Below are 71,576 nucleotides of genomic sequence, written 5' to 3' on the forward strand. Positions count from 1 at the left end.
TACTCACCCACCAGGTTACCTTAGGAGACAATTCCCCATGGGCCTCTCTCATTTCAGCACTTCTTACAAGCAAAGGCATGTTTGTGCATACTAGCCTCCCTTGGGAGACAGGTAGTGTCTCCCACTGGAACAAAAAGCAGGTGTGCTTACTTCCACTTGTGAAATATTTGAGTTCATGAGGCTATCTTGCTCTCCTATAACACAGCTCACTGCATATACAAGTATTATCTGGCCCTCTTCAGTCCTGTAGGGATTGGGGCTCAGAGAACTGGTGCAAAATTGCTGATCATCCAGCTACTGCTGTTGCTGTGAATAATAAAATCCTCTGTCTCTGACCCTTCTGCTAGCATCCATGAAACTATCAGGTGAATACGCAAATTGGATTGCCTCAGCCCATTCACACTTCTTCTCAGGTTCAAGGTTCATGACTTACAGGAGGCAGAAGTTCACATTTTAAAGACGAATCAGCCGTCGCCCCCAACTCTTTGCTCAAAGACTAGTGAAGCCAAGTGCAGTGGCACACGCCAGTAATCCCAGTGGCTTGAGAGGCTGAGGCAGGAGTATTGTGAGTTCCAAGCCAGCCTCAGCAAATTAGTAAGACCCTCAGCAACTCAGTGAGACCTGGTCTCTAAATAAAATACAAAAAATTGGTCTGGGAATATGGCTCAGTGGTTAAGTGCTCCTGGGTTCAATCCCCCTTTTTTTTTTTTTAAAAAAAAAAAGGTGGAAATGAAGGGCAAGAAAACACAGGAGAGAATGATATAAACATTAAAAGATAATTGTTATACCAGCAGATAAGGAAAAGGCAGAGTTTAAGTGTGTCTTGCAGGGGAAATGGGATTTTGATGGACTAGGAGGTTGGGTAAGAAAGTCCCAGACAGAAGGAACAGAATAAGAAAAGGCACAGAGGCGTGAAGGCACGGGTGGATTCAGGCGACAGTGATAATCCATGAGCATGGGAGCCACGAATGCTGACCAGATGGGCAGGACTGTTCCTCCTGCCCCTCCAGAGTCACTCTTCACCCTCCCACCCGGGCTCACTAACCTGGTTCCTTCTCTCTGGCAGGGTTGGCCCAGTGGTGGGGAACGACCTGGGCACTGGAGGTGGAAGGAGAGTGAGGTCAGGCTATGGAGCCCCTTGGCTCCCTGCTTTTGAGTTTGCCTCTGGCTGCCTGTATCCTTCGGCAGAAAGCCACTCTTCACTCAAGGGAGACTCTCCCCAGCTCTCTCCTTCTGCATTACTGTAAACATCCCCCATCTTTTCAGGGGGTGGTGACGTCTGCATTGCAACTAGCCAGGTGGCCTCACTCTCCTCTGTGTTTCCCCCACCCATCCCTTTATTTATGATTGTCTCTATGAAAACAAACACTGACGGTGGCATCCTGATGGCGAGCCAGCTTTCCTTACTGGGATCCAACTGGTACAATGGTTGAGAGGGATGAGGTGGAGAGGCTGTTAGGTCAGACCTTAGAGGAAATGTCTTTAGGCCTGTCTGAGGAATGGCCTCCTCATGTCAGCCAATTAACCACCATTAAAATCCAGCTCAGGTGTCTCCTTGGCCAGGAGGACTCCCACGATCCCTTTCCTCCCACACCATGTACGGACTGTATTTTTAATTCCCTCTTCCTTCTCTGTCTCTCTCTCCCCTGTGATTGTAGGTTTCTGGTTAATTTCCATATCTTACACTTACAGACAATAAATACCAAATAGATGAATAGATAAGTGGATGGATGGATATGGATTGATAGTACTTGGGGAGATGGATGAATTTGAGTGGACACACGGTAGCACCATGGCAGTTCCTGCCCTCCTGCACCTTCGAACAACCCAGGCGGGAAGATATGGCTTGGACCTGTGAAGTTGCTAACCTCTAAGTCCTCGTCTGCTGTGGTGTCCCATGTTCCTCGATGGTGGGTGGCACAGGGTATCAGACAGGAGGGAGCCCCCTCTGCTCTGGGCAGAGTGGGGGAATCAGGCAGGACTGCCTGGCAGAAGTGGGGCTGGATGGGAAGAGTTAGATGGATTGAGAGGAAGAGGGAACACATCTGAGGGTCCAGATGGACCCAGGTAAGTCAGGAACAAGACCAAGAATTAAAAGTAAAGATGTTAAGATTTTGTCAGAAGAAGAGAGGAGGCCATTGAGGTAGGAAAAATGGCACCAGGAAGCTATTAAAAATGTTTCAGTGCAGTTTGTTACTTTAAACAAAACAAAGAAAAGCAGGAGATAGCCAAGCTTTCTTCTCTAAGGCATCAGGAGAAATGAGTGAGGGAGGAGCCCAGAGTTCAGAGTTAGGGCCGATTGGGCTTGGATGACCACCTTGCTGATTTTTAACTGTGTGACCTTGAGAAGGTTATGTCACCTCTCTGAAGTTTGATTTTTCTCTTCCTGAAGAGGGAACTTGTCATATGCACCTCCTGGGGCTGCTGTGATCAGATGACACAGTGAAAGAAACCGGCCTGCCCTGGCATTTTGTGTTACGGTAAACAATCTGTTTGTATTCCTGTAACTACTGCCGCCTTTTCAAGTTGTGTTTTGTTTGAGGGAACGTGACATTTCAGAGTCCTGTGCACTGTCCCTGGTGGTACTGGCAGCTGTGATGGTGGGTAACAGAAGGGCAGATGCAGCCACAGAGCTTTTTTTCTTTCTCTCTCTCGCTCTCTTTTTTTTTTTCTGGCCTGAAAGAATGAGATAGTGAATTATTAATACCGCAATCTAGAGTCTGACACTGGGGCCTGGCGGGGGCTTGTTTTTACTGCCCAAAATAGTCTGGTATTTGCCTTTCCAGTGGGCATGCAGCCAGGCCAACGAGTGAGTAAACTATCCAGCCGAACAAAGCAAAACTATTTTTACCCTGGGGAGCCCAAGAATGTATCGCAGAGTCCCCAAGGGCCTGCCCCACCCAAGCCAGTCATCAGTCACCAATAGAGGCAAATCTGCAGGCATCCAGGGGCCAGGAGGCAGAGGATGCCAGAAAGGCCCAAATGCCGCTCTTCCTCCCTCTACTGGGAGCGAGGTACCAGAAACTCTCCCTCACAGCACTTCTGAAATGGTCAGGAAAGAAGCAGTAAGGATTTCATTTATCCTCAAATATAATAGGAATAAAAGCAATCTGGTTAATAGTAATCCCAACTTATTGAGATCCCACCATATATCAGACACTGTGTTGACTTTGTTCATGTCCCTTATCCCATAATGTTTCTATGACAGACATCCCCCTCTTCCAGTTGTGGAAACCAAGGCTCAGAGAGGTGAAGTGACTTGCCTATCATCACCCAGCTAGGAAGCCGTTATGTCCCCAAGCACATTGACTGCAGAGAAGATCTCCTTGGTGCCTCCTCAGCTGCCTGTCCCTGCAGAGGGATGAGAGCAGGGCGGAGTAGGGGCAGCCACTTCAGACCTGGTCCTGCTCCTGATGGCAGATCTCACCTCTCGAGGCTCCTGCCTGCTTCAGAGTTTTGCTAGGGAAGCATGGAAGCAGGGGAGAGATCAGAAGAGCCCCCGCAGCATGTCCAATATGCTCCAGGGTGACGGTGTCACTACACATGATTCTTTGGAAATGAAGAGAGAGGTTGGGTGTCAGGAGTCTATAGAGCAGAGTCCTCTGTGAATGACTTCAGGAAAGGCGTTTCCTCTTTCTTCTCTCCCTCCCTCCCTTCCTCTGTATTCTCCTCTTGGTAGAAGTGCTGGAAAGAGCATGGTGTTGCTACTCATCCTTCCTTCCCTCCTCTTCTCCATCTGTCTAACTCTTTCCATCCTCTGTACTCCTCTCTAGCCCCACCTCCTCCAGGCAGTCTTCCCTGACTTCTCCCCTGCTGAGAGCAGAGTGGGTCTCTTGCATCTGACTTCCTGTTTCATCTTTACCCACTGTCTGTTAAGATGGGGTTCCTTAGTGGCACTGGCCTTTAGAGATATTTCATGTGTCTGTGCTGGGCCTTCCCAACTGGATCAAAAGCTTCTTGAGGGTTGAGATTGAATCTTGTGCTTCTTTAGAGATATTTTACTCTCCTTCTCCTAAACCTTTCATGACTCTTTACTGCCCATAAGTTCCATCTATTCATCTATTCCCCATGGACCCATCCATGTGTCTCTCCATCTACAAATCCATCTATCCACCCATCTGTGCATCCACTCACCAACCCAGCCAATCATCCATCCATCCTATATACTCACCTATTTTTCTGGTCACCTGTCCACCCCTCCACCCCTCATTCAACAAATACTCACCAAGTGCAGCATTAGGGGTGTGGAGCTACATTAGACACCATGGAGTCTAGAGTTAAGTGGGAGAAGACAGATAAGAAAAGGAAGCAGGGCTGGGGGTGTAGCTGAGTGGTAGATCACTTGCCAACCACATGCAAAGCCCTGGGTTCAATCCCCAGCACTGCACAAAATAAAAGGAAGCAATTACAAATCAGGATAGTGAATCCTGTGGAAGAGGAGGTACATAAATCGTGGGAGCCACAGAAGCCTACATTCTCATCATGGCGCCATCATTTCCCAGCTGTGAAAACTTGGTCCAGTCTCTTTTCTCCCCATGCCTCAGTTTCCTTATCAACGAACTGGGAATCATATTTACTCTCATCCCACAGGGTTGTAGTGAGGACTAAATGAGATATGAGTAAAGCTCATGGCTCTTCTTTCCGTGACAGTTCCTCCTGGGCAGGGGCCATGTCTCTCTTGCTTCCTATAGCATCCTTGGCCTTGGGAGCCTGAGGCGGGCAGGATTACTGTTTGTGGAATGGCTGCTTCTTCATCACATCCGTCACAGCCTATCATTGTCCAAAGGGTCCAGATCCTGAGCATTGGAATGAATGTTCAATCAACAAGCATGTTTTGGGCCACTATGACCCCAAATACACCCTGACTCAAACTTTACCTGAAGTGTTCCATTTCTCTTCTTCTGGTCTATATCATTTATCTATCTATCTATCTATCTATCTATCTATCTATCTATCTATCTATTTTTTTGGTGGGGGTGGTTTCGGGAGTTCGCCTTCCCTGACCCGACCCCAAGCTTCATGTCACAAGCAGAGAAACTGAAGCCCAGAGGGAAAAACCAGGATTGCAATAAGTGTAGAGAAAAATGTAGAAAGCTGTAGAGAAAAAGGCACACTCATATATTGCTGTTGGCACTGTAAATTGGGACAACCACTATGGAAAGCAGTATGGAGATTCCTTAGAAGACTTAGAATGGAAACACCATTTGACCCAGATGTCCCACTCCTTGGTCTAACTTAAAATCAGCATACTATAGTAACACAGCCGCATTAATGTTCATAGCAGCTCAATTCACAAAAGCTAAATTGTGCAACCACCCTAAATGACCTTCAATAGATGAATGGATAAAGAAACTGTGGTATATACACACAATGGAATATTGCTCAGCATTAAAAGAGAATAAAATTATGGCATTTGCAGGATGGAGTTGGAGAATATCATGCTAAGCGAAATAAGCCAATCCCCAAAAAACCAAAGGCCAAATGTTCTCTCTGATAAATGGATGCTGATCCATTATTGCGGAGTGGGGCATGGGGAAAATGGAGGAACTTTGATTGGGCAAAGAGGAGGGTGGGGAGAGGAGGGGGCATGGAGGTAGGAAAGATGGTGGAATGAGATGGACATCATTATCCTAGGTACATGTAGAACTGCACATGTGGTATGATTATATGTCATATACAACCAGAGAAATGAAAAGCTGTGCTCCATTTGTTTACAATGAATTCAAATGCATTCTGCTATCATGTATAAATAATAATAATAACAACAACAACAATAATAATAATAATAATGAATAAATAAATAAATAAAAAGAGAACTGGGATTGCTGGGTTTGTGTTTAATACTTGGATCCCAGTTCTGGTTCATCATTTGCTCTTTCTGGAAGATGATGGCAAAATCACCAGGGGCTTAGCTGTTTACATCCCTGTTCTCCCTACCAACTCCTTTTTTCCAAAGGACATTCACCCCACCTGGGGCCCAAACACACTGTACCACAGCTCCCAGTACCTGGAAGGCTACCCACTGTGACTCGGGGAGTAAGCTTGAGGGAGCTGCATGCTGCAATTTTGGTTCATTTTTGGAATTACACCTTCTAAATGAAGGGAAGGAGAGTGACTTGTGGTCCTGAGCCATGGCAACAAAGAGGTCTGGGGACACAGGACAGGGGAGTGATGGTGGGGTAGAAGGAGAAAGTGAGGTTCTAGGAGGTCTCATTGCCATGTGTTCTAGGAATAAATAAGAAAATGTGTCCTAGACCAGATCCTTTGTTCCATTTTCTTCTAGACTCACTCATGGGAAGTTTGTTTCATAGGCAATGAAACGGGGGGAGGCATACATTCCCATAGTTTTAAATTTCTAAATTTTGAGCCTATATATGAGGCCTTTTGAGTTGTATCTTCCATTCAACATTTGCATAAACCTGGTCTATCTGTCTCTCTTAAACTCTTGTTTCCTTGATTTTGTCTAAGTGGAACATGAATTTTTTTTTAATATTTATTTTTTAGTTATCGGTGGACACAACATCTTTGTTTGTATGTGGTGCTGAGGATCGAACCCGGGCCGCACGCGTGCCAGGCGAGCGCGCTACCACTTGAGCCACATCCCTAGCCCCGGAACATGAATTATTAAAAACAAAACAAATCAGGGCACAGGTGGTAAAATACAAAATAGGGGTGGGGATGTGGCTCAGGGGTCGAGTGTCCCTGAATTCAGTCCTTGGTACCCTCTCCCACCATGCTCCCCCGCCAAAAAACCAAAAAAACCAAACAGCTGAGAACCTTGTTCTTGTGGAAGCACAGGCTTATATTTATTTAGAATAATATTCCTTTGAAACTCCATTTCCCCTGCTCCAGAGTGTTACAAGGGGAAGAAAAAGAAGTGGGGAAATGTAAAAATTTCCCAGTGTCTTGAAACTTGGAGAAGAACAGATTGTACTTCTGAAATCATGGCCTGTGTTTGTCTGCCTCTGAGACTCCCTGTTACCCATCAATGGGGTCTCCTGCTTCCAAAACCATCTAGCATTTTGCTGACAACAGCTGATTGGCTACCAGGCTGTGTTATTGGGTGCCCATTCCGCTGTGTGCAAAGGAATGGTAGTGTTGTCTCTTGAGCAGTCAGATTGCTGATGTCACTCAGAAATTGGTTTGAGGCATGATTGGGATTCTAACTGGAGTGTGTGTGACTAATACAAAGTGAGTTTTCAATGGAATCAAGCAGGGATAGTAGTGTAGACAGGCAGGGATGGAAAGTCAGGGACCTCTGTTGCTAGCTCTCTATGCCACCCACCCCCTGACCCTTGGAGAGGTTCCCACTGTGACCTTGGAGAGGCTGTGTACTGAGACCTTGAGGTGTTCATTTCCCCCTGAGACCCAGCACCTGCCTGGCAGTGAGGCAGTCACAGCAATTCATTTTATACTCACCTGCCCTGTGGAAACATGCTCACATGTTCAGGCCTATGTGTAAGGGCAGTTTAAAACTCCAACACTATAGTTTGAGAAAGTAGGAAACAATTTGGGTGTCCATTAAGAGGAGACTAGTTGGGCTGGGGTTGTGGTTCTGTGGCAGAGCGCTTGCCTGGCATGTGTGATGCACTAGGTTTGATCCTCAGCACCACATGAAAATAAAAAAATCAAAAGCATTGTGTCCATCTACAACTAAGAAAATATTTTAAAAAAAGAGAATAGTTCAACACATCCTAGTATATTTCCACAATGAGATACTAAAATGGGTTAAAAAATAAACAAGACTGAGGCAACATGAGAGATTCTCACAAACATAATGCTGAAGCCAGACCCTAAAGAGTAGGCCTTAGGGGCTGAATTGTGTCCCCCTCCCGAAACTCATACGTTGAAGCCCTAACCACCACGGTGTGAGGGGATGGCATTCAGAGGTGGGGTCGGTCTTTGGGAGATAAGCAGGGTTAGAAGAGGTTGTCGAGGTGGGACCCTCGTGGGGTTAGTGTCCTCAGAGGAAGAGACCAATATCTCTCCTTGTCTTTCTTTTGATGTCTCCATGTCTCTGTCTCTTTCTCTCTGTGTGTGTCTCTCTCTTTAGATAGCGAGAAGATGGCTGTCCACAACCTGGGGCTGCATCCCTCACCTGAACCCGACCATGCCAGATCCTGACCTATAAGAAAATAAACTTCTGTTGTTTCACCCACCTAGCCTGCAGCCTGAGCTGACTCTTGTAAGTACCTACTGTATGTGTCTGCATAAAGTTCAACAGTAGGCAAATCTGAACTATGGTGTTTTGAGTCAAGGGAACGGTTATCAGTCATGGGGAGGCGGACAATGGAAAGAGAACCAAGATGGGTTCAGGATTCATTCATGTTCTGTTCTTGATTGGTGTGTTGGTACCCATGAGTGCATTTACCTTTTGAGAATTTATCATGTTGTATGATTAGGATCTGTTCAGTTTCATGATGACATATTTCAATAAAACTTACAAAACTGCTCGAGTTGGTGTTAAGAATAATTAGGAGCCAGCCAGGCGTGGTGGCTCACGCCTATAATCCCAGTGGCTTGGGAGGCTGAGGCAGGAGGATTTTGAGTTCAAAGCCAGCCACAGCAAAATCAAAGTGCTAAGCAACTCAGTGAGACCCTGTCTCTAAATAAAATACAAAATAGGGCTGGGGATGTGGCTCAGTGATCAAGTGCCCTTAAGTTCAATCCCCAGTACCCCCCTCAAAAAAAACCTTACAAAACTAAAAGAATTCCTTCCAAATATAAAATAACGATTATCAATAAAAGCAAAAGTCTTGTGAGTAATATTTTAATTATTTCTGTGCCTAGTGCCTAGACTTTAGCCAGGTGTGGGCTACATGTAAGATTTGCTACCAAAACAGCCACAACATAAACAAGGTCAAACCATATATATGTATTGACAGAGAAAAATATATGTAGCATTTTTTGTTTTTTAAACAAAAGATTCCAAGCAGTATTTATAATATATCATTTGTGTTTTTAAAAAGGCTAGGTGTGCAAATAAAAATAATGCAAGTATTTGTACATTTATATGTAGATCTACATGCAAATTTACATTAAAGTCAGGTGGCCATTATTTTTTAACTTTTAAACTTTCTTCTGTTTGATTTGTTTTATAGTATTAGGGTATTTATGTTAATAAAAAAGTAGTGAAGATAAATCCAAGAGGAAAGGAATAAAGAGTTTGGAGCAGATGGGCAGGTGACATCTGAGCACCCCCCCCCCACCTTTCTCTGGGGTCTGTGATTATGTGGAATCCCAAGTCCAGCAACATTGACAGGTTTAAGTTGGGTGGCTCTAAATCTCCATTTTTGGTTCTTAATCTAGAGCTGCAGATATGTTTTACCTCGTCCATTTCTGTGGCTGTCATTTTGGGGTTTTGTTGTGGATTCCTTTTCTTCACGTCAAATGTGATGTGGAGCCAGCTCTGGAACTGAGTCATAATAGGCCAGGGTGTCCATTTCAGGTAGTCAATCTCTAGGAGAAGTTGGGGACAAAGCAGGAAGGAACCAGGGGAGGGAGGCTTCCCCTGGACTCCCAGGGGTGATAGTGAGTTACATGCTCCTTGTTGGCATAGTTACAGCCATCTTCCTTTCCCCACCCCCACTTTATGAATACTGTTCTTGTTCTCAAGAAATAGAAACTTGCCTGAGATAAAAACTTACTGGTCTGGAGATGTTTTGGTCTCTCTGCTCTCTCCTTGAGATATAAAAGACCTGCCCATCTCTGTTCCCAAGAAACAGAAACTTGCCTTCTGCAAAATCAGGTGATGCTTGCTATGCCTGTCACAAGGGCTAAACCCGCCCCAACCGGGGGGCCATGATTCTGGCCTATAAAAGGTAATGCTCAAGGGGGAGCTGCTCCTGCTCCCCCTCTCTTGTTGCTCTCTTTTGATTGCTGCTCTTTCACTCATATCCATAAATAACACTCCTGTGAACAGTGGCCTAGGGACAGAGCAGATAGAACAATTGGGTCTGCTTGGGCTTCCAGGGGGAAGGGGCTTGTGAGATGGTCCTTGCAGGATGAGTAGGAGTTTGACAGAAAATAGAGAAGGAAAATGTTCAGAATAGGGGGAACTATATGCACAAAGGCTTGGGATTGTGATTGAGTGTGTATGTTGGGGGCGTATAGGACTGTGTTGTGAGTAAGCACTAGGGCATGGGTAAGTGACTCAACAGAGAAAGGAAAGAGTGTTTAAAAATTTTTTTTTTAGATGTTAATGGACCTTTATTTAATTTATTTATTTATATGTAGTGCTCAGAATTGAACCCAGTGCCTCACTTATGCTAGGTGAGCGCTCTTCCACTGAGTCACCACCCCAACCCCAGGAAAGGATGTTTTGTATCATCCTCTAGAGCCCAAGTGTAATGATCTCTGGTTACTCCATTTTCCTTCTAGTGATGGATCATTTACCTCCACCTGTTCCTGGTCACCACCTGCAGATTAGAATAGCTCCTCCTGGCTGGAGATGCTAAGCAGATAAGTGGAGGCAGAGGGCCAGGATGCTTTCTGGGTGGTGAGGCCCAGCAGGAGGCAGTCACCATGGAGATGGAGGGAGGGGAGATTGACAGGTAGATGAGCAGAGGCAGGAATTGAGGACAAACAGAGGCTTCCAATTGGTGTGGCTGGTGAAGAGGAAAGGAGGGGTTGGCCTGCAGAGGAGAATGAATTTGTTGAAGCCATTGGGAACTCATCCATCCTTCCTGAGTGCTGTCTTTCTAGTTTGACATGAGACAAGAGGTCTAATGTAAGATGGGAAGTTGTTTCTTACCTGGGGATGTCAGTGCAAAATGCAAGGTGTATTTATGTGGGAGAAATCGTGGCCTGTGGCTGGCTACTCGCTGCCATGTAACCTTGGGCAGATCCCTCCCTTACCTTCTATCAGCTTGCATTTCCCCTGTATACAGTGAGAAAGTAGGACCAGAGGATTTCTGAGATCCCAGAAAGTGTCCTCCACCTGGGGTGATGACCCAGGGCAGACTCCAAAACATTTGGAAGAACCCCCCTCTGCAACATAAGGCTTGAAGCTGGTTCCATCTGTGCTCTGGAAAGATTGTCGGCGCCTTGCAAAGCAAATTGAATTTGTAGTTGGAAATTTAAGTGACCAAAGAGACTGGCCTTTTAAAATTCCAAATTGGTTTTGGAGACAAATGGATCAGGAAGGGAGGGAGAAATGGAGGGACAGGGCAACGTGGGTGGAATGCCTGGCAGGCAGCCTTCAGCCTTATGAGATTAGCATCTCTGGGTTGCTGGTGACAAGCCACTTTGTTCTCCTTGCCTGCCAGCAGCCCAAAAATGCAAACCTCCCTCATTTCCTAGACCAGCGAGGAGAGCAGCCAGAGCTGTAGGAATTGGCTCTGGTTGATTGACTCTGAAGTGCCCAGGCCAGGCCTCTAGTTGGACCTACCAAAAAGCAAAATGAGCAATGGCCTTCTGAGTCATGGCCATGGTGAGGAGCTGGAGCTGTCACAGGATGGTTTTCAGACCCTGCAGGAGCAGAACTTTTCATACTCCCGGCTTCTTGCAAGGAAGCATCCTTAGTCAAGCAAGTGAGTCCCAGGCCACTCTGAGTTCGTTTCTGTTGTCCCTGTTTAGAGGCACTCTGAGACTAGATCCCTGTTTTTTGGAATCATGAATATCTAGAAGCAGGGATATTTGAAAGTTATGGGTAGTCTTTATTTTCCCATCGCTTCTGATCAGAAGTCCAGGACAATGGGAAGATAAAGAATCCAGATAATATTATAGAATGCATTTTTATTCTGTTCATTACATGTTTCCAGAGCATCTCTTATCTGCTGGGTCCTGTTTAGGTGTTAAGTGGATAGCAGGCACTAAACGGACAAAAAGTTATTGATTTTTTTGGCCTATATTATGATTATAGGGTGGTGAAAAACATATTAGGCACAGCAAATAGTAAGACAGTTGATAGTTTGGATCATAATAATTCCTATGAAGACAGACAAAAGCTGTAAAAATTCCCTTGTTGGGGACTTAGTAGTGGCAATGTGTTCAATTTTAAGCAAAAGGGACAGAACTGAAGAACGTTATGAGACCAGCCAGAAACACAAGGAAAACTATGACATACACTCTCTCACATGTGGAAGCTGAGGGTGGATCTTCAAGGAGGAGTAGAACCGAGATTGCTAGAGGCTGGGAAGGGAGGAGGGAAGAGGCTGGAGAGAGGTTGGATAACTGGTACCAAGGCACAGTTACATGGAAGTAAGAAGTTCTGGTGTTCTGTAGCACAAGGTGATGTGATTCACCAGACACTGTTACATATTTTATGAAGAAGTAGAAGAGAGCAGCTTGAGTCTCCAAATATAAAGAAATGCTAAGGAGAGAGAGAGCAAGAGAGGTTCATTTAAAAAAATTTTTTTTTTAGCTGTTGATGGACCTTTGTTTTATTTATTTATATATGGTACTGAGAATTGAACCCAATGCCTCACATATGCTAGGCAAGCACTCTGCCACTGAGCCACAACCCCAACCCCAAGAGAGGTTAATTTTTGATCAGTGCACATTGTATACGTGTATTGAAATACCACCTTGTATCCCACAAATATGTACCGTTATTCTGTGTTAACTTAAGAGAGAAAATTAAATGAAAGAATTTGAATAAAGGGCCAGGAACATCTTCACTGGGAAGGTGACATTGGAGCAAAAACCTGAAGGGGGCAAGGGACCAAGTCATTTGGAGACCTAGAAGGGAATTCCAGACAAATGGCAGTGCAGAGGCACTGAGGTGGGACTGTGCCCAGTGTGGCATGGAGCAAGGAGGAGGCTGCTGAGGCTGGGTGGGGGGCAAAGGAAGAGGGGGGGCAGAGACCACACTGGGGGAGGGAGACAAGGCTATGACAAAGACTTAGCTTTTCTTCCAAGTGAGATGGCAGCCAGGAAGAGTCTGAGCAGGGCAAGTTTGTCATCTGACTTACAAATTTAAAGGGATCAGTCTGAGCCAGATGTGGTGGTGCATACCTGTAATCCCAGCCACTCAGGAGGCTGAGGCAGAAGGATCTCAAATTTGAGGTCAGCTTCAGCAACTTAGTGAGGCCCTAAGCAACTTAGTGAGACTCTAATTCAAAATAAAAAAGGGCTGGGGATGTAGCTTAGTTCAGTCCCCAGTACCAGAAAATCCATTGGAGCTCTGTGTTGAGCAGTTTCTATCAGGGTAAGGGAAGATGCTGGGACATCAATGAATAGTCACGGAAAGGACCCAGGTGAGAGGCTATGGGGCTCAGATGGTGATTCAATCTTCTGACATTGGATGGAGGATAGGAAACCCAGGGGAATTGGGGTGGAGGATGCAGCTCAGGAGTACAGTGTCAGACAGGAGGGGTTTAGGATGCCTGTTGGCCATCCAAACGGCAATGTCCTAGCTACTGGAGAAGTTTGAGCTCAGAGTAGAGGCCAAGCAGAGGTGGAAGTCTTGAATTGTCAATGCACAATGTCGCGTGAGTCACTGGGGGTGTAAGCAGTGATGGAGATGAGCTGTGTCTGAGCACCCCAGTGTTAGAGATCATGGGTAAGAAGGTCCACCCCACTTTATCCACCCCCAGGAACTGAGGGTGAGGAGAAGTTTGGTTCCTACCCCCTTCCCACCTATAGGTGGATATGGTGAAAGATCCTGCCACAGGCAGCATTTCCTGGAAGGAAGAGTCTGAGGAGGAGGGGATTTAGTTGGGGAGAGTTAGTTTGGTTATATATGGGAAGTTAGTTGGGGATACTCTTGGGGTCAAGTCCTGTGAGGGAGCAGAGGCAGCAAGCAGGTTGGTGGAGGAGGATGTTGAATCACAACTTAGTTGCTACAAAGATCTCAGTGGATTCCATGGATGCTGAGGAGCTGGGGCTCTTCAGACAGAGCAGCCTTGCATGGACAAGTCATTGGCTGTGGGCATCCATGAAGGGGTGGGCAAAACCTTGGCAAGGCAGCTCCTTTGGGTCCAGGGCAATTCAGAGTAGGACATGGCTCTGGTCCTTGACTGGCCGATCATGCTGGGAGGTTAGCAATGACTGTTTCAGTCCCCAAAGGGATGACCCAGTGCTCATTAGGCCTTTATAAGAGGGTAGAAGGTCAGGAGCTATTCAGAGAGGATGGGATTCCCTGGGAATTCAGGATGGTGGGATCCAAGAGCTGCAGGCTGAGTTTTGAGGTTTGCGCCCCAAAATCTTCCCCATTGAATTTTGGGAAGCCAGACTTGGAGGACGGGCCTCACTTATCTCAAAGTGGTGTGGGAAGAGGATCAGAGGCCTGGAGGGGTCAGAGAAGAGGCTAAGAGCTGCAGAGCAGAGTGACAGAATACAGTGGTGCATGGGTGAGCACTTCTCAGGAGCTTCCAGAAAGACTCAGGAGTTGCTACCAGCTTAAGTGTGGCTTTGCTATTAATGATGATGTGGTGCAGACTCTCACTTGCTAATAAGGCAAAGAGAGGAAGGATGATTGTCCCGAATGTCACGGCCCTGTGGACACCAGAATTTCACAGCTTTCCTCCATTGTTTTCCCGTTAAGTTAATTGGGTAGTAGTCAGACTTACCAGGGTCCAGCCCTTTTCTAGGTAGGACAATGAAAACCATGTCATTCCCCCTTTCCCCAGCTTCTTATAAAAACATAACTGCGCAAAATTGTTGATAGTCTGCATTAGGGCCTTGATGCTGACAGGTCTTGCTTGAATACTGGCTCTGCCATATCTGGCTGTGTGACTTTGGGGAAGTCACTCAACCTCTCTGAGCTGTTTTCTCACATTTAAAGATAATGACATCTACTTTATGGGGTTGTTGTGGAGGCTTTGTGTGGAAGCACCTATGAAAGCATTTCCTTTCATCCCTGGGACTTGGGGTGGGGGTGTCAAAAGATCTCAGTCCCTCTTCCATCCAGGCAATTAGAAGCCCCTAACTTGGGCCTGAAGAGATATGCCCATTTCCTTGGCTCCAGAGAAAGGAGGTTACTTGGGGGCAGTTTCCAGGAATCTCCACTTGAACAAGTTTCTTATTTGTGCCAAGACCATTCTCTTGTTCCTGCAGGGCTACCACTGCTCTCCATGCACCCAGCCTGCAGATAAGCCATAACAATGTTATCTTGGCTGCCAGGCCTTGCGGGCAGGATTCCTTTGTTGGGCCTTTTGGCTTCTGCAGGCATTCTGGGTGGATCTGGGTTAGTTAGATGGGCAGCCTGGCGGTGCTGGGGCAGGGCCTGGCTCCTCCTAGATGCCCAGGGAGTGCTCCCTGGAGTGAGGGACCCTGCTCACCAGAGGAGGCTCAGCTGGCTTCCTTCTGTGTGATCTTGGGCAAGTCACTTAACCTCTTTGAGCCATTTCAAATGCTTGTCAAGTGGAGACAATAATAGCAATCTGTGAACAGAAAGACAGGTGTGGGTGGCCGTGGAGAGATGTTGGAACTGCTGGGCACTCTCAGTGGGAATACAAAGTGATGCAGCTGCTCCAAGAAAGAGTGTGGCTCATAAAAAAAAAAAAAAAAAAAAAAAGAGGTGCAGAGTTATCCTATGACCCAGCAGTTTCACTACTTGTTATCCAGGCAAAAGAATTGAAAGCTGGGTCTCCAAGAGATGTTGGTACATAACATTTATGTACATATCATTTATCGTCATTGAAAGACCCCTTAGTGATCCCTGTTCACTAAGTATTTCACAGCATGTTTATAGCAGCATTATTCCCAAGAGCCAAAGGGCAGAAGCCACTTGAGTGTCCACAAATAGAGGGATGGATGGACAAAAACATGGTTTATACATAAAATATATGGTGGGCACGGGTGACCTTTGAAAGTAAGTAAAATAAAAACAAAAGTACAAATACTGGATGCCTTCACATAGATGAGGTCCCTGGGGTAGTCAGACACACAGAAAAGAAAGTGGGGTGCTGATTTCTGGGCATTTGGGGAAGGGGAGTGGGAGGTCATGTTCAACGGTTACAGAATTTCAATTTGCTTTTTTCTTTTTTTGATACTTGGGATTGAACCCAGGGGTGCTTTATCACTGAGCCACATCCCCAGCCCTTTTTATTTTTTATTCTGAGACAGGATCTCGCTGAGTTGCTGAGGTTGGCCTTGAACTTGCAATCCTTGGGCCTCAGCCTCCTGAGTTGCTGAGGCTGGCCTCAAACTTTTGGTCCTCCTGCCTCAGCTAGGATTACAGGCATGCACTATAACACCCAGCAGGTGGTCTACACTTTAAACACTGTCATAGGGAATCTGTTCAGCACAATTCAACAATGTAACTTTTTATTTCTCTGAAGAGTCATTTTGACAAGCAACCAATAGAAGTTTGACAAGGTTAATCCATTTGCCATTTTGGATTTTTTTCCTTCTTTATGGAAGGGACTTTCTTGGATCCAGATGAAGTTTTCTTAGAATATTCTGTGAAACACTTTACTTCTCATTAAACCCAGGGAGAACACCTTTGTTTCCCTCCTTCAGAACACTAACAAGGATAAAAATAATAAAGAGAATTGGAGAAGAACCACTCAATGTCTCAGTGGGTGACAGCTTCAATTTGAGCAAGTCTAGGACATTTGAAGAAAGATGCCAACTATTCTACATCTTCTCTCACTCCTGACCCCTTAATGCCACCATGACTATCTAATAAATTGATGGCATTGCGAATTCACCTAGAATTTTCAACTTTTTCAAGATTTAGCCATTGATATTATATGTTGGCAGGTGGAAAGTCTCAATTCCAATAAGTGATCCCCACAAAATTGACTGTGTATATATGCACTTTGTAAAAAAAAATGATATTGCAATAAAATGCACATAACATTTATCATCTTATCATAACATTTTTAAGGGTACAGTTCCATGCCACTAAGAACACTCACATTGGGGGCTGGGGTTGTGGCTCCATGGTAAAGTGCTTACCTAGCATGTGTGAGGCATTGGGTTCTCAGCACCACATAAAAATTTAAAAATAAAATAAATGTATGATATCCCTCTACAATTTAATATATATGTTTATTTATATATATATGTATACATACACACACATGCACGCACACGCATGCGCGCACACACACACACACACACACACATACACACACTGTTGTGCAGCCATTACATCACTGCCACCCATCTCCAGAACCTTTTCCAGTTAAAAAACTGAAATTTTCAACCAGGAACAATGGCGCATGCCTGCCTGGGTCCTAGCATTAGTGATGGTTGCTCCTCTTGATGGCATGAATGCATGGAATGACGGCTACATTATTTGTCCTGAGTCATGCAATTATAATGTTGCATGCAATATTCCCGTACTGAGGCCTAAGCCCAGCTAGAAAGGTCTAGAAGTTGCTTAATTCATCTCCCATGCATTTTAACAGCTATTTATTAACCTACTACTATGTGGTCTAAATAATGTGAAGGAAAGGACTTTCTCATCTGCCAATCAGAAACCCCCAGGTACAACTCACAGTTATCTGCTTTTTAAATTTTTTTAATTAGTTGTGTTTTTTTTTTCCAGCCTTGAGATTTCCCGTCTTTTTAAGTACTTCAAATAGTTGTATTTCACATTCTGTTCCTTCTTGTTGGCCATTTAAATAATTCCCTATGGTTGTTTCAAATGCTGAGGGGAGTTTTAGGCAAGCATATAGAACTGCTTAAAAAGTACTCAGGATAATGAATGCCGGGGAGGATGATGGGGAGAAGATATACTGCATAAGTTGGTGGGACTGCAAATTAGTTCCTTTACGCTGGAAAGCAGTGAGGAGATTCTTCAGAAAAAACAAAACAAAACTAAGATTGGGGAGATTCAAGGTGGCAGGCAGAGGGGGTCTGTGTTTCTAGGCGCTCTGTGACTCAGGAATCAAACAGCAGGAGTGTCGCGATGGCAAAAGGTGCGACTTTATGCAGTATGCAGTTGAGGGGGAGAAATAAAGAATGTCCACCCGCTTCTGTCCTAGTCAATGCTTTTATTCACTCAAATCACTCAATACAATTTCACTCCATAGGTTCTTAATCAAGAAAACGTCAATCCTTAGTGCTAGGCAGTGCCATAGACATAATCAATTCACAGCAAACAATTCTAGATTAATTCTAAGCATTGCAAACACACTGAATCATGACAGGCTCATGACAGACATCCCCTCTGCTTGCTAAGTGTCAGATTAAAAGACTCAAACCTTAGGCTTTAAGTCTAGCAGATGCACACTCACTCAGACCATGGTGATCAGGTCAGGAACCAAGGCAGGCTTCTCCTGGGGTAGAGCTGACAGCTGGTTGAGGAGAGGGTCATGGGGAGAAGTTGCAGCTCTCTCCAGGGTCAAGATGTGGCTGTGGAGTTTAAGAGTGGTGAGGAAAATGCAGAGGATTAGCAAATGGTGAGGAGAGTTGGGATGTCAGTCCAGGTCCCCATCAGGCTCTCAGCATGAGGGCATCAATGTCAGCAGGCTGAATGTTCGTTCATTTGCTCCATTACTTATACCAAATTTGGGGGCTTTGGACCTCCATTACAATCCCTATCAGCTGCCACCTGATCTCTCAGTTATGTCATTTACCCTCGGGTTAAAACATCTGGTCTGGTGGTCCCTACCCTGATTTTCTTGCCTTTCCCCCTTATTGGGGTCAGGACAACATGCCAGAGACTTCACTCTGAGTTTATCAGAGTGGGGAGAATTGACTTATTTGTGCCTGAGGGCCATACTGGAGGGCTCCATTAGGCGTGCCTGGTGAGACTGCAGGTTTCATACTGGAGTTTTAAAATGGAGTTGCTTAGGCACAGGCCTAAGGCCATCCAAACAAGGAGTATTGCTCCTCCGTGAGGCGGGTGAAAGAGGGATTTCACTGAAACTCCGTTTTGGACAGAGTGTCTTAGAGACTCAGAAATTTGGGTATAAATTTAAACCAAGACGAAAGAATACATTGCAACCCAGGAGGTTATGGCCATGGCATGGATTTAGTACAGAAGGTGAGAGAACACAGAAACACGGATTTGGAACAGAAAAACCTGAGATCAGAAAAAAAAAGGCCTCAACTCAGCTGAGCTAGAGGCTGCACTATACACCAGTGTAGGAAAGGCGCCCTGTGTTTCCCAGCTGGCTGCAGAGAGCTGAGGTGAAGTCACCTTGAAGCTGCCACCCTGCAGCTGCTGCTGCAGAGCCCGGGACAGCCCAGCAAACACTGCCACGCTTCCCCAGCAAGCAGGGTCTAGGGTGTACTAACGGAATGGAAGTGAAACAGGCACAGAGAAGACTGTACCCAGGAAGACTCAAGTCAGAAAAGCAAAGTGTGGTGGTGCATGTCTGTAATCCCAGCAGTTGGGGAGGCTGAAGCAAGAGGATTGCAGGGGCTAAGCCAGCCTCGGCAACTTAGCGAGGCTGGAAGCAACCTAGTGAGACCCTGTCTCAAAAGAAAAATGAAAGAAAAATAAAAAAATTAAAAGGTCTGGGGATGTGGCTCAGTGCATGGGAGCCCTTTAGGATCAATCCCTGATACGTCAAAAAAAGAAAAAAAGACATTCGAGCATAGACAGTGACCATCTATTCTTTTTCTCTTTCTTTTTTTTTTTTTTGTTGTAGTTGGACAGAATGCCTTTATTTTATTTGTTTATTTTTATGTGGTGATGAGGATTGAACCCAGTGCTTCACACATGCCAGGCAAGCACTCTGCCACTGAGCTATAGCCCCGGCCCAACCATCTATTCTTGTAGACTATTTTGATCCCCTCAGTGGACATGATTCTCTCATTTTTCATTATGAATTTTTTTCCTTTTTTTTTGTGTGTGTATATATATATGTGTGTGTTCCTGCTGTCTGATTGGTTCATGGACACATACATACACACACGTATATCTATTTGTTTTTTTATTATGTTTAGCATTTTCTTAAAATGTAGTTATTTCTCCTTACCTTTCTTTTGAAGCTTTTAGTTTTTCGTTTGTACATTTTGATTTTGTTTTGTTTTCATTTGACTGTTTCTCATTTATCTTTTCCCCTTTTCTTCTGCCGACAGCCAAATTCTATTGTTCTCTCTTTCTCCCTCCTTTTGCTTTGTTTCTCCTATTTTTTTTCCTTCTTTATGACCATCAGTCATATCCTACATCTCTTCTGTGCTCTCTCTGCTCACTTTTTGAAATTGTAAATTCTTTCACTATCACATTTTTTTCTTAAGTAACTATATTTTTACCATCTTTTTTTTTTTTTTTTTTTGGTGGATGAGGTTGAACCCAGGGGTGCTTCACCACTGAGCCACAACCCAGCTTTATTACTTTTTACTTTGAAGCAGGGTCTCCCTAAGTTGCTTAGTACCTCCCTAAGTTGCTGAGGCTGGTTTTGAACTGGTATCCTCCTACTTCAGCCTCCTGAGCCACTGGGATTACAGGCCAGCACCACTGAGTCCAGCTATTTTTACCATCTTTTTGAACTAATTGGTTTAGGGGCTTGGCATGGTGGCACACACCTATGATCTCAGCAACTCAGGAGGCTGAGGCAGAAGGACCGCATGTTCAAGTTCAGCCTTAGAAACTTAGCAAACTAATGGGTTTACATAATTCCTGCTCCCACCATTCATGCTGTTGAAACCATTACTGCTTCGGATGACATAGTTGTCAACTGTTATTTGCTTTAATGCCAGATCTAATTTATGGTTACTTATGTTTTTACCATTGGCTATTGCTGACCCCACCATGTCTGTTTTTTTGTGGAAGATGTCATTGTAGGAACCAGGCATTTAGCTGAATGTTATATGTTGTTTGCATTGGTTGTTGCTATTGTTTGTTTCTTCTTATTCTGTGAGATGCTGGAAACCTACAGGGACACTACAAATTCACAGAGTAGGGACACCACTGCTGAACTAAAGTCAACTGGAAGTCAGTGCACCTTGCCCCACAAACAAATTAATGACACTCTGTCTTTAGCTATACTTCAATACAAAGAATAGAAAAGACAAAACCCCACAGTACCCAAGTAGAAACAGCTAGAGGGTGGGCCCCCAGGTTCCACCTATGGATGCACATCCATGACTATAGCAAAAAACAGAATTAACACAAAGACTGTGGATACCACACCTACAAGGGGGGGGATCTCAATCTGGATCATTCTAGGACACTTTGACAAGTGAACACTGTGCTCTAATAAGGCCCACAGATAAGAGTGGAAGAGAAATCCTCCCCAACAGGTGCATACAGACCAACAAAGAAATATGAAAAAAACAAGATGACATGACACTTCCTAAAATTTATAATTTATTGGCACCTGACCCCAAGATATTGAAGTGGATGAAATATCAAACAAATAATTCAAAAGAATTGTCCACAAAATAATCAATGAATTCCAAAGGAGCACAAAAAAACAATGAAAGGATTAAGGAAGTCAGTATACAATATGAATCAGAAATTCAGTGAGGAGATACAGATATTGAAAAAGAACCAAACAGAAAATCTTGGAAATAAAAGATAAATAAATTAAAATTTATTTATCCACAGTCTTTGTGTTAATTCTGTTCAGTTGAAAATCTCTCTAATAGAGTAAACTGTTCTGAAGACATAATCTCAGAGCTGAAAGGCAAAGTCGTCAACCTTGAACAAACAACAATAAACAAGAGAAAATAAGTAGCCATGATCAGAATATACAATAATTCTGGGACAACAAAATTTAATAATATAATTGAGGAAGGGTATAAGATGCAGGTTAATGGAATGGATAACCTTTTCTGGGAAATAAAAGCAGAAAAATTTCCAAACCTTCAGCATAAGATGGACATCTAGATACAGGACGCATTCAGAATCCCAAAGAGACAAGATTAAAAAGATCCTCTTCGTGACACATTTTAATTAAAGTGCCTAAGATAGAGAACAAGGATAGAATTTTAAAATCCTCAAGAAGAAATGTCAGGTCACATTTAGAAGCAAGCCCATCAGAATCACTTCTGATTTTTTTGGCATAAACTCTAAAAGCTAGGAGGGCTTGGAATGATGTGTTCCAAGTCCTGAAAGAAAATAACTGTCAACCTAGATTGCCATATCTATCATTAAAAATTGAAGGAAAAATAAAAACCTTCCATGATGGGTAGAAACTAAAAGAATTCATGACTACTAAATTGGCACCACAGAACTTACTTAAAGAAATGCCCTTCCACACAGTAAAAATAAAAGCAAACCCCAGAACTCACAAATGAACAAATTCTCATTTGAAGAGTAATTAAATAGATTATAAAAAGGACCAAATGAAATATAATAAATAAATCAAAATGGAATTAATAACATCTCTCTATATAACATTAGATCTAAAGGGTCTCAACTCTCTAATGAAAACAAACAGACTGGCAGAATGGATTAAAAAACAAGACACAGCTAAATGTTGTTTGTAAGAGACGCACATTATAGGCAAAGATGGCCATAGACTGAAAGTGAAAACATAGAAATTGATATACTATGTGAATGGATACCCTAAAGAACTAGAAGTAGCTATTCTCATATCTGACAAAGCAGACTTCAAACTAAAATTAATCAGAAAATACAAGGCTACTTCATACTGGTAAAGGAAACAATACAACAAGAAGATATGACAAGGTGGGTGCAATTAATTTTACAAAAGTGACACCACTCAGCTGAGTGTGGTGGCTTATGCCTATAATACCAGCAGCTTGGGAGGCTGAGGCAGGAGGATTGCAAGTTCAAAGCCAGCCTCAGAAACTTAGGGAGGCCTTAAGCAATTCAGTGAGACCCTGTCTCTAAATAAAATACAAAATAGTGCTGGGGATGTGCTCAGTGGTTGAGTGCCCCTGAGTTCAATCCCTGGTACCAAAAAAAAAAAAAAAAAAAAAAAAAAAAAAAGGACCACTCAAATTGAAGCATCAAAGAGACCCCAGTACAATAATACTGGGTGATTTTGATACACCTCTCTCACTGCTGAATAGATCACCCAGTCAAAAACTTGGTAAATACTCTTCAGACCTGAAAAATAATACGAATCAAATGGACCTAGCAGATATCTGTTTCATCCAATAACAGCTGAATACACTTTCTTTTCAGCAGCTCATGGAACCTTCTCCAAAATAGATCATATTTTAGGCCACAAAGCAACTCTTAGCAAATACAAAAAAACTGATATAATTCCTTGCATCTTATTAGATCATAATGCAATTAGAAATCAACAAAAAAAAACTCTGTAGAAACTTTATAAGGACATATAAAGACATAAAAACTTTATGAGGACATATAAAGTATTTTGCAATGGAGATTGCAAAATGCTCTTTTGAATGGTCAGTGGATGATAGAAGAAATCAAAGGAGAAATTGAAAAATTCTTAGATTCAAATGAGAATAGTGATACAACACACCAGAACCTCTAAGTCACCATGAAGGTAGTTCTAAGAAGAAAGTTTATAGCTATGAGTACCTACATAATAAAATCAGAAAGATTCCCAAATACACAACCCAATCATGCATTTCAAGATCCTTGAAAAAGAAGAACAAACCAATTTTAAAACCAGTAGAAGGAAGGAAATAATCAAGCTTGGAACTGAAATTAATGAAACAGAATTATAAAAAAACAATACAAAGGATCAAAGAGTTGTTTCTTTGAGATGATAAACAATATTGATGAGCCCTTAGTCAAACTAGCCAAAAGAAAAAGAACATCCAAATTAATAAAATGAGAGATTTAAAAAGGAAGAATCACCACTGACATCACAGAAATCTAGCAGATCTTTATGGATTATGTTGAAAACGCATACATTAATAGATTGGAAAACCTAGAAGAAATTGATGCATTTCTAGACTCCTACAAACTGCCAAAATTTAATCAAGAGGACATAGAAAACATAAACAGGCCAATAACTAGTGATGAGATAGAAGCAGCAATAAAAAGTCTTCCCTATGTGACCCCAGTCTTCCTTAAGGAGCATCATGGTACATCTCCAGTAGCACATCTGGGTTGGAGAGTGATGATCTTCCAAGGGTTGCAGTTGAAGGAATTTCTCCCCTAATGCAAAGGCTTAGGAAAAGACCTTTAAAACTTTGCATATGAGGCTTGGGGCTGTAGCTCAGTGTCTCTTGGCGTGCATGAGGTCCTGGGTTCAAACCCCAGCCACTCTACCCCTTTACAACCCACAGATTTTTCCTAGGGCCCAGGTGGGTATGGAGCCAGTAGTAATCCACAGATACGATGGTGGATTGTGCATCCTGGGTTGGAAGCCAGCTCTTGTTATGATGTGCTATGTAGTTTTGGAGCCTCACTTTATAACCCCAGCCTCTAATGAGAAAAGAGCTTGGTGCCCAAGACTGCAGTCTGGGTTCCCAAATGTTCTTGGGAAGGGGATCTGCCTGTGGCTATTAAATTTTTCTATATGGCCCTGCCCATACTTGGAAACCTGCCTCCCCCAGATGTACAGTGTGCTTGGTGGTCAACTCGAGAAGCAGGTAGTCAAGGCTTTGAATCTCAGATCAGAAAAATAGGCAGAATCTGAGTGTCCCTCACACAGAACTGCAGCAATGGCCCAGGGAACTCTAGAAGCATCCACAAGCAAGTGGCAAGCCAGAGGCTCTTGTGGGGAGGAACCCCAAGCACACGTGGAGTGGGTGCCAGGCAGCCTCTCTGATGGACACGGTGGCTTTGCCTCTGTTGTATGCAAATCAGGTAACAATGGGCCTGACGTTCTGGGAGGGGCCCAAGGGTGGCCCCTTAGATTCCTGCAGCTGGCCTTCGGGAACGCAGACACTGTCTTGACTGGAGGTCTAGACCATGGACAGGGACCTGAGTGAAGACGACAGTAAGTAGAGGGTCAGGGCTGGTGTGGGTGCCTGTCCTCCGTAGCCAGCACTGAACAAGACCCTGTGTCAGCCGTGAACATGTCTCGGGTCTGGGTCTGCATTGCCAATAACTTCCTTCTTTTCCTCCTTCTTGCTGTCATGATGAAGCTCATTTGCAGCCTGCAACCTCTTCTTCTATTGTGTGCTTCTAGACAATGAAGAAGGACTGGCAAAAATGAACAGGAACTTTTAACAAGGACCTTTCTTGCTACCCATTTGGGAGGACGTGCAGCCTCGTGCTCTTTCTTTTTCCTTTCTCTGGTTCTCACCTTCCCACAACCCCAGCCAAACATAAGCATGAATATCGGGGTTCTTACTTTGATCACATTCTTAGATGAGGTTAATTTCGTAGACACGGTTAATTTTTGTAGTAAAGTCTTTATGTAGGACCTGCCTGAAGCAAAAGCCTGCTCGTTCATGAGTGCTGGGGAAATACAGCCCTGGTGACCCTATTCTGTCATCCCTAGGACAGAAGTACAATGGAATTTAAAGACTAATTTAAAACATAAGGAAGGAAATGGTATTTTAGGAAGAAATGTGCTATGTTTAAAACAGGAAATTTTTCATACTGTTTTGGAATGGGTAATGAGACAGAACATAAAACACGGACGCTGGGGCACTGGGAGGCCAGGTTCAAGTCCTGGTTCTGATTTAAAGGGGTTCTGTGATCTTGGGCAAGTAAAATGACTTATCAGAGCCTCAGTTCCCCCAACTACAGAAAGGATCAGGAGTCCTTTATTTGAGGACCCCAAGGGTGGCGACAAGATGTCATGTAAATGTAGTATTTGCAGAGTGTTGAGGGGTCTGTGTCTTTCATCTGAATCCTACAGGGGCTTGTGACACAAATACATTGTCATTGTCACTGGACCTGATGACCTTGAAGGTCCTTTGCAGGTCTGACACTCCATTGTCTTTAATGTTGGTATGTTTTAAGATTGAAATAGAGCCAGGTGCGGTGGTGCACGCCTGTAATCTCAACAGCTCCGGAGGCTGAGGCAGGAGGATCAGGAGTTGAAAGCCAGCCTCAGCAAAAGTGAGGAGCTGAGCATCTCAGTGAGACCCTGTCTCTAAATAAAATACAAAAAATAGGGCTGGGGATATGGCAAGTGGTCAAGTGCCCCTGGGTTCAATCCCTGCTCCCCTCACCCCCACTGCCAAAAAAAGATTGAAATAGAATATAAAGTTTAGCTATGCTAATCTTGGAGAGAACTCAGTTTAAATTTTGTTGGATTCCTTTTTCATATTGAACTAGGAGACAGTATGGAGATATTTTTCCAAGTATTTGAGGAAGACCTAATGTAATCTCTGATCTACTGAAACGATGTGTCCATAGTCTCATTTTGATCAGTTTGTGGATGTTTATTTTACAAATAGTCTAATGAAATCTTTTCTCTTCAAACCATTTTTCATTAGCAGATTTTTCAAGGTATAATTGGAGTTTCTCTTGGTATCCATGGACTACATCAGATGTAGATTCCAATTCAAGCTCTTTCTCCCTAATGGTTGGGTAACTAGGATCAGTCATTTAACCTCTCTGAGCTTTATTTTCCTTAACAAAAACAGAGATGGTGTCATTCTGCAGGGCTGGTGGAGGATTCGTTGGTTATAAAGTGCCTAATACATCACCAGGGCCAGAGTAGGCATGGAGTAAACACTGACTGTCAGAAGTGACCAGATGATGTCCCCAGAGCTTCAAAAATTAAACTGCTATTAACAGCAATTATTATCACCTGTGAGGTTTTTGTCTGGGCCTCACACCTTTTGGTAGGCACAGTGAGAACTAATGAAGGATCTAGTTCCCTCATTGTCCTCCAAGCCCAGGGTCTGTCATAGGGTTGCCCTGTGTGTTGGCTTCAAACACCATGGGGCTAAGGTCAGAAGCTGGGGTATCTGGGTTCACCCAGAAACGATTTTTAGAAATAAAATATGAAACTAGGCACTTTTTTCCAGGAAGGGGACCCTACTGTAATACTTATGTATGTGACTTTTAAGGTGAGCAGTGTATCCCAGTTCATCTTAGGGCTTTCCCTTCTTGTCACTCAGTATTTGATCCCTTAATTTGGGGGTCCCTAATATAGGTGGCCTCAGAGAGAGAGGAAAACTTCCTTCCTTCAAAGTGGATATGGATGAAGACATCCTGGGCTGTGGCATCCAGGGGGAGATTGCCCTGAAGGCCTTTTAGCCCCCCTGCCTCTCTGCAGCATCCCTGACCAGGGCCGGTGCCTTCCTCCCATTGCTGAGCTTGTCCCCCTCTTATCTCTGAGAATATTTATTTCTGAAATTGGAGTGACATCTCTTCTACTCTTGCTCTTGATCTCAGGTGTCAAGGCTACTTGGAACATGGGTGTTCCTTATTTAAAACAAGAGCCCTTCAGAGTCTTTTCTTCTGCTTAACTTGTCACTGGTGACTTCAACAACTCTTGCTTAACCAGCTCCTGCTTCTTCAGCGATCCCGGGTGGGAAGTGGTTTCAGTTTCTAAGAGCACCATGTCCTAGCACAGAGCCCAGGAGGAAAGGTCTCCTCCCTTATTTCATACACCATATGTCCTATAATATAACTTCCTTTGTTGCAGATTGAACACCCCTCCCAAAAATGGAGAACAAGAGCTTCTTCAAGTAAGAGAGGCTTTCATTAGAGCCCCTGGTAATTTTAGGAGAGGGCTTCTCTGGCCTATAAGACCTAGGTTGTACCTCCTGACCTCTGGGAATTGGTCCCCTGGAGGAGGAGAGGTTTTAAAGTCACAAGTGACTGACCTGAGGCCACACCACCATCACCTTCAGTGGCCCAGTGCTGAATAGATGGGGCTCTTCTTTTGGATCACAGGCCAGCTCTGTTTCCAAAAGGACCAACAAAATTCTGAGCTGAAGATATGAGACTGGATTCGAGGCTGCTTATGGTGGGAAAGGATGCTGGACTTCCCACAAGGGGCCCAGAGGCCAGCATCGCTGATGACTGACGTGGGGCCTCAGTGTTTTGCACACATCCTAGTGATGGAGCCACAGCCACCAGGAATCCTGGCCTCACCTGCTGGGTCAGCCATGGCCTCATGGGGCCTGTTCAGTGTTTCCTGCACGCTGCCACATTGCTGGAGGGGATGGTGGGTCCAGTAACTCCTAACAGCAGGAGAGCACGTCTAACCTGGGGAGCCTGTAAGAAATAAACAGCTTGAGTGGAGTCATATAGAGCTTAGCAGGGCTCTCCAGGTCAGCTGTGGAGCCCTCTCTAATCCTTTGCCCCATCTGTTCCTGCCAGTATTCCCTAAGACTTCTTTTTAGGGAAAGGAAATTAAAGCCCTAAAATTAAATGACTTCGCCCCCAACACTACCTGGTGGGCTTGGTATTTTGTGCTAAGCTTGGGCCTGCAGAATGAGGGTAAATCAAACACCTCCTACCTCACAGTGCTCAAAGTCTGGTGGGACCCCAAGTGGACATTTTATAAAGAATGTGTCAGAACAAATTATGAGCACACAGGAGCTACTATGTATAAATTAGAATATGCTGATAAAATTGTTTTTAAAAAAGAATTCTTAAAAGCCATCTAGCAAAAACAACAATAGGAAGAGAGAGAGAGAGTACTGAAGGGGCGCTTGGGGGTGCCAAGGACAGGAACAGCCAGAAAAAAGCTGGGAGGAATGGCCTGTATACCAGTGAGGGCAAATGCAAATGCAGTGTCACAAAGTCACAGGTCACTCCTGGAAACGCAGGGACAGACCATAGAAAATCCAGGTGCCCCTCCATGGCCCTATTTTGGCAAAATGGAGCTCTTTCCGGTGCATGGATTTTGCATCCCAGATAGCTGTAAAGCAGCTGCAAATCATAATCCCAAATAATTTTTTAAAATCACAAATCATGAGCCTTTATAATTAAAACAAAATATTGTAATGTTCGCTTCGTTTTCTCCTGCAGTGGCAGAGACCTGCACAGTGTAGAACAGGACCTCCCCGGGTCTTAGTTCCCCATTTCTCTTCATTTTGCTCTTGGCATTTTGGTCTTGCCATATTGTGGGCATTTGCTCCTCTAAATGTTTTTCTTGTGTCTCCCACCCCAAAGCACCGACACTTCTCTCTCTGGCCTCAAGCAAGCCTACCTCCCTCCTTCCATCTTTCTGCATTTATCTTTATTGACATCTCCCTTTTCCTCACCCAGGTCTGGATATCCTAGGAAGACTTTTCCCTGGCATGTGGACAGATGAGAATCCACTTTTCCTGACCCTAGATAGGGGCCCAAGTAGGGGCCTAGGTAGTGTCAAGCTCAGTAATCATGAGCCTCTGCAGGGTTCAAATGGGGGGGGGGTGCTGTGGTCAGGTTTCTTAGCCTCTCCAGGAAGTCCTTTAAATATTGTGGCTAATCATTTTCTCATTTGTTCTTCTTTGCAAAACAGATCTCCTTTCTTCTTCTTTTTAATGTTTCAATCATTGGAAATCAGCTTTTAAAATTTATTTTTATTTATGGTAAAATATACGTGACATAACTTTTGCTATCTTAGCAGTTTGTTTGTTTGTTCGGAGGGGGAGGGTTTACTGAGGATTGATGTGGCTCTTAACCACTGGGCCACATCCCCAGCCCTTTTTATTCTTTATTTTGAGATAGAGTTTCACTGAGTTGCTGAGGGCCTGATTAAATTGCTAGGGCTGGTCTTGAACTTGCCATCTTCCTGCCTCAGGGTCCCAAGTTGCTGGAATTACAGGAGTACGCCACCATGACTGCTCCTATCCAGTTTTAAAGGTAGAGTTTAGGGCATTCACACTGTCCATTTCTAGAAGGCTTTTTGTCTTGCAAAACAAAAACTTTGGACCCATTAAACAAAAATTCCCCATTCTTACCCTTCCCCCAGGCCCTTGGCAACCACCATTTTACTTTTCTCTCTGTGAATTTTTTTATAGTTGTTTATTTGTTTGATTAATTTTGCTTTGGTACTAGGAATTGAATCCAGGGGTGCTTAACCACTGAGCCATATCCCCAGCTCTATTTTGTATTTTATTTAGAGACATGATCTCAATCAGTTTCTTAGGCCTCCCTAAATGGCTGAGGCTGGCTTTGAACTCGCCATCTCCTGTCTCAGCCTCACGAACTGCTGGAATGACAGGCATGTATCACCAGGCCCAACTTCTCTGTGAATTTGACCATCAGACTATTTCTTGCACAATTTTAAGTATAATTCAAATCATAACACATTTTTGCACACCAGCTATATGTCCACCTTGTTTGACACTCTGTGCACGGAACACTTATATGTCTCTACTGCATGCCTACCCTTTGTTGGGGTATACAAGAGGGGCCTTTCTCTCAAAGGGGCTGTCATACCTGTTGAAGGAGATGAACTATGAAACAAACTAAAGCAAAGATGGTAGTGGTGGGGCCATTGGAGCATGATGTCAGTGTTTTTAAGATGATTAGTTTGAAATCAGGGGCAAAGGGCATGGATTCCCTTTTTCATCTGAAGGAAAGACAATGACATTTTAAAAAAGAAAAGGTTAAAGGAGTTATCCATTAATTATGTCTTCCACACAAGAAAAAAATCCTTTTATAAAAAAGAAAAATAGCTGGCGACTGGTGAGCAGAAACACTCCCTTTTCAGATGTCCTTGCAAAGTTTTCTCAAAAACCACTTGATGCCATTGCCATGGAGACTTGGAGACACACAGAGTGGAGTTCAGTAGCAAGGTCTTTGGGCTTGGAGTCAGGTCTGAGTTCTAGCCTCTATTTCTGTCTCTGCCATGAACGTGCCAGCTAGTTTAGCCAAATCACATCTCTGAGCCTCTTTTTGTTCTTCTCTGAAATGGGGGACACTGGTGACCTTGAAGTGCAGAAGAGGTCATATCTGCAGCCTTCCTCTGTGAGCCACCGGTTGCAATGTCTATTTCAGGGTGGGGTGGCCTAACCAGACAACCACCCAACACCATGGTGACAGTGACACGGCTGGAAGCCCCCATCCCAGTGCCCCACGTTAGGAGTTGCACAATGACCAGTGACGTCCACGGTCCTGTTGTGCCTGTTGGTTTTTGCACAGGAAATGACGCATCCTTCTGGGGGTCAATCTGGAGTCTTTTATTTTTGCACATAGCATAATGGTGAGATTAATTTAGCTCTGATGAATTGCAACTGCCCCAGAGGTCAGGGCGGCTCCTGGTTGATGGATAGAGCTCTGAATTTCCCACCCCTCATTCTTCCCCCCTTCCTGCTTCTTTTGTTTGGTTCCCAGCCATATGGCATTTCCATCTTCCCGTCAACGAGAGCATTAATACCCCAGCCGACCCCAAGACTGCTCTGCAGGCAGGAGCCATCCCAGGGGATGTGATTGTCTTTCTTTCTACACTTGACATTTTCTTTGTTTTTCCTCTGATTTAAAAGAACACAAAGAAAGAGGAAGACCCACCCTCCTCAAATCCAAGGCGTTCACTGAGCACTTCTTATACACCAGGCACGGGACTAGAGACGGCTCAGACATCAGTTCATTATATGGCACAAATATAATTTGCTCCATCATAAGGTCCAAAGTCTGAAATATTTCCTGCCTGACTCTTGACAGCAAATGGTTGCTGTCAGGGTCCCCGATAGCTGCATTTCTTCAAATGCTCATAAGATCACTCAAAGCAAAACAGTATCGAAGACCAAAGTTTTAATAAGAATTCCAGAAGAATGGTCATGTTTGGGACATTTGTGCACATTGTCTGGCCTCTGTGTGAGGTTTTGGGATGATGTCACTTTGCATCACCATCATACCTGGTCCTGCCTAGAAAGACACTCTCTTTATCTGCAAACATTCTTCTTCTCACTTTCATTGGTAGGTTTCCTGCAAGAGAAAACTACCTCAGAGATGGAGAGAATATTCTCAATGTCAGAGGACAAGGGCATTCCTAACTTTGAGGGGGCAGCCGAGGGGCCATGTTCATTTGTCTTAATGACAACCCCTCTTTCCTCTGCCCTTCTCCCCTGCCGCACACACACACTTCGGGATTTCAGCCTTCCTCATTCCTTGACTTTCAGATAAACCTGGGTTGCTCTCATTTAGAACAAGACCTGCTGATTAGTCTGACCTTCATTTTTATTAAACTTGAAAGCATGGGGCATGTCATTCTCTTATTTTTTGTGGAAGTAACGATATGTAGGCTTTCAAGCAGAGGATCGGCTGGGAAGTGCATCAGGTGGGGAAGTCTGACCTGAGTATAGTAAACAGCACCTCCATTTCACAGCCCGCTCTTTACAGGCCTTGTAGTGAATTTCCTGTGACAGAGTTTCCTCCTAGAAAGAAGACAGAGCCAAGGGATTCTTGCCCCCAGCACAAGGGCTTGTGGGAACATTTTTGAGAGGCAGTCAGTGGGGCAGGCATAGCACTAAGTTCCCCGTCTGGCCCCACAATTGTGTGATCCAGGAGTACTGCAGTAGCCTCTCAAGTAGAATCAGAAGTCCCTGCCTTCCATTCCCCCAGAAGGCAAAGGTGTGGCAGGTGCTTCGTGAGCCCACCATCACATCTCACAGCTTGCCTTACACTTGCCTCTGTGGACACTGAGGGCCATCTGGATCCATGCCACATCTGGCAGGTCACGATGGGGTACTGAAAGCAGATATACATGGAGTGATTTCTTAATAGTGTTTCGCCTTATGAAAAGTACCCAGAAAGAGCTGGAGCTTTGGTTTGGATCAGTGCCACCTGCTGCCCGCTGGCTGGCTGATCTTGGCTGAATCACAGCTTTTGGTGCCTCAGTGTCCCCCTTGGTAGAATGGGGGTGGGGGTAGTGCTAGTGTGTCAGTCTGGGTCACCTGAGGTGCAGGCACCACGGTGACATGAGGCATGCCAGCAAGTCCTGGGATACACTCATGAAAGGAAAGGGCAAGGAGGGTCTTTGTACTTCAGTTGGACACCTGCAAAGGTAGAGAGGGATGGAGGGACACTGAGTAGAGGGACCTCACACTGTGGTGTGGCTCCTAGGCAGCCTTGGCCAGGTCTGTGGGGAGTCCCAGAGCAAGGACTGCTCACTGGGAGGAGCTAGAGGTAAGCCATTGCACATCTCAGAGTCTTTAGGCAACACTGGTGTTATATCTCAGGATTTTGTGGGTTAGGAATTTGGGCAGGACCCTGCTGGGAGATTCTTCTGCCCCATGAAGGGTTGAGTAGGGTCACTCAGTGGTACTCACAGGCAGCTGGCTTGGAGGGGCCCAAGATGTTTTTGCTCACATGCATGGTGGCTTAGCAGGAAGGCTGGATTCCAAGAAGCCCTCTCCATGAGTCTCAGGGCCTCTCCTCGTGATTCTCTAGCAGGATAGCCTGCCTTCTCCAAGGCTCAGGATCGCTCGCTATCTTTCCGCAGGTGTGAACCTGAGTTTCGAGGCCGAGAGTCCTCTGGCACCCCCTGCTGAACTCCTGGAGAGACTGCCCAGCTATGACTGGCTTCTTCATGGGGGTGGTGGTAAGTTCTCTTTTTGGGGCTCATGTTGGTTGGTGAGGAGAATTCTGGAACAGGTTGGCTGGTGCTGAGGTAGCTCCTCTTTCCCCTGGTGGGGTTGGGAAGCCCTACATCATGGTTGGGTGGAAGTGGGCAGAAGTGGGGCATAGCCCTGTGATTATGGATGTTCCTGACTACAACCCAGCGTATGGCCTGAATGAAGCTGGTCTCGGAATCCCCATTTGTTTGCATCAGATGCACTAAATGCCGTTCCTTTCCCTCATGTTCTTGCTCACGCTCAGCCAGGCTTTCCTTCTTTTGCCTCACAAACATCTGTTCCTTGGAGCTGCACTGTGCAGCCCCTGGATCATTTCCTCCCTTTCCTCCAGGGCAGCAAATATTCTTCCCACCTTCGGAAGCCCCGGTGAGACCCCAGGAACCACCTTCCTGGTCCTCGTTCCTGGAAAACAGGTGACTTTGGGGGTTCTATGTCTGCACCTGTCACTGTTGCCCTATGAACACCCTCTGGCTGGAGGGTGTGTGTGTGTCTTAACCTGAGAGTGCATTGGGATCCATTGGGTGAACCCTCTTCATCCCAGACCCGCTGAACCAGATTCTCCAGGGAAGGAGCCTTGCAATCTTCATTTTACCAGGTTTTTCAGGTCATTTGCTTACAAAGCCAGGTTTGGAAATCATAATCAATACCTCAAGTTTGCAAACTCCAATCTGTGGGCCAAATCCAGTCCCCCCATTTATTTATTTATTGGTACTGGGGATTGAACTCAGGGATACTTAACCACTGAGCCTCATCCCCAGACCTATTTTATTGTATTTTATTTAGAGATGAGTCTCACAGAGTTGCTTAGTGCCTTGCTTTTGCTGAGGCTGGCTTTGAACTCGTGATCCTCCAGTTTCAGCCTCCTGAGCTGCTGGGCTTACAGGCATGTGCCACCATATCCCCCCGCCCCGCCATTACCATTTATTTTTATAAGTCAAAGCTTTATTGGAACACAGTCCACTCATTCATCTGGCATGGTCTATGGCGGCTTTTACACTCTGATGGCAAAGTGTAGCAGTTGAGGTGCAGACGACGTGGTCCAGGAAAACTAAAATATTTGCTAGTTGGCCCTTGGCTGCAGGAGTTTGTAAGCCCTGGGGCTAGACCCCTCACGGCCTACCTGTGTTGGTTTTTGAGAGTTCTGGGGTAGAGCTCTGGGTTTCTAGCCAGTTTTGTGCAGAAAGAAGGTGAAGCCCCAGGGGGCCCCTGCCCACTCTCTGGGTCCAGCCTCCCAGCTGGGCAGCTATGGACTGTCAGATAGGAGTCTCCTGGGTGTTCCTGGTCCTCCTTCAGTCACAAACAGCTCACCTTCTTCTCTGGACTGCCTAGCCTCTGTGCCTAGTACAAACCCTTCCTCTGTGGAGCTGCCTCGGGCCGCTGTAGCCCATGGCATCTCTGCCGCCCACTGATTTGAAAGCACGTGCTGGGCCTGGTGGGTACTGGAGACACCAGGTGTCCATGTCAGGTTCAAATGGCTCCAGGGTTGCCGCGGAGATCTAGCAGAGGAAGATATGAGGGCAGAGGAAGGAGAGGGCTCCTTCTTACTGGAGAGGGTGGGGACAGGCAGAGCTTAGCCAGGGATGTCGTGGCCTGGCCTCAGGAGAGGGTTTTCCAGGAGGAGAGGAAGCTGTTCAGAGAGAGGGCAGAGGATGGGCCCTAGATCTGCCTTCCTCCCCGTCATTACCCTCCAATACTCTAATGCAGGCTGCTCCACCTCCTCTAGTCAAGGTCAAGGTCAAGTTCTCTTAGGGCAGAAGCCTCATCTTTTTTGTGTGTGTGTATGTTCTGAGATTCTCTGAGTCCCTCTCCTGAGCCACATACTTTCACTCACATGGCTTTGCTGTCCTTTAGAAAGACCTGCTACTTCTCTCCCTGGGCATCTATTCGTGCTCTTTTGCTCGGATCACTGTCCCCAGTTGGACTCCTCGGGGCTCTTCACCCCTCTCTGGGCCTTGGTGCCCAGTTGTACACAGAAGGGGCTGGCCTGGATGAGCCCCAGGGCCCTTCCCAGACCTCTACCTCTCTGGCCCCCAGCAGAGTCCCTGTGGTGACAGAGGAGGTGGCCCGTGAGGCCCTTCTCAGCTTCGTGAACTCAAAATGCTGCTATGGCAGTGCAGCTGCTGATGACCTCATCATCCAGGAGCTGAGGCAGCAGACTCTCTGCAGGGTAAGGGGGCTGGGCTTAGCAGAGGCCCTGGACAAGGGGCTGAGGACATTGGGACAGAGGGAATATTTATGGGAAGCCAGCCAGGAGCAAGGAGTCCTGGTGGGGGACAGCGGGTGAATGGTAGCAACGTCCAATCCCTTCTGCACCAACTCTGGTCTGTACCTGGGAATCATAATGAAGCGAGTGAGCACTGTCAATCATCATTCAGATGTGTCGGGCCTCATGGAAACGCATGGCATCCATGTGTTGCCACACCCTCCTGGCCACCCTGCACTCTAGCCTTATTGTCAACAGCTTGGAGAGGAGGGTGGGAGGCCTAGAAGAGCAAAGTGACTTACACAGGAACATGCAGTAGAAGGGACGGAGCCTCAGTCCACACCCAGGTTGCTCATCCCAGAGCCTCACTCCAGCCTTCCACCAGGGGGGGGCCAACCCCAGCTCCCTCTGCTTCTCCCAGGTCATGTCCACACTGCAGAATCATTCATCCATCACTCCAGGGCCATCCTGACTCTGGAACACACTTCTGTCTCCTTCTGCATTGAAGGGGGAAGAGGGACAGCTTTTCTGTCCATATTTTTGAGTGTCACGGGACACAGCTGTCCTCTGATGAGCACACACTCATGCAGAAACACAGAGCAGCTAGATCAGGGATCTGGAGGAAGCAGCCACTTTAGAGCTGTTTGACCTTGGGCAAATCAGCTGACCTCTCTGAGCCTGTTTTCGTACATGTGAAAGGAGGAGCCAAATTCTGAGATTTTTGTAGATGAGGATCAAGAAAATTTTGACATGAGTCAGACAAATTCTTCCTAATAGGGACCCTCAGAACTGTGGACTCCAGTGGCCTGCATGTAAAGGACAACTACTGCTTCCAAACTTGCCTCATAGGACATTTCTGTGTGGAGATTCCTGGGGGCCTGAAAGGGTTCTGAATGGGAGCCTGTCAGGGGGTTTCCCAGTGCTGCCTGAGTTCTCTGCAGATGTCTCAGGGCATCATAATAAAAATCACCATTGCCAGCCATTCTAAGCAACCAGAGGGCACCATGCATGGGAGCCTGGGTGTCCCCAGCCAACCCTGGCAGATGGGCTCTGTCTTCCTAGGAACGGGAATGTGAAAGTGCTCTTTTCCCACCCTCTGTAGTATCGACTAGAGACCTTCAGTGAATCCAGGATAAGCGAGTGGACGTTTCAACCTTTTACGAGTAAGTGAATCGTCTTGAAATCAGTATGACAGGTAGCAAACGAGGCAGGGGGCTGGTGGGAAATCTCAGGGCTTGGCTCAGCAGCAGACCCGGAACAAGGTGCTCATCTGCTCAGAGCCTTGGCTTCCCCATTCCCTGTAGAATGGGGGTGAGTGGTGGATGCTGATCTTGGAGCTTCTCCCGCATTGATCGCAGTTAGTACATCCTGCCTCCTGGAAGTGGTTTGCAAGAGGCCTAAGGAAGTTCAGGGCTTGCTTTGGCTGCAGGCTGGTGCTGGCAGGAGGGTTCAGACACATGATTGGCATCTGCCCGCCTCCTGTGTCACCCTAGCCCCTCTAAGACTCAAGACTGTTGCACCACCCCCCTCATCAGCTACGCCTCCCACCTTCCACTGAACCCTACTAGAGGCTTATTATGGTTGTTTGTTTGGGAAGCCCTCTGTCCTGCCTCTGTTCTCAGGTGGGTCATTCTAGCTCCTTCTTCAAGATGGAGCTCATGTGTCACCTCTTCTATGAAGCCTGTCAGGATTTCTTGTTTGCCATCCCCTGCTCATTAGGATAGATCCATCTTCTAAGATCTTACGGTTGTTCATACAATTCTTGCCCAAAGAACTTGTCATATTTCATGACATAAAACTGAGGTTGTATGCTGTGACTCTCTGTGTTCAGAGAGGAGGAAGATGGGATGGTGAAGGGGATGGTGGTGATAAGGATCAGAGCTGGTATTGATTAATCCCTCAGTATTTGGGAGCCCTGTGCTAAGCATTTTATATATTTTTATATTTATTTTTCTCTACACTCCTATAAGGTAGGTGCCACTATGAGCCCCATTTTAGAAAAGAGACAGTTAAAGCTCAGAGAGGTTAAATAACTTGCCTGGAGTCACACAGCTAGGAAATAGTAGAGCCAGAAATCAAACCTGGGTCTGTCCAGCCCTACAGATTGAGTTCTTAATCATGGTCTCCAAGGGGGCTCTTTTATACTTAGCTGTGTAGCCCCAGAATCTAACCCAAGGCCTGGGCATGAACTGATGGCTTGGTGGTGTTTGTTGAATAAATGGAAGTTAATTTCTGATGCTCTTAGCTGCTCTAATGATCGCTCCTTTTTGTAGACCACTCAGTAGACGGGCCACAAAGAGGCGCCTCCCCTAAGCTTTGGGATATCAAGGTCCAGATCCCTCCAATGTTTCAGGAGGATACCAAGAAGTTCCAAGTCCCTCATTCTTCACTGGTGAAGGTAATGTACTTATTGGAACACGTGTCTTTCTCTCTGGGCTAATTTTTCAAGTGTGGAAAGTTTCTTCTAACTTTATCCCTTTAGAAAAGAAACCCCCAATCCAGCCTGGTGGTTTATTTGTGGGTATAAATAAGCCTCTGTTTAGAATATCCAGGGTATGGAATGTAGTCTCATACATAATTCCACACAAATTAGGGAGTGAGTCTTCACATAGCAATTTCAGAATTGTCCCCAGCCTTAAATAGTGAACACTAACATTCCTAGACCACTTGAGTGTATTTGTATCTCTCTTTTTCGATCTGACAAAAATAACTGGAGGGGTGAGTGAAAATGACATGAAATAAAAGTTAAAAACATTATTGGGATTTTCTTGGAAGTCAGTAGGGAAACAGAATTTCACTTCCATCTTTTTTGATAGAAATATCATCATGGCTGGGTGCAGTGGGACATTCCTGTAATCCCAATGACTCAGGAGGCTGAAGCAGGAGGATCACAAGTTTGAGGCCAGTCTCAGTAACTTAGTTAGACCCTGTCTCAAATTAAAAAATATTTTTTTAAAAAGGGCTGTGGATGTGGCTCAAGCGGTAGCACGCTCCCCTGGCACACATGTGGCCAGGGTTTTATCCTCAGCACCACATACAAACAAAGATGTTGTGTCCGCCGAAAACTAAAAAATAAATATTTTTTTTAAAAAAAAAGGCTGGGGAGGGAGTAAAGCTCAGTGGTAGAGCACCCCTGGGTTCAATCCCCAGAACAGAAGTATAATCATGGCATGGAGTGAGGGGAACCTGGAACAGGTATTTTATATTCTATTCTCATCTAATTCCTACCTGTTTTCACCTAAGGACTTAGCTGAATATGTAATTTTATTCTCCTGAGTTTTTATAGAGTTATGAGATGAAGAGGTCGCAGAAAGATCAAAAAAACATTCCATTCTTTTTTCGAGGGTGGAAAAGCTATTTTCATTCAGTCATGAAGTTCCAGTAGTTTTCTCGTGGCCTTTCACAAACATGGCGTCCATTCTGTGTGGCCCCTCTTCCTGAAGACCACTTTTAGCCATGATAGGCAGATGTCATCAGACTTTGCAGTGTAGCCCGGTGGGAAGTCGTGGGGTGTGAGTTAGCCCAGAGTAAACTCTGAGAGCCCCCTTCTTGGCCCACAGGATGGAGGGGGCGGGGGCCTGCAGGCAGTGATAACTCAGTGTCCTTGACTTGGCCTTCAAAGCCTTTGGGGATCCTGGTCAAATGGGAAGGACCGTACCTTCCTCATCCTGTCTTCCTATCCCTGTTCTCAACGGGCACTTCTATGCAGGATGGTGACATCACGGGGCAGGGGGCTGGTGCTTGGGAAACTGGACCTAAGGAGAGAGTCTCACTTTCAGGAATGTCACAAATGTCATGGGCGTGGCCGGTACAAGTGCAGTGGCTGCCACGGGTCTGGCATGGTGAGTCACATATGGGCCACTGGTGAGTGAGTACTTGTGTGTGGGAGGGAGGGACATGGGAGAGGAGGGCTGGGCTGGGGCTGTGGGGCTCCCTGTGCATCATCTTCCCTTTCTGGGCCGCCATTTTTTTCCATCTGTCCAATGGGAAACATAGCTGGGGTCATCTCTAATGACCTTCACAGTTTGACATTCTAGATGTAAGTGTTCTCTCCCGTCTGATTCATCTCCCAGTATTCACTGAGCACCTGCTTACTGCTTGGCCTTATAAGAGGACTGAGACCTGGGGTCCTTCGCATCAGGGACGCCCTCTGTGGGGGACAGTGACAAGCCATCAGCATTTGTAGCCCAGGGTGATGAGGGCTTTGATAGATAAGGTAGACAGGTGCCTTGTACCGGTTTCCCAGGGCTGCTCTAATGAATTAGCACATCTGGGTGGCTTAAAACAACAGAGATCTATTGTCCCCCAGTTCTGGCAGCCAGAATTGCAAAACCCAGGCATGGGCAGGTGTGTTCTGGAAGGCTCTGAAGGAGGGGCTGTCCATGCCTCTTTCCCAGCTGCCCACAGTCCTTGGTATCCCACTGGGTGGCTGCAGCACTGCCGTCCCTGCCTCTGTTGTCCACTAGCCTCCTTCCTGGGGTGTCTTTTCATCTTCATCTGTTCTTCTGAGGACACTAGTCATTGGAGTGGGGGCCCAGGCTGGTCTGGATGAGGCCGTTGAACCTCGTCTTAACCAAAGACATCTGCAAAGACCATTTCCAAATAAGGTCATGTGCTGCGGCTCCAGGGCACTTGAGTGGGGTTGAGTTTGAATCCAGCCCAGCGCAGGCCTGGAGCAAGGCGACCAGGCTCTTGGGCCATCAGTCTTCCTCTCTGAAACTTTCAGGGCTGTGCCTGGGAGTAGAACCAGACTCCCCATGTGTTCTCCACTCTGCCAGTTCGAGTCTAATCTTTGGACACCTACTGACGACTTCATCCTAAAATATGTCCAGTCAGCCCTCCACCCTTTCCGTGGCCCATTTCCCCCCGCTGGGTGCTGACCTCCCACCCACTCACACACTGTGTTTTCCATCAGTAGCCTGTGCCTGGCTTTTCTCTGTTCCCTCCTGTGTCCTTATCCCTGCTACCTGCCTCCTTGGCTGTCCCAGGACACCCTCCCCTATGGTCTTTCTGTTCCTTCCTCCACTCCTGCTCTTCCTGCTTCTCACTGGGCAATGCCTGAGCCACTTCTGGGGCCACTGTCAAAGGGGATCTCCCTCACTCCCTCTTTCCTGCCCCCAGTTCCAACACCAGGTCCCCAGCCGGCCACTCTGCTCCCAGCTCCCTGTCCACACTTGGTTGGGGAAGGTCTCTAGGGTTGTGGGAATCAGAGAGAAGGAGGGGAGGCTGATATCTCAGAAGAAACATCCCCAACTGAGGACGTGGAGTCTTTGAAAGCTGTAACTGGAAGGGTCCCATGTTCCACGAAGGGACTGTGGCCCAGGAGGCAGGGAGTCACTTGTGCTAACGTCACCAGGCTGGTCTTGGGAGGGTCTTGGCCTTGCTGCCAGGAGCCAGTGGGGCTGAGGCTGTGGTGTGTCTCCAGGTGAGGTGCCCGACCTGCAGTGGAGCCAAGCGCAAAGCCAGGCAGCCCCAGAGGTGTCAGATGTGTTCGGGCTCTGGCAGACGCAGGTAAGAGACCGTGGGCGTCCATGGCATGCAGGCCAAGGGTCTCATGTACTGGCTTTCTTGCTTTTTACCCTCTGCTCATCTAGAAGGGGGCAGGCGCCTGTCTTGTTCCTGCTATGTCCATAGGGGTGTATTTCTGGGATGGCTTCAGGTTGAGCTGGATCCAGGGGCTTCAACAATGTCACCAGGCTGGAGTGGTGGAGATAGCTTCAGCCTTAGGAATCCCAGTAGACAAGAATGCTCTTTCCCTGATAATCTCAATAGTTGTCATAGGATGGGTCTCAGTGCATTCACCTGGGTCCTGTGTTTGCTTGTATCAGTTATCATTGCCAGAGATGGAAGGATTGACCAGGCTGGGATCCTAAGCTGGTCAAAGTAGGGTGGGAGGGCAAAGCCCAAGAACCAAGCAGACCAGGAGGGGAGGTCCCCAAAGACACCCTGCCACCAAGGTAAGGTGGGGAGATGGTGGCGGGTAAAAACGATGCAATCCCATCCCCATCTTCCTCTCTGAGGAAGGATTTGGGGATAGGGACCTCTGGAAGTCACCACAACCCTGTGACTGATTGCAGGTGCAGCACGTGCTCAGGAGGGGGGAACAAGACGTGTGCCACCTGCAAGGGGCAGAGGAGGCTGGTGCACTTCATCCAGCTGGTCGTCATGTGGTAGGTGGCAGAGCTCAGTGCTGGGCTTCAAGGAGGTGGCAGAGGACATGTCCCATCCTAGCTGCTGCAGAGCAACTCCATGAGGCAGGGAGCTGCCAGGACATAGAAGGGGGAAGAGTTCCCTGGGAGAGGCTGCGTGGGGTGGTGGGTCCGACAGGCTTTAGAATAGAAGGACCCAAGTTCAAATGCTGACCTTACCGCTCTGTACACAGCAGTCCCTCAACAGCTAAGTGCCTGTGTCAGGGAACAGAATCCCGGGGCCCTAAAAGCTACAGTCTGGAAGTCAGTGCTCCAAGGCATTAAGGGTGTCACCTGGGCCCTCATAAATAAGAACTCCTCAGGCTCCCCTGTTGGACTCCCGCTGCAGGGAAGCTCCCAGGCTGGGAGAGGCCCCAGACTTTCCCAGAGCCTACCAATCTGCGCATGCGCCCTCGATCCCAGGTGTGCCTGGTGACGAAGCCTAGGTTCTTCGCACCATGTGCATCACTCCACTCCTGTGTGCTTCCAGGAGGAACAGCGTGTTTGAGTTCCTGTCCCAGCACCAGCGCCATTGCCCCCGGGAGCTGCTGGCGAAGGCCAAGGGAGAAAACCTCTTTAGGGATGAAAACTCAGCGGTGAGGAGGGATTTGTGGATAGGCGACCAAAGCAGTGGGGTTCCTTGTTCCCTCCTGCAGGAGACAGCTGGGTGGGAAGATGGGCTGTGTGGGGAAAGGCTAGGAAAGAGGCTCTGGGACCCCAGGGGCTGCCGGTTCCCAGTTGAATTTCAGTCCTGGACACTTTGTCCCTGTTTCTGTCCCTTTGTACTGTCTTCCTTCCTCTATTCCTCTCCCCATCTATTCCCCTTTCTCTCCCACGAGGTTTGAGGATTCAAGTGCACAAACAAAGCAGTGATCTGGTGCTGGGGATTTCATGGAAAAAAAAAAAAGAAAGAAAGCAAAGTCCTGTCCTCAGGGCTCTTACAGTCTGGAGGGAAAATAATGGCTGTTGCCAGGTGGTGGTAGGTCTGGTTATGGTGGAACACTCAGGAAGGGTGAGGGAGCAGGCTGGGAGGGGTAGTTGCCTTAGCTGGGGTCAGGGAAGGCCTCTCTGTAGAAGGGACCTTGGGTAGAAACCTGCACACCCAGTGCATTGGGGAGTAGACTGCGTGATCATGGGAGCCAGGGGACAGCTGGGCATGGCAGAGGGCAGAGAGCAGGGCTGAGAGAGAAGCCTGGGCCTGACAGGTGCCTGACAGCCAGAGCATGAAGGATCTTACAAGCCAGAGGTCTGCAGATCTGGCCCACTGCTTGCTGTTATAAATCAAGGTTTTTATTTATTTGTTTTTTTAACCAGGGATTTAATCCGGGGGTGCTTAACCACTGAGCCACATCCCAGCTATATCTTATTTAGTGAAAGGATCTTGCTGAGTTTGTTTGGGCCTTGCTAAGTTGCTGAGGCTGGCTTTGAACTCACGATCCTCCTGCCTCAGTCTCCCAAGCTGCTGGGATTACAGGCATGCACCACCATCCCTGGCTATAAAGTTTTATTGGAACACAGCCCTCCATTTGTTTATTTATTGTCTTTGGCTGTATTCCTGCTTCTGGGGTAGAGTTGAGTTAAAACAGACTGTGTGGGCTGCAAAGCCTTCCTGTCATGGCCTTTGCACAAATTGTTTGCTGAGGGCTGGGGTGGTGGCTCAGTGCTAGAGCACTTGCCTAGCATGTGTGAGGCACTGGGTTCCATCCTCGGCACCACGTAAAAATAAATAAATAAATAAAGGTTAAAAAAAAAAAAAAGAAAAACACAATTATTAAAAAAAATGGGGGCTGGGGTTGTGGCTCAGTGGTGGAATGCTCGCCTAGCATGCATGAGGCACTAGGTTCGATCCTCAGCACCACATAGATGTAAGATACAGATGTTGTGTCCACCTAAGACTAAAAAATAAATATTAAAAAAATGTTTGCTGTCCTCTACTGCATGGACTTTGTTGGCAGACCGAAAGCTACTTGTGTTGACTTCAGCACATCCTCAGGCTCATAGACAGAGCCTGGCACTCAGTAGGCAGTTCCAGTATTGAGTGAGAAATCACTCAAATGAGTTTTCCAGCTGCCTGTGTCTGTGACCAAGGCAAATGTGGTCCCTACTGCCTCCCAGCCCGTAGCACGATGTCTGGCACACAGTAGGCACTCAGCAAGGGTTTGGGGGAAGGTAGGCTTCAGGTGAAGGGGTCCTCTTCCTGATCACAGATCTCCTCCTCTCTGTGTTGACCTTCGTGGGCCTGTAAGATGTGTGTGGGCAAGAGGCTTCCTGTGTGGCCCTGGGCTCCCTCCGCTACCTCTCTGGGCCTCCTCCTCTGTCTGGCTCAGTTCAGTCCCAGTGTCTTCCAAACCTCCAGGTTCTAATGCTCTGAATCTGAGAAAGTGAACTGATATCTCTCTGTCCCTCAGGTGTACCCCATTGTTGACTTCCCCCTGAGGGAGATCTCTCTGGCCTCCCAGAGGGGCATCACAGAGCACAGCGCCTCACTGGCCTCCTGCGCCCGCATCCTACAGCAGGTGAGCTGGAAGGGAACCTGGGGTGAGGCTGGAGGGACTGCCTGGCTCTGATCTCTCTTCCTGGGAGCGGTGACCTTTTGGGGATTGGACCTGGGGCTGTTGAACGGGAGACTCCCGGGGCCAGGCCTGGGCACTTCCTGAGCTCAACTAAAAGGGGAACCTAAGCCCTTTTCTCTGCCTGGAGGCTTTCCTGAGAATGTCAGAGTGGACCCACCAGGAGGCCAAGGGGAGGAGTCGCAGGTGAGGAACACCTGGATGCCACCCTGAACCAGTGCGGCTAATAGGGCAGACACAATGGTCAGGACCATAGGCTACCCAGAGAGGCTGAGGGTTTTATTCTGAGACATTAGAAGTTGTTGGCAGGGTTTCACGCACACAAGAGGCCTAGTGTGATTTAGAGTGGGACTCCCTGGAATTCAAATAAAGGAATGGGTTGGAGAATCAGGTCATAGGCTGCTGGTGGCCACTAGGTGGTGCTGGTGCCTGCCCTTTCTCTGGGTGTAACTGAGCTTGGAGCAGGGGTCTGGCTCTGGAGCTCTTGTGATAGCCATGGCCTGCACCTTGTGGTCAGGGTCAGACCCTGGGTCTCCTGCATCTTGATGTGACCCTGGGCCAGCTACTTCATCATCCTTTGAGTCCAGTTTTTCACTAGTACACCACCTTGGGGGTAGGGGGGTTTGCAGAGAGAAGATACTTTGCTTAAAGTGGTTGGCAATTGGTGCTTGAAATGTCCCTTTTCTTCCCAGCCCCTCTGCAATGAACATTTACACTGCCTCCTTCCCTTTCTCTTACCTCTCTTTCTCTCTGTCTCTGCACATCTATCTTATTTGCATGAGGGAAAAGGATGCATTTAGTAAAAAATAACAAGGACCATTGGGATCTAGAAGGGAATTTTGAAATCATGCAGGTGGTCATATGCATGAGAGAGCCCCGCATCTAAAGGGGCCAATAACCCCTCAGCTTTGTGCTGGCACAGTGCCCAGAGTGTCTAAACTTTCCCATGTCCAAATTTTTACATGAGACTTTCAAATTTTTAAATATTCACAACAGAATCCTATCAAAGCTATGAGCATCGCGTGGGCAGATGGGGTCACTTGGGGCTTCTGATACAAATGCATGACTTTTCCCATAAATGAGAGGAGGCCCAGAGAGGAGAGGGACTTTTCCAGGGTCACACAGCAGCTTAGTAGCCACTCAGAAAGCTACTGTAGACTTGGTATGTGTGTCACCTGCCAGCAGGATGTGGAATTTAGATCCCTTTTCATTGGACCCAGTGCTGCAGGGACAATTCACTTATGGGGTTAGCGCCTCCTCCCAGCTCTGACCCTCACTCGTGATTTTGATCCCCCCTTTCCCTTCCTTGGGCCTCGCTGTCCTTGCTTGTCAAAGGAGAGGTACTGGCTCTTGTTTTGGGTTGGGCTCTGCAGAAGCGGAGACGAGGACTTGCATCCACATCATTTTTGGGGGAAACTGAGAAGGAGTAGGGGTGGGGAAGAGGAAGAAGCCAAGAAAGGGCCCCAGTTTGGGTGACAACCTGGCCTCTCTGTGACCCCACTCCAAGCTTAAATCACCCCCAGAAATCACCCCTTGCCTGTCCACCTGCAGGCAAGGGAGTGGACTGTGTTCGTGGGAATGTGCAGTCATTGGGCGCATCCTCCTGGGCACTATCTGGCCCTTGTGTAGGAGGTGAGCTCTGTACCTCCAGGTCAGGATTCAGAAGCGTGGAGCTGTGGGCAGCTGGACACCAGACATGAGGGGTGGTGAAACAGACTGGGGGAAGCCTGGGGAGGGGGTGGCACGAGGACAACCTACTGAATGGTCTCAAGGCGGTTGGCTCTTACGGTACAGGTGAGCTATGACTTAATTACAATTAAGAGCCCCAAATCTTGAGGCATCTCCTCTGGGAATGGGCAGAGGGTGCACAGGCTCTAAGGAAGTGAGGAGACTTGGTGTTAACCAGCAACTTTAAGAGGGGGAAATCTGAGTCCTCTTTGGATCCTTCATTTGGCAGCGGGGGAAACTGAGGCCCAAGGAAGAGAGGTCAGTCACCTGCCTAAGATCACACAGTGTGAGTCTCCTGAGTCGTGTGTCCCCCCTGTAATGTACTCCCAGTGATATGAACCACCTGTGGACAAATTCTGGAGCCAGAAAGGGTCAACCAGGCGGTGTGCACATTTTTCTTTAAAAGGGAACATAATAGTTTAAGAGATCAATTCCGTGAAACATTTTTCTCCATCGGCCCTTAGTCCTGGAACCAAATATAAAGATTCACATTGACATTTTACTGAAGATGCAAAAGGTAGCAGGTGGAATCCAAACATGTGGAGACATCTGCCATTGTGCGGTGCCACAGCTGTGACACAGAAACCTAGGATCTGTTTCCTACGGGGCATGGCCAAGCTGTCAAATGACAAGATGACCACCTGATGGCCACTGAGCTCTTGAGCAATTTGTGGTCTCAAGTCAGATACCCATCAATCCTGTAATAGATAGAGGCCGGTGGAGGTGGGGATGGCGTTGCTGTGATCTCCTTTGATCTTAGTAGAAAATTCTGGAAGCCAGAGTGGTCCTGACCCCGCTGTCCAGGCTTTCTGAGCAGTGACGTCAACTCTCATTTCCTCATGCCCGAGTTGGGACCATTTTCGATGAAATTTCAAGAGAAATCTTCTGCCTTGTGTTTGCAAAATCATGATTTGGATACCAGTTTTCGGCATGAGAAGAAAACTCAGTCCTCGGATTTCCTTTGGTTGTGTCAACGACACTGTGAGGTAGTTTTCATTCCCTTTTCATAGAGGAGGAAACTGAGGCTCAGAGAAACAGAGTGCAAGATCACAAAGAGAGCTTAACAGACATTTCCCTCCCTGACCCGGATTCCCCTCTTCTTTCCCCATTGACACACTGCCCTGGCTCCTCTTCTAGTAAGAGTTGAGAGCCTGCTTTTTTTTCTTTTTTAATTTTTTAAAAATATCTTTTAGTGGTAGAGCCTGCTTCTTGAACCGCCCGCCTGCCCCATTCTCCTGGGTCAGGTTTGTTCCTGTGCAGAGAGAAGTCAAGATGCTGTGTGGTTTGAACCTGAGATCCTTCCCAGCCCCTTCCCCATGGCCTCTGTCCCATCAGCTATCACAGGAGTGCTCTGGGCTCATTTCCCAGCAGGGAGAAATTCCTGCAAGTAGTGTGTGACTGACCCTGGGCCAGTCCCACTACCTCTCCCTGTGTTTCGCATCCCCAAATCTTAGTGTGGGACTTAGGACCACTCTGTGGTCAGGGGAGAGCGCTCCCCATTCTGTTATAAGTTTCTTTGGTACCAGTGTTTTATCTTAAAAAGAGGCAGATGTCGCTGGGCACGGTGGCACTCGCCTGTGATCCCAGTGACTTAGGAGGCTAAGGCCGGAGGATCACAAGTTGGAGGCTAGCCTCAGAAACTTAGTAAGGCCCTAAACAATGTATTGAGAACTTGTCTCAAAAAGGGATGGACATGTGGCTCAGTGGTTAAGTCCTCCTGGGTTCAATCCCCCAGACAGGGCTGGTACCAAAAACAAAACAAAACAAGACAAAACAAAACCAGATGTAGGGGGAGGGAATTTGAGCCTTAACTGGATACAGCTTTGGTGAGCAGACAGGGCTTGAACTGGGGTAATTCACACCAAAAAGTTCATGAGCCCATGGGCCTTCGTTTCCCCATTTATAAAAAGAAGGGAATATTTGCGGAAGACTGCTGCAGGCAGGGTCAATCCGAAACTGTGGCAGTGGTGGGGAGGGAGGTCTGAGGACATAGCCTGACACAGCCTACCAAACTTGGAAGTTTCTTTGGTACCTGTGTTTTATCTTAAAATTTAATTCAGAATTTATAAATGCCTCCCTACTCTCTCCATGGTTGTTTTAATATATAAATCTTTTTAAAAAATCATTTTATCCTCCACCTTCTCCTAGCACCTTGACTAAAAATTAATGCCTCTGGAAGATGTTGTATTTGGCTGATAGCTTTTCATGTACGATAGAACTTCCCCAAAGATGCCTCTGTCCTGCTTGGTGAAACTCAGAAGTGGATGATGGCTAAAGATGAAGCATCAGTTTTGCCCAAAGCTTAGGTTATGGGAAGGAGCATGGTAGGGGATATAGGCACCAACTCTAGAGTGCGTGCCAACTTCAGAGAATGAACTTTATTCCATAGGCAGTAAGGAGCCGCTGAAGATTCTTGAGCAGGTGAGTGACATGAACAGAACACTGAAGTTTTTGTTTTTGTTGTGGCCATTTGTTTCCTCAGCGCCAGACCATCGAGTTGATCCCCCTCACAGAAGTTCACTACTGGTACCAAGGAAAGACTTATGTCTACTACATCTATGGCACCGACCACCAGGTGTATGTGGCAGATTACCCTGAACGATACTGCTGTGGCTGTACAATTATCTGACACAGTGGCACAGCTGTCCCCAGAGCCCACCTTTCACACTTGCCCAGGAGGACAACTCAACTGAGGTCTCTGAGTTTTCTCTGCCTTGGCTGAACTGAACAATCACACACAAACCCTGAATATCCTTCTAGAAAACTCAGTCATCTATCAAGCATCAACTCTTCTCTGGTAAAATCCATATTTAACCTCCAAGAATACAACTGCACACATTTCTTTAGAACAAATGACAGAAACACACACACACACACACACACACACACACACACACACATTTTGGCACTCAGATTGAACCCACGGAGGCTCAACCACTGAGCCACATTTTATTTTTTGAGAGAGGATCTTGCTAAGTTGCTTAGGGCCTCACTAAGTTGCTGAGGCTGGCCTTGAACTTGCAATTCTCCTGCCTCAGCTTCCTGATTTCCTGGGATTATAGGCGTGCGCCACTAGGCTGGCTGAGAGAAATAATTTAAATGGCAGGGGCTTTGCCTCTGGTGTCCAGATTAATGCCCCTGTGGAGCTCGTGGCTTTATTTTGCTGTTCCTTCTGTTAGTCTGGGTTCTGCAGGGCTGTGTCTAGTGTGACCCTCGTGCCAAGTGAACATTATTGAAATGCTTTAAGATACACACAAGTTGGCTGCCCTTAATCCAAGTAGTGCCATGTTTTACTACCTGTTCTATGGGTGAGGAATTTAGGGATGGTTTATTTGTGCCCCATGAGATATGGGACCTCACCCGGAAGATTCCAAGGCTGGGGTGGCCCAAGGAAAGGATTGAAGCCATTTAAATATTGTTTTACTCAGACATCTGGTGATTGGTGGTGATGGATGGCTGAGGCACCTCTTCATGTATCCTGGGCTTCCTCCCAACATGGCAGCTCTGATGGTGCACATTCCTTGTGCATGCCTCAGTTGAAAAAATACATATTTTTCCCAAACCAGAGAACAAACAGGCTGCATTGGATGGACTGAGAACTCTATTTGCTGATTCCTAGCCTGGGGCCCATGCAAAGGAGTTTAGAAAGTGATTTTGAGTAGATACAGTTTTTGATGTCACAGGTGGCAGCCATGGAACCTGCCCATTGAGCAAGATGAACTGGGTGTGCCCTGCATGCAGGCACTGATGGATCGAGGCTGAGAAGATGGATGGATGCCCTGAGGACACAGTGCCATGTCAGCTTTGGAGAGGATGTGTTCGGCTGGTCACTGTGTACATGGTTGTGGGGAACTGAAGGCCCCTATCATCTGGTAACTCCTGCCTTGGATGCAGAAGAAGATGCTACAGAGGGAGTGACCTCTAGCAGCCCACCTGGGTAGGGCCAGTTGATATCCTGTCTTGATGTCCAAGCTGCAGCCATCCTGCCCTCTACCCGCTCAACCCACCCTAGGAATGCGTGTGGATCTGGGAGGCCTGGTTGGGAGATGTTAAGGGGACACAAACCATCTCCCTGGGCATCCCTGATAAACCACTTGACTACTGTTTAGATGTTGTTGTTTCCTTGGGCCTTACTGAGCCACACTGGAAGGACCTGACCGATAGGTCCTGCTTGTTGACAAGAGCAGCAGGTTCCAGGATGGGAGGGGTGGTTTCTGACTCCATCAGGACTGCACAGTGGATTAATCCACTGTATAGGTTACACGTCCCATAATCCAGTCATTTCACCTCTAAACTTTCTTGCATTGTCTCACACAAGAGCTTTTGGGGAACACCTCGTATCTAAGCTATAACTGTGTATAATCATCCGCCGATTTCATAATAGGAATGTCCTCACATGACTTTACAGATTGAAATACATGTATTTTTGAAAATGACTTGTCTTTTCATTTCTGTTTTACCTTTCAGTTTGGGTATTAACTTGCTTTTTATAAAATGGTATATAAGTGGGCTATATGTACATCTTATTTTAGGATAGAAAGGAAGTGTTGAGAATGTTAAGGTTGACACAAATGGCACTTACACACTGTTGGCTTGTGAACCCAACAGGAACAGTCCAGCCAGAATGAAGTGGGCTCTCAAGTGAGCAGCAAGCACAGAGAGCCACCAGCCAAGGGGTCCTTAGCTGAGATGATTTGGGAACAGAACCCAAGTGGACCATGGGCTCTCCTGCCAGTTGCAGATTTTTTGCTACTGGATCCTCCTGTTTTCATGCTCTTCGCTATGGCCAGGATTGGACTTATTTTGCTATTTCTGCCGCTCCCTACTGTTGAGCTGATTTGCTGATACTGTGTAGCCCTAGACCCAGCTGAAGTCACTGGGGGTAGAGAGTAGAACAGAGGACACCCCAATCCTAGGTCCTTTGTCCTAAATGATATCTTATCTCTCCTAAGTCCCGCATTTCTCTTCCCTGTGTTTGTTGGGGTTGTAGGTTGCTATACTGCTATATTTTGATGATTAGAAATGAGAACTTGGGCTGACCTTGGGATTCCTGTGGCTCTCAGGAGAGGCACGTGGTCTGGAAGGGGAGAGAGTGTGTGTAGGTGCAAGTGTGTGTGCATGGGGTGTACATGTTTACCAGGTGGCAGGGGCACTGCCTAGAAAGCCGAAGGGACATATTCCCCCCCACACACTGGGTTTATTCCCCTCAAAGTTCTCTGTAATTCTCAATGCCTTGGCCTTCAACAACTCAATTAGTAGTTATGGTAGTGCTTTTATAGATAAATGATGAAAGAACTGTGTTTTTGCAGTCAGGGCAAATACAACTCCAGTTCTAGATCCATTGCCTAGAACCTTTTAGAACTTCTTGACACAGTAGCTTGGATCCTGCAGGTTTACATTCGGATTTTCAATATCTCCTCTACCTTCTTTCTTCCTTTTCCCCTTTCTCCTTCCCTCCCTCCCTCCTTTCTTTCCTTTCCTTCGATTGAAACTAGAAATGTTCTAACTTTAAGCTACATCCCCTTTTATTTTGAGACTTCTAGTAGCTAGAACCTTGCAGAAGCTTCTACATACAGTAGCTTGAATTCTGCTAGTTTACCTTCAGGTTTTCAATGTCTCCCTATCCTTTGGATATTTTTTGGATTTTTTTGAGCTGAGAATTGAACCCCAGGTACTTTACCACTGAACAAAATCGTTGGTCTTTTTAAATTTTATTTTGAGGCAGGGCCTTACTAATTTCCTGAGGCTGGCCTTGAACTTACATCCTCCTGCTTCAGCCTTCTGAGTTGCTGGGATTAAAAGCATGTGCCACTACACTTGGCTTCAATGTCTCCCCATTTGTATGTAACATTCTGGAATTGTGGAAAGAAATTGGGCTTGGAAATCAGACATACTTGGGTTCAATTTTGGCCCTGCCTATCTGAAGCTCTGTGATATTTAGGCATCTCAGTTGACCTTGCCAAGCCTGTTTTCTCATCTGTGCAGTGGGATGATGTCATTTGCTTTGCAGGATGGGGAGGAAAGATCCAAGCAGGCCAGGAGCTCAGAGGCCAGCCTCAGGAGGGCCCGGGTACCTGGAAGAGCCCATTTCTTCCTGGATTTAGCTTTTGGGGATAGGTCAGTGCAGATCAACTGTCCCAGGGGCTTTCCAGGGGGCTGATGAGCTGGCCATGTGCGCTGCTGTGGCCTTACGTCCCCTGCTGGGGACTCATCTTTCATCTTCCTTGGGGAAGTGTCCCCTCACTCTTTGCTCTGTTCAGATACTGTTGCCCTTCCCCAGAGCTCCCTCCTGGCGCCCATGGTACATATACTTGTTCAAAGGTTTGTCTTTTGTCTGCCTCTTCCACTGAAATGTGTGTCTCACAGGCTGCAGGGCTGTGTTTTGCTTGTCCCTGCATCCCTGTTCCTGAACACTACCAAGTACGGATGAGTGGCTGGATGAAGACACAGGGTGTGGGTTTAATGCAGAGTGTGATTTTAAAGTCAGCCTGGCCTCTACAGCTCTGCCATCCTCAGTGTGTCATTTCATCTCAGGTTTCCTTTTGTTGTGGTAGAAGGAATTGGGTGGAATACCATTCCCCCCTCCTTTTTTTCTCTTAGGGAAACTTTTCTCCTCTTTCAAATAAAGTATTATGTGGGATGTGGACATATATAGATTGCCTCAAGTGGAGCTGGAGCCGGAGGTGGAGGTGTGGTAAGGGGATCTGGCTCCCCTGCTCCCAACACCCAGCCCTTCTCACATCTAGCCCTCAGCGTCTAGGAACCCACTGAACACAGCCAGACCAGAGTCACTGTGCAGCCTTGGTGTCCCAGAGATTGTCCTGTGGGTCAGAAAGGTGGGCTACAACTCTTGTAGACCACGGTCTTCTCCTGGAAGTGTTCTTTTTCTTTTTCTCTTCTTCCTCTTTTTCTTCTTCTCTTCTTCCTCTTTTTCTTTCTCCTCTTCTTCCTCTTTTTCTTCCTCCTCTTCTTCCTCTTCCACATCCTCCTCCTTCAAGAGTTAAACTCTTGGCACAAACTGAATTTCTCAATGAAGAATGTTTAGAACTATAGAAAGTTCAGCTGAGGAATACCCTGGGCAGCTGACAGCTTTACTGCACTTTATCTGGAGCATCCAGATTTGGGGTCCCTCTCTTTTTCTCCTGGTCACCAAGGTCAACAGTGCTTCTTGTATCCTTGTCTTCAAGCCCTGAACATTTCTTTGCTTTCCCCAACCCCATCAGCTGGCAGAACTGAAATCCAGCTAAAAGAACAATACAGCTGGCTGCAGTGATGCACACCTGTCATCTCAGCTGCTCAGGAGCCTGAGGCAGGAGGATTGTGAGTTCAAAGCCAGCCTCAGCAAAAGCGAGGCACTGAGCAACTCAGTGAGATCCTGCCTGTAAATAAAATACAAAAAAATAAGGCTATGGATATGGTTCAGTGGCTGAGTGCACCTGAGTTCAATCCCCGGTACCTTCCCACCACCCAAAAAAGAAAGATGTGGTTTGGGAATGGGGTGGGGGCTTGTGCTAATCTATTAGGTGAAAATCAGTCACAGTGCTTTTTAGTAATAGTTTCCGTCCCATGATCAGAAAATAGGACAGGAGGTTCAGGGGACTAGAACACAGGATGGAGACTTTTCTAGGGAAGACAGAATAGTAGGCTCCAAAGACAGACTGAGTGTGGCCTCTATGATCACAGCCTGGTGTTCCCATCCTGGCTCAGCCGAGAATCACTGCTTGATCTCAGACACCTCTGCTTGCCCACTCCGTGCATGGGGGTCCCAGTGACTCTTGGAACCATGCTAGAGACCCAGTGCACGGGCCTGTGGGACAGGACCTCTTAACTGTTAGTCATGTGAGGGGCCACAGGGAAGTCAAGTGTTAGAGGTCAGGTCATCAGGCATTGAGAATAGAGCAGAAGGTGCTCACTGAGACCTATTTGCACCAGACTCACCTGGAAAGTTTGTCAGAATGCGTATTCCATCTCTCTCCTAAGCCCTTGGGGCAGGGGTGGATAATGATGGCTGATATTCTGATTTCATGTGTGAAATGGGGGATAATCCCTAGCTTTGGTAATGATGGCTGATATTCCGTAGTTTTAACCAGTGTCCTTAGGGGATTTATATGCTCCCTCAGAATGGGAAATTAGAATCAAAGGAATTGGGCTTTGGAATCACAGTATTAACTAAGCTTGTACTCATTAGTTTTGTGTTATATCAACAGAATAACTGAGGCAACCAACCTTATTATAAAGAGAAAAGGTTTATTTAGTGCATAGTTTGGAGGTTTGAAAGTCTGAGATTGGGCAGGGGTTTATGTAGGTTTTGGGCTCTAGTCAGATAGCAGTGGCCTCAAAAGAGGCAGAGAAGGAGGGGGAGGATCCTCTTCAAGGGCACACTCTAAAGATCTGAGGACCTCTCACAAGCCCGACCTCTTAGTGGTTGCCCCACCTCCCAATAGCGCCCTGTGCAGATTAAGCCTTTAATCGTGGAGGAAAATATCAAAGCCTTAAATGTCGATCCTAGCTCACCTTGCCTGGTCTCCTTCAAGCCTCAGTGTCTTCATCTCTGAAATGAAGATAATCCCTGGCTACTTTGCCTGGCTGTTTTAGGGCTCACACAAGGCAATGAATGAGAAAGCCCTTTGTAAAGCAAAGCAATATTTGGAAACCAGAATTTTCCCCCTGATTTGGGAAGATGACTTTCAAGGTTCCCTGCTGTTTTGGACTTTGTCCACCAGGGGGCAGGTGATACACGCACAAGAAATATGCCCACCAATCAACAGAAGCTCAATGCCCATGTCAAATCTCTTTTTAGTCATGGAGCCCCTGGGCAGGGACCACAGCCTTAGGGAAATCGAGGTGGCTCTGGAAAATTTGTTCAGGAATGGGTTTAGTATGTTCTCTATTATTTGGAGACTGCAGTTAAAGTGTTTCATCCTTCCAAAGAAGAACCCTAGGGAAGTCATAGTGCCCGTCCAGGTTAGCTGCAGTGGCTATTTAATCCAATCCCTTCATTCATTCATTAGATTTGAACTGAGCCCCTTCTCTGTGCTGGGCACCAACTAGGTCAGACTCTGGGAAGACTAAGGCCAGGCAGGTGCTGATCTTGCCTTGATGATTCTGGATCTTGAAATGTCTGGGGACCTCCCCTGGGGCAGGTATTGTTCCTGACATGAGTCCTGTGAGTTAGGCATTATTCTTCCCTCCCTTTGATAAAGGAGGGAACTGAGTCCTGAAGAAGTTGACCCAAGGTCACCCATGCGGGTAGGGGAAGGGATTTGGAGACAGGTCCTTGAATTGCCACACTCTCTCTGGGTTAGTAGGGAAGCAGATGTATAAAAAAGTCAATGAGGCCTGAACCACATGTGATTCCCAGGCATGCTGCTGCTTCCTCACTTTGAGCCCCTGGTCTGTCCATTGGCCACTTTCTTCACTTTCTTCCTGTGGACAGTGCAGGGAAGTAGGGGTATTGCCCCTGGGAGTGACCCTCAGCCACTGATTCCAGCTCCTATAGTAGATCAGTTCAGTAGCATGTTCTTTACTGCCTCCTAGTGTCTCCCAGTGGGACTCCACTCCAAGTGTTCAAAGGGCTACCCCATTCAATACTGTATCCTCCCTGGCTTCCTTCCCTATATTCCTACCGTTGCTTCCTGAGATTGCCTTCCAAATAAATTATTCCCATTGAAGATCTTGGTGCATGGAGCTCAGCCTGTGAAACTGTATTGTTCAGAATTTTCTCTTTTTTTTTTCTTCAAGTTGTAGATGGATACACTATCTTTATTTACCTATTTATTATTATGTGGTGCTGAGAATCGAACCCAGGGCCTCATAACTGTGAGGCAAGTGCTCTACCACTGAGCTACAGTCTCAACCCCAGAATTTCCTATCTTTTAAAGAACAAAGAGTTCAGTCTTAGTTTTAGCTGTAGTCCAGCCCAGAACACAGTAGGGACAAACAGAGTGGAATCAGACTCACTACAAACATTTGGGGGCATTGCTTTATGCCCATGGGGTGGGGGGGGTAGAGAAGGCCTCTCAAAGGGATGACATTTGAGTTGCTGGTTCTGGACACTTCCCGCCCCTGCTGAACCTCCTATTAAAGGGGGTCCTCTCTCTGATTTCCTCTTTCTCTTTAGAATTCATGCATTTCTCTGAAGTCATAGGAAGCGAGGAACCAGCCTTCTAGAGTCCCAGTACCTTCTTTACCTGGACTTTTATTCTTTTTTATTTTCAATATTTTTTAGTTGTAGATGGACACTTTATTTTATGTATTTATTTTTTTTGTGTGGTGCTGAGGATTGAACCTAGGGCCTCACACATGCTAGGCAAGCGCTCTACCACTGAGCTATAGCCCCAGCCCCTGGACTTTTATTCTTGCAATGTATTTATCAGACATATTAAACAGTTGGCTGCTTCTGCTCAACTTTTCTGTAGCCATTTAAGCCACAGATATTCTCCTAGAGCCTTATTCCTGTGTCAGTAAAATGGAGATGATAAGCCCTCCCTCACAAAGGGCTCAAGAGTCTCCAGTGAGAGGTTGGGAACAGCTCAGGGTTTCCCTGAATGGAGACCTCAGCCCTCCCTGCCCCTGGTTGTGGGCTGTGTCTGGGTCAGCCTTGGTGCCCAAAGGTGGCTCAGTCACTAGTTGCTTATATCTTCAGTCCTGCTCTGAAGTTGGACACTTTTTCAGTCTCATCCTTGACCCCCTTTATGGTTTCCTGAGTTTCTAGAAGAGCCAGAAGGGATGTTCTACTTCTTTCTCATCTTTTTCATGTCTCTAGACCTCCAGAAGAAACCAAGTACCTCCTCTGAAGGACTCAGGTCCAAGCAGACTCCCTGACACCATGCCAATTTCTGTTGGGCCTCCCCGCCTTGTTTTTTTAGTGATTCCTGCATGTAATCTTCTGAAAAAAATTTTATTGGTCAGATAACAATTATACAGAATTGTGGCATATTTGTCCATGTACATTATAGGTTTGAACAATTGCATTCCCCCTTCCTTTCCTTTCCTTTCTCCTTCCCGCTGACCTCTTCCTCAGTTTTATTGGTTTTCCTTCTATTCTCATGTGATTCCTTTTTTTTTTAAACATTTTTATCTCTAGCTTCCACATACGAGAGGAAACATTTGACCCTTGAATTTCTGAATGTGGCTTATTTTGCTTAACATGATGCCCTTCAGTTCCATCCATTTTCCTCCAAATGACACAATTTCATTCTTTCTAGTGGCTGAATAAAACTCTATTGTGTATTTGTTACAAAACACATTTTCTTTATCCATTCATGTACTGATGGGCACCAAGGCTGATTCCATAATTTGGCTGTTGAGAACTTTGCTGCTATAAACATGGGTATGCATGTATCACTGCAGTAGGCTGACTTTAATTCTTCAGGATAAGTATTGAAGTCTGGTATAGCTGCGTCACATGGTGTTTCTATGCCTAGTCTTTTTTTTTTTTTCCCCTGGGGCAGGGGGGTACCAGGGATTAGACTCAGGGGCACTCGACCACTGAGCCACATCCCCAGCCCTATTTTGTATTTCATTTAGAGACAGGGTCTCACTGAGTTGCTTAGTGCCTCGCTATTACTGAGGCTGGCTTTGAGCTCAGGATCCTCCTGCCTCAGCCTCCTGAGCTGCTGGGATTACAGGCATGCGTGCTTCTACAAACTTCATACTGATTTACATAATGGTCATACTAACTTAATTTTCCAACATTGGTCTATCAGAGTTTCTTTTCCCTGCCAGCATTTATTGTTACTTATATTCTTGATAACTGCCATTCTGACTGGAATGAGATGGAATCTCAGTGTAGTTTTGACTTGGATTCCCCTGGTTGCTAAAAATGTTGAATATTTTTTTAATATATTTATTGGCCATTTGTGCTTCTTTTGAAAAGTGACTATTTAGTTAATTTGACTACTTACTGATTTTTTTTGGGGGGGGTGTTAAGTTTTTTGAGTTCTTTATAAATCTTGCATATTAATCCTCTGTGGGAAGAGCAGCTGGCAAAGATTTTTCTCCCATTCTATAAGCTTTCTCTTCATACTCTTATTTCCTTTGCTATGCAGAAGGTTTTTAATTGATATCATCCCTTCTATTGATTCTTGGTAGTATTTCCCGAGCTATAGGAGTCCTATTGAGGAGATTGTGGCCTGCATCTCTATGTTGTAGAGTTTCCCTTATGTTTTCTACGAGGAGTTGCCAAGTTTCTGGTCTTCCTGCAGATAATCCTAACGGCAAACATTTATTAATTCTTCCTCAGTTGCTAAGTGCCATTTGAACCATTTTATGAAGGAGGCCCTTCCTCTTCACAATGATCTTATGAAACAGGTACTCTTTTCATTCCCATTTTACAGATGTGGAGATTGAGGTCCAGAGAGTTTAAATCACCTGCCAGAAGTTAGGGAGCTGAGGGTTGCAGAGCCAGACTTTTTTGGCTTTGAATCTTGTGTGAATGTTATATGAGAAAAGTTGACTCCCAGGGATGCCCGGGGATGAATGTGCAGATCAGCAGACAGGGACAGCAGACTCCCCTAACCCCCAGAGCCTGGTGAGGGACCCTGGGGCCAGTAGCAAAGCATCCCTGCCAGGAACAGCTGTGACAGCTAGGAGGCCCCAGCTGGCAGCTGCTGAGTGGAACTGGGTCGATCTCCTTGGGCAAAAATTGGGGGCTCCTTTGCTTGGTTTTCAAGGCTGGCTTGGCTCTGGCAAGGTGGACTGGGCCCAGGTACCCTCTTTAGCTACACTTGAGATTAGAAAGATCTTCATTTTGGAAGGCAAGCCACAGGTCTCCCCACCACTTCCTGTTGATGTTAGGGTGGGATTGACCAGCAAAGCTCTGTGTGGATCATCTCCCTGTCAGTTGTATGTCCGACTAGATCTCCTGGAAACTTATATTATGAAAGATATGATATATTACACAACATATGAGTGTGAAAATTCTCTTTCCACAATCTGAGAATATGATAAAGTGGCCATTTGCCCAAGACATATACTTGTATGTGGATATACATAATATGTAATATATAATAAGCTTTATATTTATATATAACATATTGTAAGATGGCACTTATCTTTGAATGCATCTTGGCTCTTCCTTTTCCCAGTCCCCAGATGTTGACTTCTCAATCCCTATGAACTTGGTATGCTCATCTGCAAAATGGGCATATGAGTAGTATCAATAGGTATTGCCCCTAGACCTGCTGTGAGGACTAGCAACAGGAGTGTATGAAAGTGCTTTAGAGCAGAGCCGCACACCTGCTAAGCTCTCAGTAATTGTGACCATTGATAATCCAATGTTGAATAGCATTGTCATTATTACCATTACTTTTTTTTCTTGCAAAATGGCCATGGGATTTCAATGAGACAGTGCCTGGCGCAGAGTAAGTGTTCATTAGTGGGTGATCTATTAAATTGCTGCTGTGATTGGTTTCACAAAGTTCTATTTCCCTCCTTTGAGCCCCACTCCAGATCTGAGGGAAAGCTGGGATTCATTTTCTCATATGAAAATTATTGGAAAAGATGCACACAAAAAAGCAAAGTGTCTCATCACAGGTTTCCTGAACAGTAAGCTGTGATTGGAATTTGGATATGTGGGCTCAAAATTCCATGTCCTCCTTCCTAACCACCAGGCATTCCCAGTCAGGGCTAAGGTCTTGAAGGCCTTCCTCAGACTGTCCCCCTGTTATATAGGAATATAGCCTTCCACCAGCTACTAACTGCCTCTCATGGACCCAGATGTTGTCCTTGCAACATTCATGTGCCAAAACCTAATCCCCGTTGTGATGGGGTGTGAGTCTGAGTGACGGTGCCCTTTGGAAGTGATTAGGTCACAAGGGTGGAGCACTAGGGGATGGGCTTAGTGAGAGTCCTTGTAGGAAAGGGGAGAGAGAAGGAGAGAGGGAGGGAGGAGGAGGAGGAGGAGGAGGAGGAGGAGGAGGGAGGGAGGGAGGAGGAGGAGAAGCAGGAGGAGGAGGAGGAGAAGGAGAAAGGGAGAAGGAGGAAGAGAAGGAGCAGGAAGAGAAAGAAGAGGAGTGAGGAGTGAGGAGTCGTACTCCTTGTGAGGATACAAGGAGGTGCCATCTGCTAACTGGAAGAGAACCTTCTCAGAACCCTTCCATGCTGGCTCCCTGGTCACCTACTTCTGGCCTCCAGAACTGTGAGAAAGACATTTCCATTTACATAAGCCCCCTAATGTCAATACATGCTATTTTGTTACAGAAGACAAAATGGATTTATACAACACCGTCCCATCCACCATCCCAATTTGATACTCTGGTGACTCCGTTGAGGCTCCTTTAGTTTGAGACCCATTTCAGGCAAGAAACCTGAGGTTCCAGGAGGTCGAACATTCTGCTCAAAGTCACCCCATGAGTTGGGCCGGAACTGGATTCTTTGGTTCTGTGGTTACTGAAGAGAGCCCCTCTGTGTCTAGCAGAGACTTGGGGTATTCCACGGAGTGCCACCTCCATAGATGGTGGCTTTCCCTCCCCATCCTGGCTGTCTAGTAGCTCCTGTGGTGTGGGAGGGCCAGCTGCCGATTGTGGCCTCTGTCCCTTCTTCTAATTGATGCCTCCTGGCAGCAGGCTGTGCCTTAGAATTCAGCACACCTAGCTTTTCACAGCTCAAAGTGGGGAACTTCCTAAGAGCCTGTGTCACCATTCGACCCCTGGTTGTCCTTGGGTACTGCTCCCCTGTTCTCATCTCAGACCTGCTAGCACACAGTCACCTGTCCACCATGTAGCCAATCAAGGCCTCTCACCCACCACACCCTGCTGTCTCCAGAAAGATATGCACAGGATGGATGTTGTTAACATTGCCAGTAAAGAGTGAAACAAAGAAAAAGGAGATATCCCCCATGGGCATTAGGATACTTGGTTGCAAGTGACAGAAACTCATCTCACCTGAGGGAGGCAGATGATTGGCCTGCAGAACAGTCTGGGCATCCTTCCAGCTCTGGGCCTGGTTGTTCCTGGAGGTTCAAACAATGCTGTCAGGAACCAGCCTTTTGCCAGCTTCTCTCCCTGCTGGTGGCAGGATGTCTACACTTAGTTCTGGGCTCAGGGTGACATTCTCAGCCCTCCAGTAGCCAAGCGCACATGGCTTTCCTGGTTGCTCTAGAAATGGTTCTGCAACTGAGACTTGTTGGGCCCAATGGCCTGGCTTGGCCTTGCGGTGACATGAGTGATTAGCCAGAGAATGGCATCAGCTGCATCCAACTCTCCTGGATCAAGCAGCAGGGAAAACTGGCTCTGCAGGACAATGCAGGTTTCATTTCCATAAGCAAAGCCACCATCAACCAGAGCAGCTTTTGTGCATGCACTAGCCCAATGGGTTGCTCAGCTTATCTCTTTCATTATAAGGATGTAAGCTTGGGTCTGTTCAAGGTCACACATGAACTTGAGAAGAAGCCACTGTATGTTCCTCTGAGGATGCAGGAACTGGACTGCAGATTCCCTGTCTACACCAGCTTGAGTCCAGTCTGAAGGTGGTCAGGAGCAGCAGGCTCCCAACCTCCCTTCCTCCCTGAGGGCTGCAGCATCTATGGATATGATCCTGCCTGCTGGGGGAGGGTTGCTGAGGGAAACAGATGCTGGTTGTTTCTAAGGGACATACAGTGCTCTCTTCTAGGGTATAGAAAATGGACTCTTCACTAGAGTGAAGGACATGCCAGGCTGCAGGAGCCAATGTGGTCTACCCTCAGGGAATCGATGTGCAGACACGGGCAGGTGGCTTTGAGTCCGTGGTTGTCTGTGAGCACAGGGGAATCCAAACTCTTGCCGAGGAACAGATCTGATCCGATTATAGAAACGTGAAAATCCTCCTGGCTCCAAGCATCTGCTTATTTTTCTCGTTCCCCAGCTTGGCTCAGAGATAGTTCTCTCAAAGAAGCTCCACTGAGTGGCTGCCCCTTACAATTAAAGAAAAACCTTCATTTTTCCTTCCTGAAGCACATCTCTGTAAATGCAGCAAATGATCCACGAAGGGATGGGATTTGTATTGACACACACATGTTTATCCAGATCAATTAGGGGAAATCATTTTCTTCCCCACACTCCCCAAACAGGATTTTGAAGCTAATAATGATTTTGAGCTGTGCAACATGAACGCCAAAAAATGTGTGATGAGATGAGAAAGCTGTTTGCCAGATTGCCTGTTGGGAAGACAGGGTATGGTATGGGGAAGAAATGCCCCCATGGCCCATGGCGTGGATGCCTGGGAACAGAGGGCAGGGTGCTCTCTAAATCGCTCTGCATAATTAAGGAGGGAGAAGTTCAAAGTCAGGGAGGGAGCCATGGGATTTAGCAAAGCAGACCACTATGTGGAGGGAGGGCAGGAGAAAGGGAAAATACCCGCACTGTGGAGGGAAAAGGGGCCTAGGGAATGTTGATGTTTTCAGGTGGGAAATGTTGGAGGGAAGTCCAGGGTACTGGGTGATGCACACTTAAAGACAGTAAAAACTGTTTAGAAATCTCCAGGGGCTGGGGGTTGTGGCTCAGTGGTAGAGTACTTGCCAAACATGTATGTGGCAGTGGATTGGATTCTCAGCACCACAAATAAATAAATAAAAAACAATAAAGGCCCATAAACAACTAAAATTAAAAAAAAAAGAAATCTCCAAATGTTTGGTGGGCTGAATCTTGTAATTTTGTCTCCAGAGTCACTCTCCACTTCTCATTAGGTCTGAACATTGGAAGGTGGTTCTGCAGGGACTCCCCTGCCCCCTCTCCAATACTTCCAGCTTCCTTTGGGCTCAACCAATGAGAACCCTCATTTGGATTTGACTGACAAAGACATTTTGAGTCTGACCAAGGGGGAGGGCCATGCAGTAAATACCTCCTGCCTCCCAAATTCAATGGTGAAATCCTACCCCTACCCCCAAGATGATGGTATTATGTTACAAGGGTGGGGATTCGTGCCCTGGGATGGAGTTTGCTAGGGTCTTTCTTCAAGGCCTTGGTCCCACCCACAGACCCTGGCTTCACCCCCCAGATCTGGCCACGGCACCAAATCCTACCTCTATTGATCTTCGTGAGTGTGTTTTTATTATAATTAACACATTAATTGTTCAGATTAATGGAATTCACTGTGATATTCCATACATGCCTACATCATGCATTGGTCATGTGTACTTTGCCTTCTTCTGCCTGCCCTCCAAGCCCCGTCTCACCCCCGACTCCAGTCCCTAGTAATCCTCCTATTTTCAGATTGAAATTTTTTGTTTCCACATATGAGAAGATACTTGTCTTTCTGTGTCTGACTTCACTGAAGGTGATGTTTTCTAGTTCCATTCATTCTCCTGTGAATGACAGGACTTCATTCTTCAGTACTGGACAGTACTCCATTGTGTAGATCTATAATAGTTTCTTTACCTGTTCATCAATGGCCAGGTACCCAGGCTGGGTTCCATATCTGAGCTACCTTGGAAAGTACAGTTGTAACCATGGGAATGCAGGTATCTCTTTTGTATGCTGACTTCATTTCCTTTCAGTATGTACCTAGAAGTGAGATAGCTGGATCACATGATCAGTCTATTTTTAGACTTTTTAAAACTTTAAAAAAATTTTTAAATTTGTTTTAATTAGTCATATATAACAGTAGAATGCATTTATGCACTTTGATATATCATACATAGATGGGTATAACTTCTCATTTTTCTGATTGTACATGTTGTAGAATCACATTGGTCATGCTGTCATGCACGCACGTGCACACACACACACATACACACACACACATAAGTTAATAATGTTTGTTTCATTCTACTATCCTTCCTATCCCCACATCCCCTCCCCTCCCCTCCCCTCCCTTCACTCTTCTCTACCGAACCTAACCTAACTCTATTCTTCCCTAGTGCCCCCCTTATTTTTTTTATTGATTGTTCAAAACATTATAAAGCTCTTGACATATCATATTTCATACATTAGATTCAAGTGGGTTATGAACTCCAATTTTTACCCCAAATACAGATTGCAGAATCACATTGGTTACACATCCACAATTTTACATAATGCCCTATTAGTAACTGTTGTATTCTGCTACCTTTCCTATCCTCTACTACCCCCTCTCCCCTCCCCTCCCATCTTCTCTCTCTATCCCATCTACTGTAATTCATTTCTCTCCTTGTTTATTTTCCCATTTCCCTCACAACCTCTTATATGTAATTTTGTATAGCAATGAGGGTCTCCCTCCATTTCCATGCAATTTCCCTTTTCTCTTCCTTTCCCTCCCACCTCATGTCTCAGTTTAATGTTAATCTTTTCTTCCTGCTCTTCCTCCCTGCTCTGTTCTTAGTTGCTCTCATTATATCAAAGAAGACATTTGGTATTTGTTTTTTAGGGATTGGCTAGCTTCACTAAGCATAATCTGCTCTAGTGCCATCCATTTCCCTGCAAATTCCATGATTTTGTCATTTTTTAGTCCTGTGTAATACTCCATGGTGTATAAATGCCACATTTTTTTTTTTATCCGTTCATCTATTGAAGGGCATCTGGGTTGGTTTCACAGTCTAGCTATTGTGAATTGTGCTGCTATGAACATCGATGTGGCAGTATCCCTGTAGTACTCTCTTTTAAGGTCTTCAGGGAATAGTCTGAGAAGGGCAATAGCTGGGTCAAATGGTGGTTCCATTCCCAGCTTTCCCAGGAATCTCCATACTGCTTTCCAAATTGGCCTCACCAATTTGCAGTCCCACCAGCAATGTACAAGTGTACCCTTTTCCCCACATCCTCGCCAGCACTTGTTGTTGTTTGACTTCATAATGGCTGCCAATCTTACTGGAGTGAGATGGTATCTTAGGGTGGTTTTGATTTGCATTTCTCTGACTGCTAGAGATAATGAGCATATTTTCATGTACTTGTTGATTGATTGTATGTCCTCCTCTGAGAAGTGTCTGTTCAGGTCCTTGGCCCATTTGTTGATTGGGTTATTTGTTATATTATTGTCTAATTTTTTGAGTTCTTTGTATACTCTGGATATTAGGGCTGTATCTGAAGTGTGAGGAGTAAAGATTTGTTCCCATGATGTAGGCTCCCTATTTACCTCTCTTATTGTTTCCCTTGCTGAGAAAAAACTTTTAAGTTTAAGTAAGTCCCATTTGTTGATTCTTGTTATTAACTCTTGTGCTATAGGTGTCCTATTAAGGAATTTGGAGCCCGACCCCACAATATGTAGATCGGAGCCAACTTTTTCTTCTATCAGACGCAGAGTCTCTGATTTGATATCAAGCTCCTTAATCCATTTTGAGTTAACTTTTGTGCATGGCGAGAGAAAGGGATTCAGTTTCATTTTGTTGCATAGACTTAAAGATAAGAACCATATGATCATCTCGATAGACGCAGAAAAAGCATTCGACAAAGTACAGCATCCCTTTATGTTCAAAACATTAGAAAAACTAGGGATAACAGGAACTTACCTCAACATTATAAAAGCAATCTATGCTAAGCCTCAGGCTAGCATCATTCTGAATGGAGAAAAATTGAAGGCATTCCCTCTAAAATCTGGAACAAGACAGGGATGCCCTCTATCACCACTTCTATTCAATATAGTTCTCGAAACACTGGCCAGAGCAATTAGACGAAAGAAATTAAAGGCATAAAAATAGGAAAAGAAGAACTTAAATTATCACTATTTGCGGATGACATGATTCTATACCTAGAAGACCCAAAAGGGTCTACAAAAAAACTACTAGAACTAATAAATGAATTCAGCAAAGTGGCAGGATATAAAATCAACACGCATAAATCAAAGGCATTCCTGTATATCAGCGACAAAACTTCTGAAACGGAAATGAGGAAAACCACTCCATTCACAATATCCTCAAAAAAAAAAAAAATACTTGGGAATCAACCTAACAAAAGACGTGAAAGATTTATACAATGAAAACTACAGAACCCTAAAGAGAGAAGTAGAAGAAGATCTTAGAAGATGGAAAAATATACCCTGTTCATGGATAGGCAGAACTAACATCATCAAAATGGCAATATTACCAAAAATTCTCTATAGGTTTAATGCAATGTCAATCAAAATCCCAACGGCATTTCTTGTAGAAATAGATAAAGCAATCATGAAATTCATATGGAAAAATAAAAGACCCAGAATAGCAAAAGCAATTCTAAGCAGGAAGTGTGAATCAGGCGTTATAGCAATACCAGATTTCAAACTATATTACAGAGCAATTGTAACAAAAACAGCATGGTAGTGGTACCAAAACAGGCGGGTGGACCAATGGTACAGAATAGAGGACACAGAGACTAATCCACAAAGTTACAACTATTTTATATTTGATAAAGGGGCTAAAAGCATGCAATGGAGGAAGGATAGCATCTTCAACAAATGGTGTTGGGAAAACTGGAAATCCATATGCAACCTAGTGCCCCCCTTATTGTGAATTAGCATTCATATATCAGAGAAAACATTTGGCCTTTGGTTTTTTGGGATTGGCTTATTTCACTTAGCATGATATTCTCCAACTCCATCCATTTACAGCAAATGCCATAATTTCATTCTTCTTTAAAACTGAGTGATAGTCCATTGAATGTGTATACCACATTTTCTTTATCCATTCATCTGTTAAATAGACACCTAGGGTTGGTTCCATAGTTTAGCTATTGTGAATTGAGCTGCTATAAACCTTGACATGGCTGTGTCAATGCAGTATGCTGATTTAAAAGAATTTGTTCTAAATAGTTATACATGATAGTAGAATGCATTTTAACACATCATACTTAAATGGAGTATAACTTATTCTTCTGATTGTACGTGATGTAGAATTATTCCAGTTGTGTAATCATATATGCACATAGGGTCAAATTTTTGATTCATTCTACTATCCTTCCTCTCCCCATATCCCCCCTCCTTTTTTCTCCCCTCTATCTAATCCAAAGTACCTCTATTCTTCTCTAGGACTACCTGCCCTTATTGTGAATTAGCATCTGCATATCAGAGAAAATATTCTGCCTTTGTTTCTTTGAGATTGGATTATTTTGCTTAGCATGATATTCTCTAGCTTTATCCATTTACTGCCAAATGCCATAAATTCGTTTTTCTTTAAGGCTGAGTAATATCCCATTGTGTATATATACCACATTTTCTTTATCCATTTATCTGTTGAAGGACATCTAGGATTGGTTCCACAGTTTAGCTGTTGTGAATTGAGCAGCTATAAACATTGATGTGGCTGCATCATGGCAATATGCTGATTTTAAGTCCTTTGTGTGTAAACCAAGGAGTGGGATAGCTGGGTCAAGTGGTTCCATTCCAAGTTTTCTAAGGAATTTCCATACCTTCCATAGTGGTTGCACCAATTATCAGTTCCACCAGCGATGTATGAGTCTCCTTTTTTCCTACATCCTCGTTAACATTTATTGTTGCTTGTGTTCTTGATAATTGTCATTCTGACTGGAATGAGGTGAAATCTTACAGTAGTTTTTAATTTGCATTTCTTTAATTGCTAGAGATGTAAAACATTTTTTTATATGTTTGTTGATCACTTGTATTTCTTCTTCTATGAAGTATCTATTCAGTTCCTTTGTTCATTTATTGATTGGGTTGGTTTTTTTTTTTTCGGTGTTAGGTTTTTTTGAATTCTTTTCTTTTTTTTTTTTTTAGAGAGAGAGAGAGAGAGAGAGAGAGAGAGAGAGAGAGAGAGAATTTTATTATTTTATCTTTTAGTTTTCGGCAGACACAACATCTTTATTTGTATGTGGTGCTGAGGATCAAACCCAGGCCGCACGCATGCCAGGCGAGTGCGCTACCGCTTGAGCCACATCTCCAGCCCTTTTTGAATTCTTTATATATCCAGGAGATGCTCTATCTGAGGTGCATGTGATAAAGACTTTCTCCCATTCTGTAGGCTCTCTCTTCATGTTATTGATTGTTTCCTTTGCTGAGAATAAGCTTTTTAGTTTGAATCTATCCCATTTAATGATTCTTGACTTTACTTCTTGTGCTTTAGGAGTCTTGTTAAGGAAGTCAGTTCCTAAGCTGACATAGTGAAGATTTGGGCCTACTTTTTCTTCTGTTAGGCTATGGTGCCTAAGTCTTTGATCCATTTCGAGTTGAGTTTCATGTATGGTGAGAGATAGGGGTTTAATTTCATTTTGCTACAATGGATTACCAGTTTTCCCAGCACCATTTGCTGAAGAGGCTATCTTTTCTCCAATGTGTGTTTTTGGTGCCTTTGTATGAGGTAACTATATTTATATAGGTTTGTCTGTGTTTTCTATTGTGTACCATTGGTCTATGTGTTTGTTTTGGTGCCAATATCATGCTGTTTTTGTTATTGTGGCTCTGTAGTATAGTTTAAGGTCTGGTATTGAGATGCCACCTGCTTCACTCTTCTTGTTAAGGATTGCTTTGACTATTCTGGGTCTCTTATTTTTCCAAATGAATTTTGTGATTATTTTTTCTAATTCTATGAAGAACATCATTGGGATTTTAGTAAGAATTGTATTAAACCTGTATAAAGCTGTTGGTAGTATGGCCATTTTGACAATGTTAATTCTGCCTATTCAAGATCATGGGAGATCTGTCCATCTTCTAAAGTCTTCTTTAATTTCTTTCTTTAGTGTTCTGTAGTTTTCATTGTAGAGGTCATTCACCTCTTCTGTTTTTTTTTTTGTTTTTTTTTTTTGATGGGGGAGGCTATTGTGAATGGAGTAGTTTTTCTAATTTTTCTTTCAGTGGATTCATCACTGATGTATAGGAACATGTTTGATCTATAGGTGTTGATTTTATATCCTGCTACTTTGGCTGAATTCATTTATTAGTTATAGAAATTTTCAAGGAACCTCTATACGCTTTGTATAGTGGCTACACTAATTAATATTGCCACCAACAATGTGTAAGGATTCCTTTTCTTCCTCATCAGCATTTGTTATTTTTGGATAAGGCCATCCTAACTGAGGTGAGATGGTATCTCATCCTAGTTTTGATCTGCATTTCCCTGATGACTGATGATAATGGAACATTTTAAATATATTTGTTGACCATTTGTATTTTGAGAAATGTTTATTCAGATCATTTGCCCATTTTAAAAGTGTGATTGCTCAATTTGTTTTTAATGTTTTTCTTAAAAGTTTTTTGAGTTCTTTATATATTTTAGAAGTTAACCCTGGGTCAGATGAGTAGTTGGCAGACATTTTCTGCTGTTCTGTAGGTTGTCTCTTCACTTTGTTGATTGTTTCCTTTGCTATGCAGAAGATTTTTAGTTTGATGGAATCCCATTTATCAGTTTTCACTTTTGTTTCTTGTGCTTTTGGGGTCCCATCCGCAAAATCATTGCCAGTACCTATATCTTAAAAGTGTTTTTCTCCTTGTAGTTTCAGAGTCTCAGGTTTTACATTAAGGTTCTTGGTCAATTTTGAGTTGATTTTTATATAAGATGAGAGATAAGTATCTAGTTTTGATATTCTATGTGAACACTTAGTTTTCCCAGCACTATTTATTCAAGAGACTGTCTTTTCTTCAAGGTGTTTTGGCAACTTTACCAAGAATCTGTTGGCTGTAGATGTGTGGATTTATTTTTGGGTTCTCTGTTCTGTTCCAATGGTCGATGCGTCTGTTTTTATGCCAATACCATGCTGTGTTGGTTACTGTGGCTCTGTAGTCTTGGAATAAGGTGTTATGTTGCCTCTAGCTTTGCTCTTTTTGCTCAGGATTGCTTGGGTTGGTCAGGGTCTTTTGGGCTTCCTCATGAATTTTAGGATTGCCTTCTACATTGCTTTGGGAAGTGTGCATATTTTACCAGCCTTAATTTTTCTATCCCATGAGTATGGGAGGACTTTCCACATTTAAATGTTGTTTTCGGTTTGTTTTTGATAATTAGCAGGTTTATGTTTTGTAATTTTCATCATAGAGCTCTTTCACTTCCTAACTTCAGTCCTAGGTTATTTATTTTTGTGGTTATTGTGAATGGAATTCCTTTTATGAATTTTTCTCAGGAAATTTATTATTTATTATTAATATATCAAAAACCTACTGGATTTTGTAAATTGATTTTTTTATACTGTTATTTTACTGGATTCTCTCTCTCTCTCTTTTTTTTTTTTTTTTGGTACTGGGTATTGAACTTGGGGGGCAGTCAACCACTGAGCCACATCCCCAGCCCTATTGAATTTTATTTAGAGATAGGGTCTCACTGAGTTGCCTAGTACCTGGCTTTTGCTGAGGCTGGCTTTGAACTCACAATCTTCCTATCTCAACCTCCTGAGCTACTGAGATTATAGTGGATTTTTAAAAAAAATCAGTTCTTACAGTGTTTTGGTGGCGTTTTCAGGATTTTCTATGTATAGAATCCTATCATCTGCATGTAGGAGTGATTTGGCTTCCTCCTTCCCCATTCTAATATGCCTTTTATTCCTTTCTCTTGCCTAATTGCTTATGCTAAAATTTCTAGTGCTATACTGAGTAAGGGCAGTGAGAATGAACTGAACTTAGAGGAAATCTGGTGTTTTATCCATTCAGTATGATGTTGTCTATGTTCTATCTAATTTATTCAGGAAGGGATGTTGAATTTTTATCAAATGCTTTCTTTGCAGGTATCGTGATGGACATGTCTTTTTTACCCTTCATTCTATTCATGTGCTATATTACGTATATTGATTTGTGTATATTGAACTATCGTTGCTTCTCTGGAATGAAACTAACTTGATCATGGTGTCTTATCTTTTTGATGTGCTGCTAAGTTCAATTTGCGAGCATTTTGTTGAGGATTTTTGCATCTATATTTTCAGGGATATTACTCTATGGTTTTGTTGTCTCCTTGTAAGGTTTTGGTAACCACATAATGCTGGCATCCTAGAGTGAATCTGGAAGGGTTCTTTCCCTTTGAATTCTATAGAATAATTTGGGAAGTATTGGTATTGATTATTCTTTAAAAATCTGGTAAAACTTAGCAGTGAAGTCATTTGGTTCTAGGCCTTTTTTGGTGGGGCAGGGGCTTTTATTGCTGATTTGATCTCATTTCTTATTATTGGTCTATGCAGGTTTCTTATAACTTCTTGGTTCAATTTTGGTAGGTCCCATGTGTCCCCAAATGAGTCCATTTCTTCTAGATTTTCTAATTTATGAACATATACTATTTCACAATATTCCCCAATAATTAAGCTTGGCATGGTAACTCATGCCGGTAATCCCAGCATCTTGGGAGGCTGAGACAGGAGGATAGTGAGTTCAAAGCCAGCCTCAGCAATGGCGAGGCACTAAGCCACTCATTGAGACCCTGTCCCTAAATGAAACACAGAATAGGGCTGGGGATGTGGCTCAGTAGTTGAGTGCCCCTGAATTCAGTCCCAGTACACCCTCACATTGATGATAGTGATTATGATAAGATTGTCCCTAATAATCCTCTGAATTTCTTTAGTATTATTTGCAATGTCTCCTTTCTCATCTCTTATTATTTGGGTCTTCTCTCTCTCTCTCTCTCTCTCTCTCTCTCTCTCTCTCTCTCTGTCCACATTAGCCTAACTAAAGGTATGTCAATTTTGTGATTTTGTATATCTTTTGAAGCAACCAACAGTTTTTTGGCTTTTTTGGTATCAGGGATGGAACCCAAGGTTTTTAACCACTGAGCCACATCTCCAGCCCTTTTAAAATATATTTTATTTAGAGGCAGGGTCTTTCTAAATTGCTTAGGGATTCACTAAGCTGCCGGGGCTAAGGCTGACTTTGAACTCGTGATCCTCCTGCCTCAGCCTCATAAGTTGCTGGGATTACAGGCATACACTACTAGTGCCG

At 45.3% G+C, this 71,576-nt stretch overlaps 1 protein-coding gene across 2 annotated transcripts; it reads left to right on the forward strand.

Annotated features, from left to right (window-relative positions):
- Positions 1-24,658: 24,658 nt before the first annotated feature.
- Ssuh2 (ssu-2 homolog) lies at positions 24,659-48,486 on the forward strand. Of its 2 annotated transcripts, none has more exons than XM_076841233.1 (12): positions 24,659-24,686; positions 33,036-33,131; positions 33,500-33,581; positions 35,203-35,335; positions 36,474-36,534; positions 37,645-37,769; positions 39,151-39,213; positions 40,797-40,882; positions 41,449-41,541; positions 42,050-42,155; positions 43,968-44,075; positions 48,340-48,486. In XM_076841233.1, exons 1-12 carry the CDS (start codon positions 24,659-24,661, stop codon positions 48,484-48,486), a joined length of 1,128 nt encoding a protein of 375 aa, XP_076697348.1. The 2 variants fall into 2 exon arrangements, with proteins under 2 accessions (XP_076697348.1, XP_076697350.1); XM_076841235.1 differs by having other exon boundaries at positions 35,206-35,335.
- Positions 48,487-71,576: the final 23,090 nt, after the last annotated feature.

Source organism: Callospermophilus lateralis, chromosome 20, assembly GCF_048772815.1.
Source record: "Callospermophilus lateralis isolate mCalLat2 chromosome 20, mCalLat2.hap1, whole genome shotgun sequence".
NCBI classification, from domain to species: Eukaryota; Metazoa; Chordata; class Mammalia; order Rodentia; family Sciuridae; genus Callospermophilus; species Callospermophilus lateralis.

Excerpts from the sequence above, each read along its gene's own strand:
- Ssuh2 (XM_076841233.1), top strand. The coding sequence starts at position 24,659 with ATGGACAGGGACCTGAGTGAAGACGACA. Across the intron at positions 37,770-39,150 it reads CTCATTCTTCACTGGTGAAG|GAATGTCACAAATGTCATGG; the intron begins GTAATGTACTTA and ends TCTCACTTTCAG. Across the intron at positions 39,214-40,796 it reads GCTGCCACGGGTCTGGCATG|GTGAGGTGCCCGACCTGCAG; the intron begins GTGAGTCACATA and ends GTGTGTCTCCAG.